Consider the following 72089-nt stretch of genomic DNA (forward strand, 5'->3'; position numbering starts at 1 on the left):
GAGAAAAGAGAGAGATAAAAAAAAAAATGCAACTATTCAATTGTAAAAAGCTATATGACAGAGAAATTACTGGTCGCAGAACTTCCTACAGATCAATCGAGCTTCCAGCTGTTCCGCGGTGCGGGCAGAGGACTGGAGGAGGCGTGCCGTGGGGCGTGCCGCCGGGCGCAGGCCGGCGGGTCCAGGGCGCGCGAGGAGGGGAGGGCCTGCCCGGCGGGGCTAGGCGAGGGGTGGGGATCCGGCCGCCGGGGTAGGGCGCGTCTTTCCGGGCTGGGGTGGGCCCGGGGAGGGCGTCGGAGGGCGGGGCTGCTGGGGTCGGGCCGCAGTTCTCCGTCGGCGTCCGCGGAGGCGGCTGCGCCGAGCCGGAGCTGCGCGGTCTGGCGGAGTCTGGCGGGGTCTGGCGGAGTCTGGCGCGGTCTGGCGCGGTCTGGCGGGGTCTGGCGCGGTCTGGCGGGGTCTGGCGCGGTCTGGCGCGGTCTGGCGGAGTCTGGCGGAGTCTGGCGCAGGATGAGGTGGGCGCTGGCCGGCTCCGCTCGGCCCCGACGCCCCGCAGCGTCCCGACTCCTGAAAGCCTGCCGCGCTGTGGCTCCCTCCCAGCCCCAGGCCCGCTCGGCCGAGACGGTGCCCCTCGGGCTCTCAGTGGAGTCGCCTCACGTCCAGGCTCTTTCTCGCCGAGGCCCCCTTCGCGTACCCCTGAGGCTCCGCGGCGTCCCTCTTCTCCGGCCGTCTCTGCTGGAGCGCCTCCGAACCCAGCCTCGACTCCTGGAGCCCCCCCAGGGCCTGCCCGGAGAAGTGCACGCACTTCTTTCCCAGTGTGTCTTTTGTTGGTCCTCTGTCCCGCATTCTATTTTTCCTGTGGTTTTCCGAACTTGTGCCCGCCCCAGCGCGGCCTAGGGTAATAGTCTAAGCGGATGTACAGCTGAAGATAACGGAGGCGCCATAGATGTTTTAGTGATTCTGGCAACTCACGCATGTGTTCAGAAACGTGCTGAGCCCTAGGACCTTTGGGCTCTGGGTGCTGGGATGCGGCCACGCCCCGGCAGGGTGCTGCTCCGTGCCTGCTACCCTCCTGACCTGGCCGTTCAGGTCCACCTGGCTGGGAGCATTTCTTAAACAACAAGGAGCCCTGCCCATGGCGAGCGGCATAAAGACAATCGCGGGCCGCACAAACGATAAGCTGTGTTCTGGGAATTCATGGGATGGCACCCTACAGTAGCAGAGAAGTGGAAGCTGGGTTGGAGATAGGAATTGGGCCCCGCTGTGGAGGAAATCCTTCTATATCCTAACAGTCAGTGTTCTCTGCTAAGCAGCAGATCACTGGAGTTCATTCTTTAGCAGCTGAATGTCTATGTCAGGTTTCTCAGAGATTATTCTGTTATGTCGCAAAGCTGTCCTTCAATGCTTAATCTTCTCTGAAATGCATCTGGTATGTGAAGACCCAGTTATTTAGCAGGAGACTCTTCTGTGCAGCTCTTCTCCCTCCAGTCAGCAGACATGGCCTTGGGATGCTGTCTGTCATGATTCCAGGTGGTACAAAATTAAGGGACAAATTCTGCCTTCTAAATGAGGCCACCTCCATTGTCCCCACCATCTCCTAAGGCCAAGGCCTCTCTCAGTTCCCAGCTGTCTTCTTACCTCCCTCTTGAGTGTCTCTCTGACCTCTAGTTTGTCCTGTCTGTTTAGCATGTGGGCCTTCCTGGTGAGACTCGAGTACATCCTGTGCCTGTCTTCAGCCTTTTCAGTGATGTCTCAGCTCCACCATGACCTCTCCCCCAGGTATGTTTGAGAAGGAAGGACTGGGAAGGGTTTTCTTTCTGCTGGAGGTATGCCTGGGGCCCCTGGAGGAAAGGCTTTTCTTATCTGCTCATCCTAAGTCTCATGGGTAACATCTCTAGAACTTCATGTACCTCATTTGTCCTTGCAGGATTAACCAAACTCACCTGACCCCCTCTCAGCTAAAGATCCGCAGAGTGGGTCTGAAAGTTAGGGGCTCAAACTTCACGCTAGAAGGCTTTCCATTCCTGATCGTAGCAGGCACTGTGCACTATTTCCGGGTGCCCAGGGGTTACTGGAGAGACAGCTTGCTGAAGTTAAAGGCCTGTGGCTTCAACACCCTCACCACGTGAGTGCTGTTCCTTAGTAATTAAGATTTGTAGTTGGAATTCCTAGTTCTGAAACTTTATTAAACCAGTGTAGAGATTGATCATTTCAGTACTTTGTTTTCTTAGGATTTCTGGGTCTTCACTTGATATGCTGAGAATCTTTTGTAGGAAGAACTTGCTCCACTTCCTCTGAAAGGCCTCTGTCTAAAAAGAATCAGTATACAAGTATCAGGATGCAAGATTCCAACTTTCAGAGGCAGCAGCAAGTACAGATGACTGTAGCCCAGGTGGTCAACTACTAAAGAGGCTTGGAACGCCAGCCTTATGCCTCCTTGTATAACCTCACTTGCCATAGGAGTCACAGTAGCACTGACGAGTCCCAGGAGGAGACACTATTTTAGAAAATCTTGTCTTTGAATATGAGTTTCATTGAGAACAAGGCCTGGCAAGTCATAGAATTGTCCTCATTTTCAGAAGCTGAAATTAAAGAAAATAAATGATTTCTCTTTATCCTTCTAAGCTTGGAAATTGCTTATCAATTATTGTTTTGATAGTCATTTTTAGTCATGTCTTCTTTTTCAATGGTTTGATTTTTTAAACATGGGCTTCGAAAAAAAATATCTGGAGTGTCATTTGGTAAGTGATGGGGATAGTGTTTTAAAGCATTCCTCCCCCCAACCCCCGAATTGTCATAATACCTTTTAAAAATCATCTTTCCTATTTTTTTCTCATTGTTTTATATGACAGTGTTCACAGACATGGAAATCTCAGGAACTATTAAAATTTCAAAATCATTTGTGTTCTTTTAGTAGGGCTGCCAAGTTTTTATTTGTTTATTTTTAGTATTCTTGCTTAGAAAAATGAAGTACTACTGTTATTTCATAAACTAGAAGTGATTCTAGTTTATAAAATCTAGTTTATGAATCTCTTCTAGCAAAAGAGATTCTCCTACCAAAGAGGTAGGAGATCATTATCATATAATAAAGACAGTTTATGCATTGAAGAAATTTAGCATTGTTAAAAAAAACTGCATTACCTTTATTTAAAAAAATACTGTTTACAGCTAATCATCCAAAGGCTCAGAGGCACGAACTTATAATTTGACAAAATCAGATTTGCTGACTTGCAGGGAGGCAGTGAGTCTCAACAAAGGTGGGGAGGACTTTTGGAAAGTTAGGTTCTAGCTAAAGGGTTCTGAGGGCAGTCTAAGAAAAGCAGAGATAAATTTTGCATTGGTTGCTGTTTCTGATGTAGGATTAGAAGAAATGGGGATTAACTAGGGTTGGGTTCTGGCATGAGATAAAGGCAGTTTAGTAATTGAGTCTCCCTGGAAATAGATGGATGTAGCAAGAGGGTGTGGGGGTGTCACTGGTGAGAAAGTGATGGTCATCACAGAGGGGCTATGGTGATTTACAACTGCTACACAACCTTGGAAGAAACTGTGTGTCCTGTTAACTTTTCATCTGGCTTTAGCTGTGTCTGCTTCCCAGACTGAAAATGGCAAGGCTCGTTTTTCTTTCTCAGTCTGAGTTGATTTTCATTCAGTCTTGGACAGGTTTTTAATTATTAAAACTTTTCACTATGGGTGCACAAAAACTTTGCTTCAGGGCCAGCGGATCTTGACCAGTGTTAGAGAACACAATGATCGCTTTTATTTCCAGGCTATTATTGGTTGTGTTATATTGTATTAATTCTTATACCATCATAAAACTATTAATTATTGCACCTTTATATTTTGATGTGTTTGTTTCCCCCCCCCTTTTTAAATACAATATTGGGTTTCTAGTTTTATGATGTCTGATAGGCTGGTTTCCTTTCTTAGCCTTTTATTGGCCAAATAATTTTATTTGCTGTTTCTAGGAAGTATTGTCTTGTTTTGGAATGATAGGTTAATTTTTCTAATTGTTCCATTTCCTTTCCTCTGTTAGCTTGAGAGATATATATTCTTTTACCGGATACTTGAGAGTTTAGAACATGCATCCTTTATTTATCAACAACTAATACTCCCTTGTACTTTTACCCACCTTATTTAATGCTAAAACCTTAGAGAACTTTATCTGCTGTTACTTCCATTCTGGTGGATAAGCTTTTGTTGCTATATATTTTAATTCTAAATAACAAGACATTATTATTATTGTTGTTCTGGGACCATTTTCCTTCCACATGAAAAATATGTTTTTTATTTTTCTTTATTGTAGATATGCTGGTAACAGAGTTCTCAGCTTTTCTTTTTTTAATCTGAAAGTGATCTTGTTACCCTATTGTTTCTGAGCAATATTTTTACTAGTATAAAATTCGAGGTTGATAGGTGTTTTCTTTCAACTGCCGCCTTCAGATTTTCATTGTTTCTGTTGTGAAGTAAGCTATCAGACTAATTGGTGCTTCTTGGAGAATAATATATCCTTTTATTTAATTGCTTTGAGGAATTGAAGGATTCTAGTTTTTTTAATAAACATTATTTTTTAGAGTAGTTTTAGATTTACTGAAAAATTTAGCAGAAAGTACAGACGGTTCCTATATATCTGCCATCAGAGTGGTATATTTGTTATAATCCATGAACCTACATTGACACATCATTATCACCCATACATAGTTTACATTAGGGTTCACTTTTGGTGGTATATAATTCTATAGATTTTAACAAATGCATAATGGCATGTATCTAGCATTACAGTATGATCAGAATAATTTAACTGCCCTAAAAATCCTCTGTGTCCTGCTTATTCATCACTGCCTCCCCCGTAACCCCTGGCAACCACTGATCTTTTTAATGTCTCCATGGCTTTGCCTTTTCAGAATGTTATGTAGTTGGCATCATATAGTATATAGCCTTTTCAGATTGGCTTCTCTCACTTAGTAATATGCATTTGAATTTCTTCTATGTCTTTTCATGACTTGATAGCTTATTTCTTTTTACTGCTGAATAAATTCCATTGTCTAAATATACCATAGTTTATTTATCCATTCACCATTGAAGGACATCTTGGTTGCTTCCAAGTTTGGGCAATTATATTGAATAAAGCTGCTATACAAATCTGTGTTTAGATTTTTGTGTGGACATAAGTTTTCAACTCATTTGGGTAGATATCAAGGATTATAGAGTAAAAGTATGCCTAAGTTTGTAAGAAACTGCCAAACTCTCTTCCAAAGTGGCTTTACCATTCCCCCTAGGAGTAGTTTCCTATTCCATATCCCTCCTAGCATTTGATGATGTCAGTGTTGTGGATTTTGTCTATTCTAATAGGTGTGTAGTGTTATCTCATCCTTGTTCTAATTTACAATTCTCCGGGGACATACAATGTTAAACATCTTTTCATATTCTCTATATCTTCTTACACGAGGCATCTGTTCAGATCTTTTACTCATTTTTTAATCAGGTTGTTAGTTTTCTTATTGTTAAGTGTTAAGAGTTCTTTATATCTTTTAGATAATAGTCCATTGTTAGATATGTCTTTTGCAAATATTGTCTCCCAGTTTGTAGCTTGTCTTCTCATTTCCTTGACAGTGCTTTTTTTTAGAGCAGAAATTTTTAATTCTAATGTTAAGTCCAACTTATCAATTATTTATTTTATGCCCCATGCTCTCAGTGTTGTGTCTAAAAAGTCATTGCCTAACCCAAGGACATCTTGTTTTTTGAGTTAGTTTTGTGAAGGGTTTAAGGGATGTATCTAGATTCTTGTTTTTTTTTTTTTTGATATGTATACCATGTTTCCCCAAAAATAAGACAGGGTCTTATATTTATTTTTCCTCAAGAAGACACCCTAGGGCTTATTTTCAGGGGATATGTTATTTTTTTAAGTACAGTACAACAATCTACATTTATTCAAATATAGTTAAGTCGCCGTCTTCTGGAACATCATCATAACTCTCCAAACCCTGAATTCCTTCCTGAATTTCTTGCGACTCTATTTCCTTTAGAACCATTGACCCCAGTCTCTCATGTTGAGCCATAGAGCTCTCATGGGGCAGATGAGAAGGGCTGCTCATCTTCTTTACTGCTGGGCAACGAAATGCATGGGTTGTGCAGATGTGCTGCGTAGCCACGCCCATCACTAGGTCTTATTTTCGGGGTAGGGCTTATATTGCTCAAATGCTTAGAAATCCTGCTAGGGCTTATTTTATGGATAGGTCTTATTTTCAAGGAAACACGGTAGATGTTCAATTGTTCCAGCCCATTTGTTGAAAAGACTGTCTTTGCTTCATTATATTGTCTTCGCTCCTTTCTCAAAGATCAGAGGACTGTAATTGTATGGGACTATTACTGGGCTGTCTATTCAGTTTCATTGATATATTGTCTCTTCTTTTATGAATACTACACTATTTTGATTGCTATAGCTTTATAGTAGGTCTTGAAGTCGGGTAATTTCAGCCTTCCAATTTTTCAGGACTGCTATACAGAAGAGTGATTGATTTTTGTATATTAATTTTGTATTCTACAACTTTGTTATAATCTCTTATTAGGTACAGGAATTTTTTGGTTGATTCTTTAAGAATTTGTATAGAGACAATCATGTCATCTGTGAATAAATAAAGTATTATTTCTTTCTTCCCAGTTTGTATACTTCGTATATCGTTTTATAATCATAAAGTCATAATCCATTGTCTAGGACTTTCAGTACAATGTTGAAAAGCTGTAGTAAGTGGAGCCATCTTTGCCTTTTTCCTGATCTTAGTGGGAAAGTTTCTAGTTTCTTACCATTAAGAATGGTGTTAGCTGTAGGTTTTTTGTATGTATTCTTTATCTAGTTGAAGAAGTTCTCTATTTCTAGTTTGCTGAGAGTTTTTATTGTGAATGGGTATTGGATTTTGTCAAATACTTTTCCTGTATCTATTGATATAATCATGTGATTTTTCTTCTTTAGTTTGTTGATGTGATGGGTTATATTTTGATTTCCAAATATTGAACTAGACTTATATACTTGGAATAAATCCCACTTGGTTCTGGTAAAGAATTACTTTTATACATTTTTGGATTCAATTTCATAATATTTTATTAAATATTTTTGCATCTATGTTCATGAGAGATATTGGTCTATAGTTTTCTTTTAATGCCATTATCTGGTTTTTGTATTAGGATAATGCTGTCCTCATAGAATTAGTTAGAAGTATTCCTTATGCTGTTATCTCACTAATTTGGATGGGTTGTGTTTTCATTTCATTTACTTCAAAATAGTTTTAAATTTCTCTTGACACTTCTTCTTTAACTCATGTGTTATTTAGAAATATGTTGTTCAGTCTCCAAATATTTTAGAGTGTGCTAGCTGTCTTCCTGTAATTGACTTCTTATTTAATTCAATTGTGCCCTAAGAGCATACTTTCTATGATATCTATTCTTTTAACTTTGTTAAGGTATGTTTTATGGCTCAGAATGTTTTGGTGAAAGTTCCGTGTAAAATTGAGAAGAATGTATATGTATTCTGCTGTTGTGGGATAAGATATTCTATTAATATGTATGTCAATTCAATCCATTTAATTGAGGGTACCGTTCAGTGCAACTATACCTTTACTGATTTTCTGTCTGCTGCATGTGTATATTATCGAGAGAGGATGTTGTAATGTAATATTGAATGTAATATTGAGTTAGTCTATTTCTATTTGAAGTTCTGTTTTGTCTCTCATATTTTTATACTCTGTAGATGTAATATACATTAAGGACTAAGTTTGCTTGGAGAATTGAACACCTTTATCATTATGTAATGCCCCTCTCTTCCATAATGATTTTCCTTGCACTAAACTCTGATTTTTCTGAAATTAATGTAGTTACTCTAGCTTTCTTTTGATTAGTGTTAGCATGGAATATCTTTCTTCATCCCTTGACTTTTCATTTGTGTCTTTATATTAAAGTGAGTTTCTTATAAATAGCATATAGTTGGGCCTTTAAAAAAATCTATTCTGATAATCTCTATTATTATAACTGGCATGTCTAGACCATTTACATTTAAAGTGACTATTGATATAGTTGAATAATAACCATCATATTTATAACTGTTTCTATTTGTTTTTTCTTTTTCTATGTTCTACCCTTTTTCTGCCTTCTCTGGTTTTAATTGAACATTTTATATGATTCCTTTTTCTTTCCTCTATTAGCATGTCAATTATACATGTTTAAAAAATTTTGTGTTTGTCCTAGAATTGGCACTTTACAGCCAATCTAAATCTATTTTCAAATAGCACTATTTCATTTTATGGGTAGTACAAGTACCTTAGAGCATCCCCATTTTTCCTTCCTGTCCTCTTATAACAATCTATTTTTTTTTGAGACAGAGTCTCTCTCTGTTGCCCAGGCTAGAGTGCCATGGCATCAGCCTAGCTCACAGCAACCTCAGACTCCTGGGCTCCAGCGATCCTACTGCCTCAGTCTCTCGAGTAGCTGGGACTATAGGCATGTGCCACCATGCCTAGCTAATTTTATATATATATATATATATTTTTTTTTTTTTTTTTTAGTTGTCCAGCTAATTTCTTTTCTATTTTTAGTAGAGATGGGATCTCGCTCTTGCTTAGGCTGGTCTCGAACTCCTGAGCTCAAACAATCTGCCTGCCTCAGCCTCCGAGAGTGCTAGGATTAGAGGTGTGAGCCACTGCTTCCGGCCCCCTCTTATAACAATCTTGTCATTTATTTCACTTATTTATAAGCTATAATAACTAAATTCATTATTGCTATTATTATTTTGAACAGACTTATCTTTTAGATAATTAGAAATAAGAAAATGAAAGATTTTATTTTACTTTCGTTTATTCGTTCTCTTAACACTCTTCCTTTCTCTCTGTAGATCCAAGTTTCTCACCTGTATCATTTTCCAGCTCTCTGAAGAACTTTTTAAAAAGTACTTCTTGGAGCCGGGCACGGTGGCTCACGCCTGTAATCCCAGCACTTTGGGAGGCTGAGGCGGGCGGATCGCTCGAGGTCAGGAGTTCGAAACCACCCTGAGCAAGAGTGAGACCCCGTCTCTACTATAAAAAAAATAGAAAGAAATTAATTGGCCATCTGATATATATAGAAAAAATTAGCCGGGCATGGTGGCGCATGCCTGTAGTCCCAGCTACTGGGGAGGCTGAGGCAGGAGGATTGCTTGAGCCCAGGAGTTTGAGGTTGCTGTGAGCAAGGCTGATGCCACGGCACTCACTCTAGCCTGGGCAATTAAGCGAGACTCGGTCTCAAAAAAAAAAAAAGTACTTCTTGGAAGACAGGTCAACTGGCCACTAATTTCCTCAACTTTTTTCCTAAGAAAGTCTTTATTTCTTCTTTACTTTTGAAGGATAATTTCACTAGATGCAGAATTCTACTTTGGTGAGATTTTTTTTTCTTAACAACTTTAAATATTTCACTCTTCTCTCTTCTTGCTTGCTTGGTTTCTAAAGGGAAGTCTGATGTAATTATGACATTTTTCTCTGTAGATAAGAAATTTTTTCCTCTGGCTTCTCCTTGTCTTTGATTTTCTGCAGTTTGAATATAATATACCCAGGTATAGATTTTAAAATACCTATTCTATTTGGTGTTCTCTGCACTTGCTAGATTTGTAGTTTGTTGTCTGTCATTAATTTTGGAAAATTCAAAGGCATTATTACTTCACATATTTGTCTTTTCTTTCTCTCTTTCTTTTCCTTCTGGTAGTCTCATCGCATCTATGTTACAACATCCATCTCAAGTAGTTGGCCTGAGAAGTTCTCTCTTATTCAGCCTTTTTGTTCTAGTCAGGTCTTCTATTGATTGGGTGAGGCCCACCCACGTTAGGGCGCTCAATCTGCTTACTCAGTCTATTGACTCAAATGTTAACCACATCCAGAAGCAGCCTCACAGACACACCCAGAATAATCTTTGACCAAATGTCTTGGTAGCCCATGGGCCAGTCGAGTTGACACATAGAATTAACATTAAACTGTGTGTCTCTCCAGTTTTAGGTGTAGCACATTCCTCTGAGATCACTTCTCTGATGGATAATAGTTGTTTATTTTCAATTTTTTCAGCTTCTTCTTGTTGTAAAGATGGGAATGAAAACTTACAGGCTCTTTACTTGTTGGACCAGACACTGTAAGTCTTTGATGCCTTCTTGCAATTAAAGAAAAATATATTCATTTTTCCTAGTTTTCCTCATTAGGGGGTTTGGTCCAAGTTGCCTAGTACATCCTTACTGGTAGTGAATGTTCTTAATTAATTTTTCCCCCATTCTTCTTTATTCTAATTTTAATTTTAAAGCAATATTTTGAGGTTTAACAAGTATACAGAATATAAGTATGTAGCTCAATGAATTTTTGTGAAGTACACATACTCCTGTATTTAGCACCAAAAGCATTGTCAAGTGCCAATATCTTAGATCCTCTCTCTTGCTCCCTCCCGCTCATGACCCTTTTCTAAAAGGTAACTAAGACTCATTTTTTCACACATGTATGACTTTGGTCTATTTTTGAACTTTATATAAATGGAATCAAGTAATATGTATTCTTTTGTGCATGGTATCTTTTGTGAGATTCATCCATATTGCCATATTGTAGTTTTTTTCATTCTCTTAACTATAGGAAAGGAATTTTGTTGATAATCATACCAAAATGTATTTGTCTTGTGGGTAGACATTCGGGTTATTTTTACTTTTTAGCTATTATAAATAGTGCTGCCATGTGCAATCTGATCTTTTTGTGAGCACAGTTGTCCCTCGATATCCATGGGGGATTGGTTCCAGGACGCCTGTGGTTAACATACTCCTTGGAAACTCAAGTCCCTGATGTAAAATGGTGTAGTATTTGCAAATAACCTACCCATATCCTCCTGTGTACTTTGAATCATCTCTAGATTACTCATAATGCCTAATACAATGCCTATACATCACTTCATTTGTGTGGATTCAATGTAGTACTCCACACGTGGGAAATTTAAGTTTTGTTTTTTGGAACTTAGTGGAATTTTTTTTTCCAAATATTTTCAATCTGTAGTTAGTTGAATCCACAGATGCAGAACCCATGAATATAGCAGGTAACTGTATATTTAAACATTTATGTTGGACATATGTCTAGTAATGAACATTATGGATAGGTATATGTTCAGCTTTAGTAAATAATGCCAGTAAGTTTTCAAAAGTTTCCAAAGAGTTTCCTAAGTCATTGGCATTAAATACATTCACACTGTTGTGCAACCATCCGCACTACCCATATCCAGAAATTGTTCATCATCCTATACTGAAACCCTGTACTCATTAAACTATAACTCCCCATTTTCCTCTCCTTCCAGTCCCTAGTAGCCACTGTTCTACTTTCTGTTTCTATGAACTTGCCTATTCTATATACTTCATATAAATGGTATCATATAATATCTGTCCTTTTATGTCTGGTTTATTTTACTTAGCATAATGTCTTCTAGGTTGATCCATGTTATAACATGTATCAGAATTTTTATTTCTTTAAATTTGAATAATATTTTAGTATATGCATATACTATATTTTTAATTCATTGATGGACATGTGGGTTGTTTCCATCTTTTGCCTATTGCAAACATTGGTATGCAAATATCTGAGTCCTTGCTTTCAGTTTTTTGTATATATATCCAAAAGTGGAATTGTTGAATCAGATTGTAATTCTGTGTTTAATTTTTTAAGGAATCGTCATACTATTTTCCTCAGTAGTTATACTATTTTATATTTCCACCAGCAAGGCACAAGTGCTACAGTTTCTCCACATCCATGCCAATACTTTTCTGTCCTTTCATTTAAATAATAGTCATCCTAATGGATGTGAAGTGGTAGCTCATTGTGGTTTTGATTAGCATTTCCCTAATGATTAGTGATGTTGAACATCTTTTCATGTGCTTATTGACCATTTGCAATTCTTTTTTTGGAAAAAATATATATTTAATTTCTTTGCTCATTTTTGAATGGAGTAGTTGTTTTTGTTGTTGTTGGGGTGTAGGAGTTCTTTATATATTCTGGATATTAATCTGTTATCAGATACGCAATTTCCAAATATTTTCTCACATTCTGAGTTGCCTTTTTTCTCTGTTGATAGTATTCTTTCATGTACAAAATTTGTAAATTTTGACGAAGTCCAATTTTTTTCTATTTTCCTTTTGTTGCCTATATCTTTGGTATCACATCTAAGAAATTATTGCTAAATCCAATGTCATAAAGCTTTTCCTATATGTTTTATTCCAGAAGTTTTATAGTTTCAGCTGTGTTTAAGTATTTGATCGATTTTGAGTTAGTATTTGTATATGATGTTAGGTAAGGGTCCAACCTCATTCTACTGCATGTTGATATCTGTTTTTCCCAGCACCATTTGTTGAAAAGACCTTATATCCTTTTGATACATACAATTGGTTAGAAATATTTCTTATAAATGTCATCTTTCACTCTGTGGACTTGCATTTTAATGTTTTAATGATACCTTTTGATTAAAAGAAGCTCTTAATTTTAATAGAATCAATTTATAATGTTTTCTTTTTATGATTAATATTTTTGTTTCCTGTTTAGGAAATCTTTGCTTACTCCATAGTCATGGAGATATTCTCCTATATTTTCTTCTAAAAGCTTTATTGTTTCACCTTTCATATATATGTGTGTATACATATTTGTGTGTATATGTATACACACATACATATATATCTATCTGGAATTCGGTTTTGTAAATGGAGTAAAGGGTTTTTTGTTTTTGTTTTTTAAATGGATATCCATTCTCACTGGAGTTAAGTGATATCTCATTGTGGTTTTGATTTGCATTTCCCTGATGATTAGAAATGTTGAGCATTTTTTCATATGTTTGTTGGCCATTATTCTGTCTTCTTTTGAAAAGTTTGTGTTCATGTCCTTTGCCCATTTTTTGATGGGGTTGTTTGATTTTTTTCTGGCTGATTTTCCTGAGTTCTAAATAGATTCTAGTTATCAGCCCTTTATCAGATGTGAGGCTTGTGAAAATTTTCTCCCATTCTGTGGGTTGTCTCTTTGTTCTCTAGACAGTTTCTTTGGCTGTGCAGAAGCTTTTTAATTTGATCAGGTCCCATTTATTTATTTTTGTTGCTGCTGTGATTGCCTTACTCAACAGCAAATTGTTATTAATAGATCAACACCTAAGTGGACATATAGGAATAACATTTATCGGGTGTCGGGCAGGTGGGAGGGGGAGGAGGAGATGGTATATACAAACACAATGAGTAAGATGTGCAATGTTTGGGGGATGGACACGCTTGAAGCTCTGACTCGAGGGGGGAGGGGAGGCATGGGCAATATACGTAACCTTAACACTTGTACCCCCATAATACGCTAAAATAAAAAAAATAAAAAACAACGAAGGCTGCAGGGCACCCAAATTGAGAAGGCAGCAAATGAGCTGGTTAAACCAAGCCTGTACCACAATGAAAACACACATTACAGCCTTCCTTGGCTTGGGTCACCTACAGGCCACCAAATCCATTTAAGATGAAACAGTCTCTGTCCCACTACCCAAGACAACAGAACAGAAATCAAAGAGGCCATATCCAGCAGCTATAAGTTAGGCAAACATGAGGTTTAAACGAGAGCAACTGTCAAGCCAGCAACAAGGGAGAAGGGATTCAGGTTTCCCAATAAACTTAGTTCAGTCACAAGCTTAAGCCAGCTTTGCAACAATGCACCAAAGAGCTTATAAAAGCCAGCTGCCCTGCTCTGGCTTTCTCCTCCTCAGAGGGCTGTGCTGGCAGGTGCCCACCCAAGCATGGGCGAGAAGGCTTGAATGTTCTGGGCCAATGAGCACAAGCTTGGTGCTGCAGCAAACCTGCTGATGTGCACACCTCCGACAAGCAGCCTGCTTCACACCTCCACCCCCCATCACATCACAGTTGCTGCCCCCAGCTGCACCCTCCCCCCACCCAGCATGCCCAATCCTGAGCACCTAATGTGAACTCTGCAACTGTTACTTGATCAAATACACTCTACCCAATACACACGATCAAGCACCCTGCATTACCTAGGCAGTACGTGGAAGCTCTGGCCTCAGTGCTGCCTCCTACTCATAGGTAAATTCAGTCCTTCCTGAATACTTCTGGTCTGGATCTCTTTTGACTGACGTCATCTCCCAGTAAGCCATTCCCATTTCAAATTTATAAAAGAAAGCAAATCCCTCAGAACTCCAGGACCTCAGCGTCCTGAGCCAGTAAGAATGTCAGGAGATCACAAAACCTACTCCTCACTGAAAAGAAAAATGCTCCCTCCTTGTGCTGCATCCCCAAGGACAGCTTTATTGCATGCTCCTTAAAACCTTCAGTCGGTCCTTGCTGCCCACCAAAGCACCAATGCCAGCCCTGCTGGTGGGGCCTACCTAACTCAGTAAGATCCTTACTGATGTTCTCTGCCTTACCTCCCTTTCTCCACATGTACCCCCATGCTTTTCTTAGTCCTTGATACTACCTTTTTATTTGCTTTTTGCCTGTCAAATTTCAATCTACTTTTATTGGCCTAGCTTGAACAACTCCATGCAGTTTTATACACTGTCTTCCCTTCCTTTCCATCTCTAGTGTCTTGCCTTTTCTTCTCTAATGGCACTTCCTGTATTCATCTTCTCTTAGTCATCTGGGTTCTTTTACTCATTAAACAGACATTCACTGACCACCCACTATGTGCCAGGTTTAGAGAAATCAAGGCTGAGACATGGCCTCTCTACTCCTGGGGAGATCACTGGTCTGGTGAGGGAAACAAACCCATAAAAGTTATGATACTTGCCAAATGTTCTCCAGCAGGTTATATTCTCCTTGAAGTCAGAACATCTTCATATTCCTCACATTGCTAAACAAAGTGTTTGGTACATAGTGAATGTCCAAATGTCCGTTGTGCATATGTTCGTAAACAAAGATGAGTGAGCTTTAAGGGAAGAAAAACAATTTCCCAGTACCCCCATAGTACTCTGAAATAAAATTTTTAAAAGAAAAAAAAATGGATATCCAACTGACCCAGCACAATTTGTTGAAAGGACTGTCCTTTCCCTACTTGGATGGCTAGGTTCTTTTGAAGAGCAGTTCTTTGGTAACATCACCAAGTTTCTTTAAATTATTGGTCTGTTCAGCTTTTCTACCCTGTCTTGTATCATTAAGAAAATTGTCACAAAAATTGCACACAGAAAGCAGATTCAACGTTTGTTAGGGATGTGCCACTTTTATCTTTTTTTTTTTTGATAAAGTATTTTACAACAAATTCTAAAATGTGTGTCATTTTAACCCTTATTTCACATACATCTCAAAATTATGGGCATCTTCTTACAAAAGTACAATACCATGTAATACTAACATAATTAACAATTTTTAATTGGTATTAGATAAAACTTTGACAATCAGATTTCCTCATCTGTCTAAAAATGCTTCTTTATAGTTGACTTCTTCAAATTTGCATTTAAACCAGCTCCACACATCACCTTCGGTTTTTCTCTTGTGTCTCTCTTAGTTCTGACCACTGCTGTTTTCTTTCTGTCTCCCTGCTGGCATTGACTCGTGCAGAATCTGGAATTCTTTTCCTGTAGAGTATTCCACATTGTGTCTGTTTCTTTGTGATGTCGTTTAACATGTTCTTCTGTTCTCTGGATTTTCTTAACTAGAAGTTAGCTGTAGAACTTTACTTAGGTATATATATAGTCAACATGTTTGGGGAAAAAATGCATCACTATTGACAAATAATGTTTAGTGGTTTCACTTTTTGTGATGCTTAGATTGATCAGGGGTTCACATGGCAGTGGCCTACTTTTCTCCATCAATCTTTAGTCTAGTGGTTTCATTCATTGTTTATCACTTCCCAAATCAATTGTTTCTGTGGATTGGGGGGGTTGCAAAATGGCAATTTGTAATTCTGTCATTCTTTTGATGTTAATAAACTGGAATTCATGTTTCTTCTCTATCAGAATTATGTGCTTACTCTAAAATACAGGTCTATACACAGAATGTTCAATTTTTCTTTTCCAGCTCCCTTTCCCCTTGATTAGTTTTTCTAGAACTTTATATATTTTATTAGTTTTTTAAAAGTAGGCTCTTTAGAAATAAATTTTACTCCTCTAAATATTTTTTGCTTTAGTTTGAACAATTTTTCTATTGCATTTCTTCACTTTCTTTTTTCTAGTGTGTTGATGACTGCTTGAAGCATTTTTATTTTCCATTATTAATAAGTTTTTGATGCTATGAATTCTTATTGGTTATATTAATACATTCTTTTGTCACTAGTAAAAAATATTACATAGTTTAATTTTTACAACTATGTAATATTTTTAATAGTGACAAATAGAAAAAGATTACATTATTTTTAACTTACAGGATAAATTAAAACTATATTTTTAATGAATATTCCATTTTTATGCTTATAAAAGTAATACGTGCTTATTGTATTTTTGACAAAAATGGGCATACACTCTATATGTTGTTTTATAATGTACTTTTCATGTAACAACTTATTACTATCTTTACATATTTTACATATATAAACATACACCATCATTTTAATTATTGGTAAATAATTATGTTTTATGCACTGGTCCTAATTTTTTCGCTATTGTTCTCATTATTCATGGTCATCATCATTTTAGCTATAAAACCCTCATCACATGTCAGGCAATGTAATAAACTTTGCATACATTATTTTCTTCCCATTTATAAGTGAGGAAACTGACATTTAGAGAGATTAAGTAACTTGCCTAAATTTTGAAGTGGCAGAGCGCTGAGATTCATTCAGGTCTATTGGACTTTCATGCCCATAATCTTAACTATTACGTTTCTCTGTCTAAACAATAATATACTTAATAAATATGGCCAAAAAGTAGGGTATTTCCAGTTTTTGTTATTATAAGCAATGCTGCAGTAAATAATTTTGTATATACATGGTTAGGTACAAAGTTACTTATCAGCTTATTTCCTTAGGAAAACTCATAGAGAAAGACTTATTGGGCTAAAGACATTTACAAAATGAAATTTTTGAATTTCTCTTGACTTAAGAATTATTAAGAAAGTTTAGAAAATATGTTTTATATATTTTTAACTCATTATTTTCTATAAAATAATTATAAAATTTCATTTCATTCTGGTTAGTTAATGGGGCCTGGGCTTTGGTTTTTTTGAAATATTTCTTTCATCTTCAATTTTGAGAGAGATTTTTACTGGGTGTAGAATTTTAGGTCAACAGTTTTTTTGTTTTTTTTTTTTAATTTCAGTACTTTAAAGATATTTCTTCATTGTTTTCTGACTCACATATTATCTGATGGCAAGTCTGGTGTACTTCTTATCTTTTTTTCTTCTGTACATGATTTGTCATTTCCCCCTACCTCCACTACTTTTAAGATTTTCTCTGTTTTGCCTGTTTTCAGCTATTTGATTATGATATGTTAGGGTATAGTTGTTTTTTTTTTAATTCTACTTGTGTTGGTTGAGATTCATGAATCTGTTGGTTTATAGTTTTTGTAAAATTTAGAAAAATTTTGGCCCTATTTCTTCAAAGATTTTTTTTGCTTCTCTCTTATTCTGGGACTCCAATTACATAAACGTTATATTTCTTGATAAGATTTCACACGTGACTGAATGTTTAATTTTTTTTTTTCATCTTATTTTTCTTCTCTTTACCATTTTCAATAGCTTCCTTCTTTTGTTATGTCTTAAAGTTCACTGACCTTTTGTTCTACGGTCTACTCTGCTGTTAGTTATAACAGATAAATTTTTCATCTTTTGCTGTTAATAGTATCCAGAGTGCTTTTCACTTTCAATATTGTATTTTTTAAAATCTAGAAATTCCATTTAGTTCTTTTTTATATCTTTAATATTTTCCCTCTCATTATGGTCATGTTTTCTTTTACTTATTAAAGGTATGCTATATATTTGCATACCTTTTTAATATTTCTTTCTGCTAGTTTCATCATATGTGTTATTTCTGGGTTTGTTTCTATTGATTGATTTTCCCCCCTAATTACAAGTCATATTTTCCTGTTTCTTTGCCTGTTTAGTAATTTTTAAATTGACATTGGGCATTATGAATCTTATGTTGTTAGTTGTTGGATTTCATCTTATTAATTTAAATAATATTGTATCATCCAGTCCTATAAAAGTTTCAGATTTGTTTTCTATTTTGTGGATAATAGATTTTTTTGCCATTATAGATGTAGACTTAAATTTTTTACATGTTTTTATGAACATTTAAAAGAAAAAAATCTGTGGGTGCATCCCCCCCAGAATTATATACATTCCTATCTTACCTGAAGCCTAGAATTATGGAAAAATATTGGCTACTTGGATCTTTGCAGGGCATTAGAGGGAGGAAATTCTGTAGATAATACATAGTACACACACAGAGGTTTGGCTATTGAAACCTTTAACTTCCTTCATGGTAGAGATAACCAAGGTGCTATATTAAAACTGGAGGATCCAACATGAAATTATGTCAAGTCAAGGGTGCGGTTCTTATATTTATCTCTCTTTCCCATTGCAGGCATGTTCCCTGGAACCTCCATGAGCCAAGAGTAGACCAAGTTTCTTTCACTGGAAACCTGGATTTGATGTATGTGTTATTGCTTAAATTGCCCAGACACAGGGATTTGACTTGTGGGGATCAGATGAAGCAATAGGGGGCTCCTTACTTTTTGCTTTGGGTGCCATCAAGGAGCTCAGGTTGTTTTGTTTCCTCTTGAGCAGTGAATCTGTTATTTACAGTGGAGCACAGACCTTGGTACTCTGGTGTGTTATTGCTCACAGTGTGGTTCAGAAGTTCTCCAGGTTAACTTTATGATGAAGAACCTGCTCCCTCAGTTATAAGAGGAGATTTCTGGGCTATAATTTACAGTGTTCCTAAGACATGATGGAAGTAGAATAACTGTTTATTCAGAAATATGTATATAGACATTGGCTCTGTTGCTGGAGATAGACAGATAAGACACTTTGTGCTTTCAAGAATAAGGACGCTCTGAAGAGAAGGAGGCCAACACAACATGCTCAGGCTCTGCAGCCCAAACCAGGGGTCAGACCAGGGAAGACAACAGTGAAGCTGCAGCAAGAGCTAACCAGCTGGGGCTGAGTGGTTTTCAGGCAAAGGGTCTAGCAGGGGCAGAGTCAGAGATGTGAGAAAACATTATAAATTAATTAAGGTGGTAATAGTTGCTGCCACAGGTAAGCCTCAAAATCTTTTAACAATAAAGGTTTATTTTCACTCAGATAGGATCTAAGATAGGTATTTCTGGTGAGAATATGTCTCTCTTCCAAAAAATAATTGGAGGGATTCAGGGTCTTTCTGTCTCGTGCTTTCACCATCTTCAGCACATAACTTCCAAACCACTGTGCTTATCATCATCCAGTGAGCAAGTGGAAGAAAACACCTGCAGAATCCTTTTTGGGAGTTGAAACACAGTGCTTCTGTTTACATTTTATTGGCTCGAAGTCAGTTCCATGGCTCCATTTAAATACATGGGAGGCTGAGAAATGTAGCTGAGCCGTGCGCCCAGGAAGAAAAGGGAATGAAAGGGCTTGATGATTAACTTTCTGGCACACATTGTATTTTCTGGGAAGTGCAAGGGATGCTGTCTGGCTCACCTACTGGTTTTTAGTGGAATAACTATCAAAAAATAGAGTTGGAAAGATAGCCAACGTCCAGACCCTGGCCTTGTATATCATGCTACAAAATCTGGAATCTATTCTGAGAGTGTTGGGGAAACCTTTGAAGAATTTTAATATGGGGAGTTCATACTGGCATTTAAAAAGATCATTCTGACAGTGTTTTTAAGAGGCAGCATAACCTAGTAAATAAGATTTCATTTCTGGAGGCTCTCTGCCTGAGTTCTAATTTTAGTTCTTCCATTTATTAAAAATGTGACTTTGATGAAGCTCTAAGTTTTTATTTTCTTACCTGCAAAGTGGAGAGAATATTGATACGTTACTCATAGAATTGTCAAATAAAATAATAAACTTAAAAGAATCAGCTGTAGTGCCTGCTGCTGATATAAAATACATATTAGTTTCTATTATTGTTAATGATGTTAGTATTGATAGCAATTGGAAAAACATTGGAAGAAGGTGAAATGAAGAAAGGAAACTGGTCAGACAACCATTCTAATAACTAAGGTAAGAAATGATGAATTCTTGAGCCAGTGTAGTAGCAGTAGGAATGCAGAGGAATTTGAAGTTTGAAAACATTAAATAGAAAGAACAAATGTGCCTAACAGCAGAAAGTGAGGAAGACAGAGAAGCAAAGATGATTTATGGGTTTCTTCTCTAGGTGGCTTCTTGGATGGTGGTGTTACTCACAGGTAGAGGAAATGCAAGGGAGGAGTAGATTTGGTGGGAGAGTTAAGAGTTGGGTTTAGGATTTCTAGACTTTCACTTTAATGCCTTTCTGTCTTGTGCCTTGACAGAGCCCTTTTCTTACTGAGTGTTGTGCCCCCGTCCCCCTGGATCATGTCTCCTACATGGATTTTTGTGGGCCAGGTTGGGGGTTCCACCTGTTCCAACCTCAGAAGAACACAAGGAGAGCGACATAGCCATGATTCTAGGCCTCAGCTTTTGCTGTGAAGTTATTGTTGTTGCTTTGCTTCCCAGGACTTTTATATCCATGGCTTCAGAGGTGGGACTCTGGGTCATTCTGTGTCCAGGCCCTTATATCGGTAGTGACCTAGACCTTGGAGGCTTGCCCAGGTAAGTTGTGCTTTGACGGTTCCTGGTCATGACTGCCTGTGGGCCACAAGCACATTCAAATGCAAGTTAGGCAAAGAGTTTTGCTTTGTTTTCTATGTACATTTTTTATCTGCACTCTTCTGTTCATTTAATGACATAAAAAATGATCTTTAAAGTAGTAGAGATTATATAGTACTTGGAGGTTTTTTTCCTTTTATTTTGTTTTGTTTTGAGACAGGGTCTTGCTGTGTTGCCCAGACAGGAATGCAGTGGTGCAATCACAGCTCATTGTAACCTCCAACTCCTGGGTTCAAGCTATCTTCCTGCCCCAGCCCCCTGAGTAGCTAGAACTACAGGTATACACTACTACACCTGGCTGATTTTTAAATTAAATTAAATTTAATGTTTTTTGTAGAGGTGATAAATTGCTCCTGCTCATCTCAAACTCCTGGCCTCAAGCAATTCTCCTGCCTCAGTCTCCCAAAGTTCTGGGGTAACAGGCATGAGTCACTGTGTCTGGCCAGTATTTGGTTTTTTTTCTTTCTTTTTTTTTTTAATTTCGGCATATTATGGGGGTACAGATTTTAAGGTTTCAATAAATGCCCATTCCCCCATCCCCCCCACAAGTCTGAGTCTCCAGCATGACCATCCCCCAGATGGTGCACATCTCACTCATTATGTATGTATATACCTGCCCCCCTCCCCCTCCCACATGCCCAATACCCTATTACTGTAGTACCTATGTGACCACTTAGGTGCTACTCAGTTAATACCAGTTTGCTGGTGAGTATATGTGGTGCTTGTTTTTCCATTCTTGGGAAACTTCACTTAGTAATATGGGTTCCAGCTCTAACCAGGAAAATATAAGATGTGCTATATCACCATTGTTTCTTAGAGCTGAATAGTACTCCATGGTATACATATACCACATATTATTGATCCATTCTTGGATTGATGGGCACTTGGGCTGTTTCCACAGCCTTGCAATTATGAATTGTGCTGCTGTAAACATTCGAGTGCAGGTGTCTTTTTTGTAGACTGTCATTGGATCTTTTGGGTAGATGCCCAGCAATGGGATTGCTGAATCAAATGGTAGATTCACTTGTATCGCTTTAAGGTATCTCCATATTGCTTTCCACAGAGGTTGAACTAGTTTGCAGTACCACCAGCAGTGTAGGAATGTTCCTCTCTCTCCACATCCACACCAGCATTTATTGTTTGGAGACTTTTGGATAAAGGTTATTCTCACTGGCGTTAAGTGATATCTCATTGTGGTTTTGATTTGCATTTCCCTGATGATTAGAGATGTTGAGCATTTTTTCATATGTTTGTTGGCCATTCTTCTGTCTTCTTTAGAAAAGTTTCTGTTCAAGTACTTTGCCCACTTTTTAATAGGGTTATTTGATTTTTTCTTCCTGATTTTCGTGAGTTCTAAGTATATTCTAATTATCACCCTCTTATCGGATGCGTAGGATGCAAAAATTTTCTCCCATTCTGTAGGTTGTCTGTTTACTTTCATTATTGTTTCTTTGGCTGTGCAGAAGCTTTTTAGTTTAATCATGTCACATTTATTTATTTTTGTTGGTGCTGTGATTGCCTTTGGGGACTTCTTGATAAACTCTTTGCCTAGGCCGATGTCTAGGAGAGTGTTTCCAACATTTTCCTCTAGAATTTTAATAGTTTCATACCTTAGGTTTAAGTCTGTTATCCAGCGTGAGTTGCTTTTTGTGAGAGGTGAAAGGTGTGGGTCCTGCTTTAGCCTTCTACAGGTGGCTATCCAGTTTTCCCAGCACCATTTATTGAAAAGGGATTCTTTTCCCCAGCGTATGTTTTTGTCTGCTTTGTCAAAGATTAGATGGCTATATGAGGATGGTTTTATATCAGGATTCTTATATCTGTTCCACTGGTCAATATTTCTATTTTTGTGCCAATACCAGATTGATTTAATTACTGCAGCTTTGTAGTATAGTTTGATATCTGGCATATTAATGCTTCCCATTTTGTTTTTGTTGCCTAGAATTGCTTTTGATATTCGGGGTCTTCTTTGGTTCCATAAGAAGTGTGAAATTATTTTTCCTATATCTGTGAAGAATGCTGATGGGATTTTAATAGGTATTGCATTGAATCTGTAGATCAGTTTGGGTAGTATAGACATTTTAATGATGTTGAGTCTGCCGATCCACGAGCATGGTATGGATTTCCATCTGCTTACATCCTCTGCTATTTCTTTCCTCAGTGTTTCATAGTTCTCCCTGTAGAGGTCTTTGACCTCCTTGGTTAAGTATATTCCTAGGTACTTTAATTTCTTTGTTGCTATTGTGAAGGGAATTGAGTCTTTGATTTGGTTCTCAATTAGATTGTTGTTGGCGTATATGAATGCATCTGATTTCTGTGTATTGATTTTGTATCCTGAGACTTTACTAAATTCATTGATCAGTTCCAGGAGTTTCTTGGCTGAATCTTTGGAGTTTTCTAGATATAATATCATATCATCGGCAAACAGTGAAAGTTTGATCTCTTCTGACCCTATTTGGATACCTTTAATTCCATTTTCCTGTCTGATTGCTGTAGCCAGGACTTCCAGCACTATGTTGAATAGAAGTGGAGATAGTGGGCAGCCTTGTCTGGTTCCAGTTCTAAGTGGGAATGCTTTCAATTTTTCCCCATTCAGTATGATGTTGGCTATGCGTCTGTCATATATGGCTTGTATCATTTTTAGGTATGTCCTTTCTATGCCTATTTTCTTAAGTGTTCGTATCATGAAAGGGTGTTGAATTTTGTCAAAAGCTTTTTCTGCATCTATTGAAAGAATCATGTGGTCTTTGTTTTTGCTTCTGTTTATATGGTGAATTGCATTTATAGATTTACATATGTTGAACCATCCCCGCATCCCTGGGATGAAGCCCACTTGGTCGTAATGGATTATTTTTTTGATAAGCGTCTGGATTCGGTTAGCTAGGATTTTGTTGAAAATTTTTGCATCCATATTCATTAGGGATATTGGTCTGTAGTTTTCTTTTTTGTTGCATCCTTTCCTGGTTTTGGTATCAGAGTAATATTCACTTCATAAAAGGTATCAGGGAGGTTTCTGTTCTTCTCGATGTTGTGGAATAATTTCTGCAAGATAGGTACTAGTTCTTCTTTGTAAGTGTGGTAAAATTTGGGTGTGAAACCATCTGGACCGGGACTTTTCTTTTTAGGGAGATTTTTAATTGCTGTTTCTATTTCAGCTCTTGAGATTAGTCTATTCAGGAAATCTATTTCTTCCTGGTTTAGCCTAGGGAGGCTGTGTGTTTCTAGAAATTTGTCCATTTCCTCCACATTTTCCAGTTTGTGTGCATAAAGATTTCTGTAGTATTCATAAATTATATCTTGTATCTCTTTGGGATCAGTTGTGATATCCTTTTTTTTGTTCCTAATGGAGCTTATTAGAGATTTCTCTTTTCTGCTTTTCATTACCTTAGCCAATGGCGTGTCAATTTTGTTTATTTTTTCAAAGAACCAACTTTTTGTTTTATTAATCTGGATAGCTTCCCTGTTTACAGTTTCGTTTAGTTCTGATTTGATCTTGTTGATTTCACTTCTTCTGCTGGGTTTGGTGTTGGTCTGTTCTTCTTTTACCAGCTTAAAGAGGGTTTTTTTATCTGTTTATTTTTTACTTTGGATTAGATCTTTTTTTTATTATGGCAAAATAAACATAATATAAAACTTACCATTTTAACCATTTAAAAGTGTGCAGTTTTGTAGCATTAACTACATTCAAAATGTTAAGCAACCATCACCACTATTTAATCTAGGACCTTTTATCACCCAAAAAGGACACCCACGCACTCCTCTTTCTTCCTCCCCCACCCAACCCTTGGCACCTCCTATTCTACCTTTTGTCTGTACAGATTTATCTATTCTGGGTATTTCATACAAATGGAATTGTATAATATGTGGCCTTTTGTGTCTGTCTTCCTCCACTTAGCATGATATTTCCAAAGTTCACCTGTGTTGTAGCATGTACTTCATTCTTTTTTTATGGCTGAATAATATTCATTAAAGAGTATTTTTTTTTAACTTCTAAATAGCTTTATAAAAATCTCATTCTATTTTCTTTTAAGAAAAATCTGTTCATGTATTTTCCCACTTTTTGATGGTTTTTTTTTTCTTGCTGATTTGTTTGAGTTCTTTATAGTTTCTGGATATTAGCCCTTTGTTGGATATATAGTTTGGAAATATTTTCTCCCATTCTGTAGGTTGTCTATTTACTTTGTTGATTATGTCCTTCGATGTGCAAAAACTTTTTGGTTTAATTAAGTCCCATTTACTTATTTTTGCTGTTGCTGTATTTGCTTTTGGGATCTTACAAACATATGAAAAAATACTCAGCATTACTAATTACTGGGGAAATGCAAATTAAACCCACAATGATATACCACCTTACCCCATCAGAATAGCCATTATTAAAAAGTCAGAAAAACAATAGATGTTGGCATGAATGTGGTGAAAAGGGAATGCTTATACACTGTTGGTGGGAATGTAAATTAGTACAACCACTCTGAAAAGCAGTATGGAGATTCCTCAAAACTAGTAGACCTACCATTTGATCCAGCAATCCCACTACTGGGTATCTACCCAAAGGACGCAAAATCATTTTATAAAAAAGACATCTGTACCTGAATATTGCAGCACAATTCACAATTGCAAAGATATGGAGCCAACTTCAGTGCCTATCAATCATGAGTAGATTAACAAAATGTGGCATATCTATATCTGTATATGCACACACACATACTGTGGAGTACTACTCAGCCATAAAAAGGAAAGAAATAATGTCTTTTGCAGCAACTTGGATAGAACTGGAAGCCATTATCCTAAGCGAATTATCTCAGGAATGGAAAAACAAATACCTCATATTCTCACTTATAAGTAGGAGATAAACAAGGGGTATATATTGTCATAAAGTGGTATAATGGAAATTGTAAACTACGAAGAGGGAGGGAGGAATGAGGGTAAGAGATAAAAATCTACCTCTAAGGTACAATGTACACTATTCTGGTGACAGGTACGCTAAAAGCCCTGACTTTAGCATGATATAATTCATCCATGTGACAAAAAACATTTGTACCCCTAAATTTTTTGAAAAAAAAAAGTCTCATTCTAGACTAGGGATTGGCAAACTTTTCCTATAAAAAAGCCAGATAGTAAATATTTTAGATTTTGTGGACCGCATACAGTCTCTCCTGCTACTATCCATCTTGCTGGTATAGCATGAATGCAGCCATGACAATATGCAAACAAATGGATGTGGCTGTGTACCAATAAAACTTTATTTGCAGAAATTGACTGCAGATCTGATTTGGCCTGGGGGCTGTGGTTTGATGAGCTCTGCTCTAGATCATGTCATTTTATACAACCTCAATTTACATTTTGAGGAAAGAGATGATGGCCCAAGTGCTGATTTGTTTGTAACTGGTACCAACTGCTTTTTCTTAAAGTTGGATTAACCCCTCACAATATGCTGTTCTGGTGTGGCTATGCAAATTTGGGCTGTCTGCAATTTCCAGCCTCCTATGCTTGAACATTCTCATTGCTGTCTCCCATCCTAAGCCTGTGTCTCGCCTTTCTAATCTTAGCTGGCTACTCAAGGACCCGAAAATGAAGCTGAGAACAACTTACAAGGGCTTCAGGAACGCAGTGAATCGCTATTTTGACAAGCTGATTTCCAAGATAGTACCACTCCAGGTAAAACCCAATCCCCATCTCTGAGACCAAGGGAGTGATTGCCTGGATGGTTTCCTGGGTAGGGTTAACTTGCTTTCTGTACGCTCAGGAACAGGAAGCATATGCAGCAGCTAATTCCAGTTCCTTATTGTAAAATTACAGGTTTTAATTGCTCTTCTTTTATGCCTTTCCTGCACCTGCTGCCCAACTAAACACTCACATACTTAGATCTACCTTTTTCCTGGAAGGACACTTGGACCTACACTCTGTATATTTTTATTTTGTCTTGCCCATTATTTATTTGTTCTCTCTATTGCCATATTAGAAATTAGTAATTATCCTCAAAATGTCTTCATTTATCTCCTAATGATAGCTATATGTGTCAGTCCTTCACAAACAGTAGCTGACCTTAGGCCAGTGGATTTATAAAAGTTGCAGTTTACTTAGCTTTTAATATACCTCTCTGCAATAAAACCATTGTGCATATTGTTTAAGTGGAAATAATATGCTCCTATATTTCTAAAATGGCTGAAAAACATAAAATGGACCATATACTAGCTAGAAAATGAGTTGAGAGGAGTAACAAGTACATAGCGTCTATTAGGTGTCAAGCTTTGCTCTAGGTAATTAACATTTACTTAGCATAGTTTATCCTCACAGGGATCAATTGAAGGAGACTTTGTAGATAGAATGGAGGCAATGACAAGGCTTGCATGTGGCCAGGACGAGGCTCCACATAGTGTGAATTTACTGGCAACAGAGTTGGTTCCTGACATGGGTGTCTCAGAGTTAGTAAGTGACTTAAGAACATAAATTAATGTGCCATGTGGGGTGTAGTAGAGACTGGCCTTTACTGAGAGTAGAGCTACCCTGTCTAGTATGTGCCACAGTCTCAGGTGCCTACTTAAATTTAAATTCATTACAATTAAATGAAATAAAAAATGTAGTTTCTCATTTGTACTAGCCACATCTCAAGTGCTCAATGGCTACACATGGCTGGTTGCTACCATATTAGACAGTGCAAATATAGAACATTTTCTTCTTTGCACAAAATTCTACTCAACAATGCTAGACTAGAATGCTCACCCCATCCCTAATTTAGGACTTCTTAGTCTTTGAAAATCTTGACTGAAAAACTAAATTAGTAATCAGAAAGTTGCTTAATGAGCATAAAACCAGGCCCTAAGGAGGTTAGGAGGTCTTGATAACATTCTATAGGCCTTATGATTCACCACTTCCTTACAACTGAATATCTTTCTTTTAGAACTTTCAGTTGTGTTTTTCAGATTCAAGGTCTCTTGCTTCAGATAATTCTAGGTACTGTCAACTTCTGGATCTTTCCTCTTTTCTATTTTCTAGTCTGTTGGATTCCTCATTGATTGGGTAGGAAGGGGAAAGGGAGAAGCAGGTTTTGAAAAACTTGCTCGATGTTTGTCAGTAGGGGATATGCAATTTAAAGGTTTGAGAAACACTGTTTCAGGCTTTGTGTCTTTTTTTCTTCCTTATCAGGGTTTACAATATAGTCAGTTATTCCTTGCTAAATATTCTCCCATTTCAATTCTCTGCATCTAAAGTTTCTCCTAGGTCATGGTGATCAGTTTTTAGTGTGCAAACACTTCAGTCACACTTATACATAGTCCTGGGTCTTGCCCAGATTGCTACTTGCATTATCGGCATGAGTTTAATTCTTAAGTGTCAACAATATGTTTCTTATCTGATTGTGTCATGTGTTCCAAAAGTAGACTGAGCAAGTGCAAAGTGGGCACAGTGAAATTTGCCTAGGATGTGACAGGTGTAAGATATGTTAGCTGACTGGGATTTTGAGTTGAGAGAGCTATAAAGATAGGGGATTACTGAGCATGTTAACATTGGCTGAAAGGGACAATGAGGAGGGAGGATTTAAAGATATTTGCCAAAGGACATTATTGCAAGGGCAGAAGGGGCTGAGATTGACACAAAGTTGGGAGTAACAGAGAACCATGAGGAACACCAACATTAAGAGGTGGGTAGGACAGAAGGAACCCACAAAGGAGTCTGAGGAAGAGTAACCAGAGCTAGGAGAGAATGGATTACAGAAGACAGCAGCAGAGAGGGTTTCATGAATGAGGAAATGGCCAAGAGTATCAAATGTTGCTAAGAGAACAATTACATTAGGACTAAAATTTCGTGATTGAATTTAGCAAAAAGAAGGCCAGTCTTAATAACTAAGGCGGAATTCAAAGAATGAAAGTGAGGCTACAGTGAGTAGAGAAGTAGATGGGAGGGTGGGTCAAGAGTGAGTACAGAAATAATTCACAAAGTTTGGTCATGAAGCTGAAGAGGGCAAGAGGGTGCTAACTGGAAGGGGAGTGGTCCAGGAAAGTTATTTAAAACATAGCGCTTTAAGTCAATTTAAATGACGATGAGAAAGGTTCGGTAAGGAAAGAGACGAAGATACAGAAGACAGAAGGGATACACCAAACAGCAACGTTCCTGAGAAGTGGGCAGGAGATGAGATCCAGCATACAGGTGAGATAACCCCTAGAAAGGATGACAGACACCTTAGTCATTGATGTTGTCACTGGTGCTTAGGTGGCAAGATTGTTCTGAAAGTTTGAGGCCCCATGCTTAATACGTTGAATTAGGGAAAAAATAAGGGTGGTTAATTATTTAAGCAATATTAGACAAGGTAGGATTCCGAGTATATGACTTCTTTCCCGAGGCGACTGCTACCTTAGTGTGAGAGAAATTGCCAGAACTGTATTGCAACTTGAGGTTGACTTTAGGAGTGTTATTTCTATGGCACTCCAGATATGTGTGTGCTTAGTAAACTCAGCAAATCCAGTCTTTTCTCACCCTTACCTCACTCTGAAACTCTCATCTCCTTGACCCTCAGTATAACCAGGGAGGTCCCATCATTGCTGTGCAGGTGGAAAATGAATATGGTTCATATTATCTGGATAAAAAGTACATGCTGTACGTTAAAAAGGTAAGTGCTCCTTTATTTTTTCTCCATATTTACTCACTTATTTTCTCACTGTTAGTTTGTGGAGCAAACATATCCTGAACCATGGGATATGAAGATGAATAAGGTCCAGTTTAATTTCTCCATGCATTTACCTTCTAGAGAAGGGACTGGAAACTACTTGTATAACTCTAGTGTAAGGCAAGGAAGTGATGTCGAGATATCTTTCCTTTCTGTTGATATCATAACTCTATTTGGGTTGATGTTTGTATGATACATATTTTTCTATTCTTTTACTTTCAAATTTTTTGTATCCATGATTTAAGGTACATGTCTTTAAAGTAGTGTATAATTAGAATTTGCTTATGTTAATTTGTCATGAAAATTCTTGTCTCGTAAATTAGGTATTTGGTTCATTCACATTTAATGTAGTTGCTGATATATTTGCATTTAAATCCACCATCTTATCATTTTATTTCTAGATGTCCTACCTGTTCTATGGTCCCTTTTCTCTTCTTTCTTGTGTCCTTTTGGATTGACTATTTTTTAATTAAACCATTTTCTCCTCTACTAGCTTTTAATACGTTTTCACTATTCTTCTAATGTTTGCCATACAGATCACAGTTTCCATCCTTGAATTGTTAACATCTAAGTTGAAATGTTTGCCAATTCCAGGGCAAAGCAAGAACCTTAGCACAATTAATTGCATTTTCCTCTCTCCCATCTTAGGTACCATTGTTATCATTTCATTTAATGTTTTATATATATGTATATGTTTTAGACCTGTAACATTATTGTCATTTTTATCATTAAGTAGAATTAATAGTCGTTTAGATTTACCTGTATAATTTTTTGTTGCTTTTACCCTCTGCATCTCTGAGCTTTCATCTCTCTTGTTTTTCTCTACCTTTAGTATTTTCTTCGTTGCATGTATACTGGTAATGAATTCTTTCACTTTTTATGAAAGAATTTCACAATAGTCTAGTTCATAGTCAGTTTTGAAGTACATTTTGCTGTAAGTAACATTCCAGGTTGGCACTTATTTTCTTTGGGGATTCTTCTGGTATTCATTGTTTCTGTTAAGAAGGGAGTTATCAATAAAATTACTGTTCCTTTGAAGATAAAGTGTATCTTTGCTTCTGGCTGCTTTCAATACTTTTTTCTTTGGTTTTCAGCAATTTTATTAAGATATGCCTAGGCCACATATGCCTAAGTGTGGTTTTCTTTCTACTTATCCTGCTTACATTTTTTGCACTCTTCAATTTTTGGCTCAAAGTCTTTAATTTGTTTTGGAAAATTCTTAGCATTATACAGATTTAGATATTTTCATCATATTCCACATATATTATACTATTTTCTGGTTGATTTCTTCTAAATTATCTTCTAATTCATTAATTTTCTCTTTAGGTTTGTCTAATTTGATGTTAAAGTTATCCTATTAAGTTCTTAATTTCAAATATTTTAATTTTTAGGTCTAGAATTTTTATTTGATTCTTTTTTATAGTTTTCCTTGCTTTGTAAAATTTTTTATTTAGTTTCTTGAACACATTAATTATAATTATTTCAACACTGCGTATAATAAACCTAATATTTGAGCTCCTATTGATCTGTTTCTATTGTATTTTTTCTCATGGTTTCAGTAAAGTATTATCTTTTGGTATACCTAATAAGTTTTTAATTTAATGTCAGACATTTATTTATGAAAACATTAAAATCATTTGAAGCTTTTGATCATCTTCCAGATGGATTTATTTTTGCTTCTGGCAGGTATTTGCAAAGATTTGAAGCTGAGCTTCAGTCCTTGTGTGAGCTAATTTAATTCATGTTCATCCTTATTCCCAGGAGATAGCCCTATAAATTCTAGCTCAAAGCCATTGTCTCTAAACTGTGGCAGTCCCCAAACTGTAGTTTCTTTCCCCAAGTCTTATAAAACTGCTGGTGTCTCTACTCAACTCCTCAGACTCTTCCTGGCTGATATTTTAGGAATCAGCCACTGTCTTAAGGCAAAAGCAGTGCCAAATGCTAGCCTCCCTTTCTCTCTGGGATCTTGGCTCCTTACGTTCTGCCTTACATATCTAGTATCTCTAAAAAAACTTCTTTAAAAGTGTTTGTCCAGTTGTATAATTGTGGTTAGAATAAAGTTTAGTTGGTGTCTTAGTCAATTTTCTATTGCTACAACACAATAATTTATGAACAATTTTATAAGGGTAATTTATAAAGAAAAGTTTATCTGGCTCATGGTTCTGGAGGCTGGGAAACCCAAGAGCAGCATGAGGTGGAAGGCATCATGAGGCAAGTGAGCACGCGAAACAGGAGAAAGGGGACAAACTCTCATGATAATGAACTCATTCTGTGGTGATGGCATCGATCCATTCATGAGGGCAGAGCTCTCATGACACAAGCCCCACCTCTAAACTCTACCAAAATGGCAATCAGGTTACCAACACTTGAACTTCTGGGGGCACATGCAAACAATAGCAGTTGGAAACAAAAATAGCTCATCATCCCTAGAACTATCCCTATGAATTATGAGCCATATATCCTGGTTTGTCCAGGACACCCCCAGGATGCTGGAATGATTATTACTACTCTCTTTTTTTCTCAGGTATCTAGTAGGATAAGTGATATGATCACCTGCCATTGAGCCATGTTTCTCACTGGGGCTAGAGATGTGACTCATGGCATTTGAACAGGACCCATGGTAGAGGAGGGGGCGACACTGATTGGTATATGACATGCTGGCTCTTCTCAGAGCCACTTCTCTGCCTCCCCTCTTTTTCAAAAAAGTTTAGTAGAAACAAACTACTTCCTCATACCTAACAAAGGGCACTAGGGTTAATTGCAGGAATATTTACATTTTCAGGATATTCTGATCCGAAAGATCAGGAAGGTGTACCTTTGGCTTATCTCAGTACCTGTGGTCATAGTCCCAGGATTCTACCATGAAGTAGATAAGTCTCCTAGCCTCTTCTCTCTATCTTGGATTTAGAATCTATCTAGAATTTTTTTTTTTTTAATTAAAGTAGGAACATTAAAGGTTCATGCAGCAAAAAAATGTGACTGTGGCTGGACTTAGCCAAAACTTGCCTGCCTTTGCCATTGACCAAAGGAAAACCCACAATTGTGCATGTGTCCACAAATGCCTCTTGTGTATTGGGCCCATGGGATGTGGGTGATTTGGGTGAAAATGTGGAGAAGTCTGTTCACCTTAAACTCTCTGATACACTGCAGAAAATCCAGAATTCAGGTCCTCAAGGGAAAGCACTATATTAAGGTGAATGCAAACAATCCCACTGCCTCTAGTATTAGGTTTGAAATTTCATTTGTCACTTTGGCCTTGCTGAGTGTGGCTGAAGCAGGGATGAGATTTTTGTCCTAATTTCCTAACTTATAAGTAGCTGGATGGGGAATTAGACCTTCCTCTCCATTCCTCAGCTTTGCTTTATTAATAGTATTTTTGTTGCTTATTAATAAACTTATTTTATAAGTTTTTCCAGAGAGGAGCAATCCCGAGGGGCCAGAGACAGTTCATTTACTTCACTGTGAATTTCTCCGTAGGCCCTGGTGACAAGAGGGATCAAGGTGCTGCTCATGACTGCGGATACTGGACTAGAACTGAAAAGAGGCTACTTAAAAGATGGTACAGTTTTGGTTTTGCCCTAGTTCCTCCATTAGTCAAGTCTGAAACAGAACCGGAGTCCCTGTGCTGTGCCATCCTTCCTGTCTCTGTGGATGAGGCCCCATTGTCGTTAGGTGAAAGCAGAGCTGAGTTGAGGAGCCAGTCAGGTCTTGCTGCCCCACCAACTGTTACCCCCAGGCGTGCACCATGCAGAACACTCGCTCCATCCTCTCAGCCCCTTGGTGGCCCAGAGTGTGGCCTGGCTGGGACTTGAATAAAGGGTAACTCTGTCTTTGACACGGGAAGTGTATGCCGTGTCAGAGAAATTGTCCTGTTGTGGACCCAGCCCCACGAGCTCATGGGGTAAATAAGCCCAGGAAATAAAAGCAGTGGAGAAATATAGATAGGATTACAAAGAGCAATGTGGGTTGATACACCGAAAAATGGGAAAAGGTAACATGTAGACAAATGGAGCCAGAGAGCCTTTTGGAATTCTTAAACCCAAGCAATTTTGTCAGGTGCCTTATCCTCTGCTTTTCCCTCCCCCAGGCTTTTTGGTGATCCTTCCTCATGTTGTAGTGGAAGGGTCAGAATAGTGTTCTGATTCGGAAGTCAGGAGACCTGTAGCCAAGTTTTAGGTCTTAGGTTACTCACCTCTCTGGGCTCGATTTCCTCATGTGGCCTGCACTATTCATCAGTGTGATGTGGTTTATTTTAACTGCCAGTCTTACTTCTCTGGGTCGTTCATTGCAAACGCTAAATGAAGGGGTGTATTTGAAAGCCCTTTGTATGTTGCATGTTTGGATCCAAGTGTAGGATCACATCTTTGTAGCTAGCCACAACCGTGTCAATGGGAAATGCCTGTGAGGGGCGTATTCAGGACGTGTTGAGCCCATCATCCCTTCTGGCCCTGGGGGGGTGTCCTCTGCCCTGCCCTGTAGTGGTCACAGCAGGGCACGTGCAGAGTTTCTCCTTTTCTTCCCCAGTGCTTGCCACTCTCCACATGAAGAATATCAAGAAAGTAACTTATCAAGAGCTTTCTTCAATTCAGGTAAGGACACTTTAGGGCTGGGAGACATTTTGATTCTTGTCCATGCTAGGATCTCTTCACTCATTTGCTGGGGAAGTTCCCAGCAGTGATTAGTTTAGTTAAAACTTGGATCTATCGTGCCCTTGAAATACCTCTTTTAAGTGGCTGTAGGTTTGATTAAATTAAATCCACAAGCCTACAATATCTTGCCCATAACCCTCAGCATTAATTAAAGTTCACTGTAATTTGCTTCCAGTGTGTTTCTTAGACTTGACTAAGAAAGAGAACAACTTGAGAGAAGCACAATTCTTAGGGCAGAAGTTGGGGCATTAACTGAACATAGGGAGAAAGCAGAGCTTCTGATTCCCTATTTTATTTTTGTGTTTTCTGTCAAAGAGAATCCTCTCCAAACTGGACAAAGTAGAGCTCACATAGTAGGGAGAGCTGACACTTGAGCTAGATGAGAAGGTAGAGGTTTCAAATTGAGATCAGAATGAGGACTTTTTTGAGTCCTCATATATACTGGTGATCAGACAGACATACTCCTTGCCCTTGCAGAGGCTGCATCTAGTTCTGCTCGCTGTGCATGGGGGCTGCCTGTGTCCTGGTCAATATTCTCCTGAGCAGAGAGAGAGAAGTTGTGTTTATCAAGGGTCTGTAGAATGCTTAATGGAGTGGGGTCCACCCACATGTCCATCAACATGGAGTAATTGTACAGCCCCTGCATTAAAATTAAAAACCAAATGATAGCAGCAAAGTTAAAGGGCCAAAATGTAAAAAGGGAGAGGGCTATCTTGATGGCATTTTACATCAAAGGGGCTTTGGAAGTCAGTTTACTAGATGCTCCACCTAAACCAAGTCTGTGACATCAACTGCCAATAACTTTGAAAACTTGAGTTTCATTGATAGAAATGACCTTATCACATTTCTGCATACTGGCAAGAAGAAATTTGAAGCATTTGTTTTTTGTTTTTGTTTTTTCTGCTCAGGGCATGATGTCTTACGAGATATTTTAACAAAGTGGACTACTTCCAGGAAATATGGTTTAGGGCTTATGTAAAGATAACTCAAGGAACTGTGAGTCTCACATTAAAGATAAGACTTATTTGGTGAACATCTCCAAAATTTTAGAGTATTTCCACATGAAAAGGAAATTCTTTGCAGTACTAGAGAGCAGAATTAGTTTCAATGGGTAAAAATTGAGAAAACATATTGTCTCATTATAAGGATTATAATTTTTAGCAATCTGAATTCTCCAAAAATGGAATGGACTGCCTTGTGTAGCATTGAATTCCTTATCACACAAAGATGAAGGGTGATGGCTACAAAGTGCCTATAGATGTTCCAGTATCTATAGATGACAATGCCTATGTGAAGTAAGAAGTGATACACTAGAAAAGCTCACATAAAAAATCATTCCTAATGTTTGAAACTATGAGTCTTAGTCCATTTCTGCTGCTACAATAAAATACCATAAACTGAGTGGCTTATAAACAGCATAAATTTATTTCTCAGAGTTCTGGAGGCTGGGAGGTCTAAGATCAAGGTGCTGGCAGATTCAGTGTCTGGTTAGGGCCCACTTTCTGGTTCATAGATGGTGCCTTCTATTCACAGCTGCTTCCTCACATGGTAGAAGCGGCCCGGCACTCTTTTTACAAGGGCGCTAATCTCACTCATGAGGGTTCCACATGCATGACCTAATCACCTCCCAAAGGCGCCACCTCCTAATACCATCATTTTGAAGGTGAGGATTTCAACATATAAAATTTGGAAGGACTCAAACATTCAGACCACAGTTCTGTGGTTTGAGGTTCGGTGAGATTGAGAGGAGCTTGAGCCACATGGCCACAGTTTAATTAGCCTTCAAGGATTCAGAACATTATTTTTGGACTTCAATAGAGTTTTAAAAAATTTAAATATTAATATAAAGATTCCCAGGAAGAACTATAGATAAAGATAAGATGAGATCACATGAATTTGTGGTTGCTCGAGTTGGCAGTGTTGTAGGACTCTCTTTGAAGCATTTGGAAGCTTCGGCATGAATGTGGCTGCTACAGGTGGTTTGTTGGAAGGGCCCCAGAGTTGGAGGTTGTGACAGAAAAGAGAGCAGAAATTCAAAGGACTGATTAACTTTATAGTTGGAAAAGGAGCAGAATTGAAAAGGCCTATGACAGAGTCCAGCCTGAACAGACAGGCTAGCGGGTCCCAGTGATGAAGGAACAAGAGGTGACACAGTGAAGGCAAGGTCAAGAGTGGGGGCTGGAGCATGTTTGGCAGTTCTGGGCTTGGAGAGTTCTCGTTTATGATATTCAACTCGTCTGGTACTCATTTGTTGACCAGTTTTAGTGCTTTCTCTGTGTTAGGCACTTCCTTACTAGAACTCTGTTCATTCAACGATATGAAAAGATTCTATTTCTAGGAAGTTCTAGAGAGAGCAATGTTGAAATGGCAGTTGATTTTACCAAAGCTTAGGCAAGAAGACCAGTGAAACCACAAGAGGAATAATGAGACCAGGAAAATACTGTGAGAATGGCAGAGTAGAACTCAGAGTTGGTGAGCAGTAAGGGGATGCCCTGAGTTGCCAAGGGTGGGGGTGTGAGAACCAGATTTCACAGTTCCCTTCCAAATAATTCAAGCTTCTAAATCATAATAAACTTTTCTAAATTGCCACTTGGTTTTTCTCAGGGCCATAGCCCCATAATGATGATGGTATATACAGCGAGCTCTTTTGACACGTGGGGTGCTCTCCGCAACAGTCTGGATCATCATGGTGGGTGTTCCTTAATTCCTTTCTCAGGAGAACACGGGCCACAGATAGCACTGACTCGTTTTTCCTGCTGATCAGTATACTTGAGATATGGGATACAAGGCTCTTACGTCATATAGCTCTGCAAATATCAGTGCGATTGAGTAGATACCTCATAGACATCTGTGCTGGTGAAGTGACAGCATAAAATGAGCACTGAGATCATTGTAATTGAAACTTAAGTTTCAGCAATTTCCCCTCTAATTATATTATGTGGAGGCTATTAAAGTAAATAGAATGATTTGTTCTGACAGGCAGGAAAATTCGATGAAAGCGTGTTGGATAGAAGTAGAATGTTACCTGGTCCCAGATTTTCTGACCCCAATTCTGCAGTCCTCCCTGGTGAATTGTAGTGATCTTTAAAATGGAGTATGAAGGTCAATGTTCCTGGTGCCACAATTTCAGATCAGTCACTGTTGAAAGTGCTAAGTGCTTCAGAAGAAACACTAAGCCAGACATATATTTGCCTAAGATAAAGAGGCACAAGCAAATGTTTGATACATGCTATTTGTGTGCTAGAAAAAATATCTCCCAAAAATGTGAAAGCCAGAGGAGAAAGTAATGAATGACTTTGGGTTATGAAAATGTTCCTGGGAATAACTTCACCAATCCTTCTCAGTCAATTCTGGCTAATCCCACACATTTTCTGGGCATGAGATATTGGTTGATTGTGAATATTTTAGGTCTAGATGATTTGAAAATCCATGACGGGCTATACATTCTCACACACTCTTCTATTTCCCCCTTTCTTCCTACCTATATGCAGTGCTAATGATGGAGGTGCGTGAAATGTTCAAGCTTAGGTTCTCCCTCAACTTCTATATGTTCCATGGTGGCACCAACTTTGGCTTCATGGGTGGAGCCGCATCTTTGAACACTTATCTGCCTACAGTCACCAACTATGGCAAGTACATGTCCTGCAGAATAGTCTCCAACCAAGGTTACCCCACCATTTGAGACTGGAGCGTCCTAGGGTAGGCCTCTGAGGATGATTTCTGAAACTGTTCATCTGTTTTGCCCTTGACATATGCTAGGGATTGAGGATTTGATATTTATTCCTCTTGGCAATACTAGAATTTATTTACCACTGGAATCTAGGCTTTCTGGGACTTTGCAAGCTAAGAAGTTGGTGGCTTAATCTTGTCTATCCCCTGCACAGACCCTTGCTTTTAGAAGTTTCCTGCAGAAACAGTTACTTTGGATCTTCTGATAGCTCCAGGGTGTCAATTGATATGTCTTCGCCAATCTACAAGTCTATTAAGAGACCAAGTGGGAAGTCAAGTGTGAAAGAAAGAAAGGAGTTCAGCTGGAAATTGAATGGGAAGGAGAAAACCCTGGATTAGAGAGCCTTGGGCTCTCAGCCAGAGCTTCTTAGACACCCATGGAATGGTGCTGTTTACCTCCTGTTGAAAGCCCTGGAAAGGTTTCTAGTCTCTTAGTTTGAATTAACTGAGAAGTGGCATTTTTTTTTTCTAATGCTAAGTTTTTTCTCCCAAAGCTTCTATATTAAGAATCCTTTTGCTCAGTACCAAGCTCTCATCTCTTCGTAGGGAAAGAAACTGAAGCTGAGGCTTTCCTGGAGAAAATGACACATTTCTCTGTATTTTTCAGACTATGGGGCACTGCTGACTGAGGATGGAGAATACACACCTGAGTATATCACATTCCAGGAGTATTTTGGCTCTGTTTTAGGTACCCAGCATCGGCTTCAATCCAAATGGTAGCTTGGCCTTCTCAAGTGGTCTCTGTCCTGTGAAGAGGAGCGTGAAGAAATGGGTGGAGATTCTTTTGGGAGATACCCAGTTTGCTCCAGTTTATTTTATCATTAGGCACTGGGGATTCAAACATGCACAAGATACAGAGGCTGCTCTCTAGTACCCAGCACTAGGGCCATATTGCTTTGTGTTGAGTGTACATCAGAATTTTCTGTGGAACTTCTAGAAACCAGAGGTTCCAGGCCCTTCCCAGAGCTCTTAGATGAGTATGTCATTGTAGGAATGGGAAAGGAGGGGTAGAATCTGTGCATATGTATTTTTCCATTGGGATTTTGGAGATTCTGCCAAGGAGCCAGGGTTCAGAACTCCTGGGCCCGCAGGTGGGACTGATGTGCCAGCTTTTCCAGGGCGGCAGGGCACCTGCCTCAGAGCTTAGGGATATGAGAGGAATCTCACTCAGTCACTCACTGCCTGTGACTCTTGGAATTGGAGAGAGGTGCCCTGTGACTGGGCCCTTCACTCTTCCTGGCTTTGATTTAGCAGGGTGCCCTTGAATGGGGGAGGGAAAGGATCCTGGAATGGCCCAACCACCTGTTTTTCATTGCAGAAGTTCCCATGTCCCTCCAACCAGGCCATAAACAGAAGACTGTATATAAGTCAGTGGTGCGGCTACAATTCGTGTTACTGTGGGAAATCCTGCCCTACCTGGACCCGGTGAGCATTTCCTAGGCATAGACACATGAGAGAGTCTTTGGAGAAAAGAGAGAGGAGAGAAAGGCTTAGCTACAAGAACAGAGAGTAAGTTATTGGGGAACAGAAACAACCCTTAGCAGTTCTCGTTTCTCTAATTTTACAATTCAGAATAAGAATTCAGAAATTTGAACTTGAAGAAATAGTATAAACATTGCAAGATACTAGGAAGATTCCCTTTCATAACCTAGCTGGGAAGAGACCCCTTGTCTTCCAAAGATGGGTAGAATGAAGGTACATTGGATGTAGGACAGTGATAGTCAAATTTTTGTTTTAGTCGCAGGACTCTTTCTCCAAACTTATTGCAAAGCTCACTATGTAAAACATAAATATAAAACATAAACTAAGTCAGGGGTGGTAGTTCTGTAGCTCTGTGCTTCTTCCTCCCTAAGGGCCAGCCATCCCTTTTCTAGGGCAGTCCACGTGCCACTTCTAATTTGACCCTAGGGTTCAGAGGAACACAGTTTGAAAATCGCTGACTAAGGGAAAAAAACTGCATACTATTCATATAGCACTTACTGAATATTACTGTTTGGGGAACTGTATTATCAAGACGTTGTTTTGGGCAACTTCCTGTCTAATGAGTAAGAAAAGTGGGGAAAGTAGAGAGGGGAGGGGTGCAGGTCTCATGGCAGCAGAGTGAAGGTGGCGCAGCGCGGTCCAGGGAACAGTGTGCCGAACAGGGTCTCTAGGGGCAGACCACCTGGGTTTGAATCTGTGAGGCAGTGTTACCACCTGTGAGTCACTTAACCTCACTCCACCCATGTTTCCTCATCTGCAAAACAAGGCTAATAATTGTAGGTGCCTCATAGGATTGTATATGAATTAAACCATTAATAGAGACACAGTCGAATGCTGCACGTCACAGGATCCGAGGTGACATTTCAGTTGAGGTGATTGTGAGACCTGGAGGATCAATGGGAGCTGGAGGAAGACAGCAGGGAGGAGGGGAGAGGGAAACGAGCGAGCGAGGGGCACAGCAGTCCTGGTGCCCAGGGGTAAGGCAGGGGGGAACTGCGCCTAGGGCCCTGCAGCTAGAATCAGAGTGGAAGGTCTTCCAGGGAGAGTGGTGGGGAGGAGGCCAGGCACCAGTTGGAGGGCCTTTGTGGTTGTGTTTTTAACTTTTTCCTGGAGAATTTTAAAAAGTGGAGAGAATAGTGGTGAGCCCCCAGGGGCTCCACACCCCGCTTCAACCTTATCAATACAAGGCTAACCTCATTCCATCTCTACTCTCCTCTGTCCTCCTACCTTTTACATGATTACTTTTAAGCTGACCTCAGACATTATATGATTTTAGTGGTAAATAGTTCAATATGATCGCAAAAGATAAGGGCTTTTTAAAAAACACGTAACTATAAAATCATTTTCATCCTTAATAATAATGGTAATAATAGTTCTTTAAAATCAGAGATTTGTTAGGAAATGTTTAGCAACTGGCTTTCTGGAAGGAAAACTCTGATGAGTAGTATTTGCCAATTTCTGTGGCGTAAATCCTCCCATCGTGGCTACTTCCGAGCTGCTAACATGATGACACTGCACACAGAGTTGGGGAGCTGTGTCCATGGCTGGTTCTCATGAACTAGTGCAAGCTGACTCTAGCACATCACTGCTGAAAATCATAAAATAGCCAGTGTTGGAATTTCTTAATTATCGTATACCATTTGTGTAGCATTGATTTGTTAATGTCAGGATCCAAATGAGATCCATCACCCATTGCATTCAGTTGATATATCTCCTAAGTTTCTTTTAACCTGAAGATTTTTTTCCTTCTCTTATTCCATTTATTTGTTGAAAAACCTATATTATTTATACTCTGGAATTCTCTGCATTGTAGGTTTGGTTTTGCTGGTAAAGCCCTACTATGTCAGGTGACATGTCTCTATATTCCCTGTGTGTTCTGTAAATCAATAGTTAGATCTAGATGTTTGTTGGGATTAAAGGTAGGTTTTTGTTCATTTGTGTGCAAGTATACTTCACAGGTGCTGGTGGTGCACTTTCTATGCCTCACATCCCAGGCATGTGATTGATGGCTGGTTGTTTCTGTTCTCATAATTGATCAGTGGGGTGAGGTGTCGTGAGTTGTCCTATTCATTTTCAACCTTCCCATCAGACTTTTACCTCATGGTTTCAGCAGCCATTGGCAATTATCACCTAGACGCAGTATTTCGTTAAAGGCTTTGTGGAAACGGTATCATTCTAATTCTATAATTCCTTCAGTGCTCATTCATTTGAATTCTTCTGTATAGAACTTTCCTTCATCAATTATCTTACTACCCTAAAATAAGGACAGTTTGTATAGAGAAGTCAGGACAAAAATTCAACTATTTTCTTTCATCAGAATAATGAATTTACTTGCACATTACAATGTTTCTATGCCACTGCAGTCTCGTGTTGATTCTCAAGTTGTCCCCGCCTAGGCCAGCGGGAGCCCCTTCAATCTGGCTCCTGTCTCCCTTCAACATGACCCCCACCACAGACTTTTGTATCTTCTTTGCTTTTTGGACCTCCAGGATGTTTCCAGCTGGGTGGCTTCACAGACCTGGATTCATCTGTTTCTCCAAGGGATTCTGAAAGGTCATGTTTTTATGCTAAGAAGTGTGGATGCTTCCCTGAAACTGATGGGAAGTCATTTTAAAGCAGGGCCAGGAATCAAAGAGGCGGCGGTGCGTGCGTTTCAGAAGGATTTCTTTGGTAGCGCTGTGGGGGACAGATTTAAGTGGGGTCTTGCTAGAGCACTGAAACCAACAGCAGTCTCCTGAACTTGAACTAGGTAGTGGGAATGAAGAAGGAGGATTCACAAAACACATGTTTAGAATTGGACTCTACAGGAAGTCATGACTGGTTGACGGAGGATGTTGAGGAAGAGGGAGAAAAGGAGGGAGAGGACATGCCTGAGCTTTCTACCTTTTTGCCTGGATGGATGGGGTTGCTCTTCTTGGAAGCAAAAGAGTGGGATGGGAATTGTGGTCGGTGCGGTGTGGGTGATGCTGATTGGAACCTCTGTGGACTTCCAGAGGGTGGGGCCCAGTGGGCGTGAGGGTAAACAGACACGGGGTGCTTTAGGGTCGTGCTCGGTAGGCAGATGTATGAATAATCACAGCCAGTTAGACCATTGGCTGGGACGATTTCGCTTAGGTAGTATAAACAAGGAAAAGAAAAGGCCATGGATGGCAGAAGCTGGCACCCTGTGCTGGGATTCCTGTGCCCCTGTGCTGGGATTCCTGTGCCCGGGAGTCAAGTCCAGGCTCCACCATGAGTTGATGAGCCAGGCCCACAAATCACGCCATTTTCTTGACTGCAGCTTTTCCACCTGAAAAATGGAAATACCTCACTGACTAGCACACACAGAGAAATCTGAAGTTGGTTTGGAAAACAAAAGGGCAATTTGCATGCCATGCTTAAGGATGATCATCATTGCATATTCCTTTTTATACTCCTGTTCTAAAGGCTCTTGGGGCCACTCCTTTAGAGAGGTGTGCTTTGGGTGGGGGTTTCTGGGGTTCTTTTGTACAGCCTCAGCCTTCAGCCTGGTGTTTGGTCCTGTCTCTGCCACAGCCAATGAAGTCTGCCAAGCCAGTGTCCATGGAGATGCTGCCTGTGAACCAGGGCAGTGGCCAGTCCTACGGGTACACGCTTTATGAGACTTACATCTCCACAGGAGGCATCCTCTCCTCAAGGGGTCATGTTCAGGATCGCGCTGAGGTAGGAGGCAACGAGCACGTCTCAGTGGCATTTGTCTGCGGTCATAGCCCAACTGTGCTGTTGAGGGCACTAAACGATAGTCAAAACTTTTTGACCTTCAAAACATTGTTACTGTCTCTCAACATCTCTCCCTTCAGTGAAACCTTTTGTACATGTGCTGCTGCTACACTTTGCCTAAGGTATGAGAAACTAGGGAGGCTGAGGGTTCTTTTTAAGGAGACCTGGAAAGAGCATAAATAGGGCCTATACATATTGCATATCAGTCCCTAACGTTGCCATGACATATTACGGTTGGCTCTTCTCATTTTTTTTTTCCTTTTTTGTGAGGCAGAGTCTCACTCTGTTGCCCAGAGTGCTGTGGCATCATCATAGCTCACTGCAACCTCAAACTCCTGAGCTCAAGTGATCCTCTTGCCTCAGCCTCCTGATGCTGAGATTACAGGCACAGGCTGCCATGCCTGACTAATTTTTTCTATTTTTAGTAGAGATGGGGTCTCGTTCTTCCTCAGGCTGGTCTGCAACTCCTGAGCTCAAGCAATTCTCCCGCCTTTGCCTCTCAGAGTGCTAGGATTACAGGCGCAAGCCACCATGTCCAGCCTCATTTAACTCTTAAAACACCTGAGATATGTATTGCAAATGAGGAAACCTCGGAGGAGTTCAATGACTCAAATGCTGTTCAGCTGGAGTGTCACAGAACTCCATGGCAAGAGCTGTTTTTCTCCAGCTGCTGGTGGAATTTTCTTGCTCTTCATACTCTGTATCATCTTCCTCCAGGGCTTTAAGGACTCCTTTTCTGGTGACTCCAGCCCTCCTTCCTCTCCTCAGCTGCAGACCTGTACTTTTTGCTGTGTCTGGACATTCCTCTTCACGTGGTGTTTGTTCCACAGCTCTCCAGCTCCTCCTAGCATGAGCTTCCCAAGGAAACCTCGGAGTGGTTGGTGGCCTCTGAGCCTCCCAAGCTAGAAATGCTGCTCCCATGCACCCCTCACACTTTCTTCACTCCTTGATCCCACTTGGCCCCTGCGTGGTGCAGCATTTACTTAGTTGTTCTTTTAAAACTCAGGCTGTTGTCACCTCAGTCTCATCCTGATATGTCACTTCTGCTATTGTTAGACCCTCACAATTCTGTTTCAGACTATGCACTGTCATCCTCTGTCCCCCTCACAGTGCCATTGGAGTTTCTTCCCCAGTTAAAAGCCTCATCAAGCCACTTCTCTTGTAGCCCCTGCCGGTGATGTCCCTAGCCACCTGTCCACGGGTCCATGAGGTGGCCTGGCTTCTGCAGTGGATAGGGCTCACCATTCCTTCTGTGGTGCTTCCTGGTGGGCTGTCCCCAGCTCCATGGTAGCAGAGCTGTTGTGCTCTGATCGTTGCTTTGTGTAACTCTCCATCTCTGTTTCTCAGTGGTCGGGGTTGTATTTTAACCCAGGTGACCCCTCCCCAGTGAGATATTGAGTCATACAGCAAGTGTTCAGTAAATGATTATAGAATATATCAGCCTGTGATTAGACTCCGATAAGCTTACACTATGAATTCTGTATTCTGGATAATAATAACATATTTTTTCATAATTGTGGATTTTTCTTGTTAGAGTTTCTAAGTCATTTTAGTTGAAAAATTGTGATCTAAGCTAAACACTATAAGAAACAAATTATCCTTATCTGGGCTTGATGGCGAGAGTAGAGTCTTCTGGGTGGCTTAATCGAGGGCTGAGGCAACACTGTAGGTAATGGAAAAGAAACAAGTTCATGTCCAGATCATCCCTAAAACCAGGCAGGGCGGTGGCAGCAGCAGATTGTTATTCCGAATGGCAATCTGGAGATCCCCAGCAGAACGAGATCTGTTGCAGAGGTGAACCCGTGGGGCAAGGCAGGTGGGTGCCCCGAGCGGCTGCCGTACCTGGCATCCCCACACCGTCCCTTTGCCATCATTTGTTTCATGGTATCTATTCATTGTCTACTTTTCCTTTTTCCTCATTCCTTGTAGGCCTTTTTCATTTCCCCCTCCTTGCCGTAGAGTGGAGCTGGGGCCCAGGTTTCATGTCCGGTTTCAAGCTTCACCTCACGTGGCTCATCCTTGGCTACGTTAAATAGTCTGTTTTTGTGAACGTGTGGTCACCTGGTGAAATTTGGGGAGACACAGAGTTCCTTATTCCCCTCAATGTGCCCTGGCTTTTCCAAGGTCTGTCTCCTCCCTTTCCTGATGAGGACCTAATGTTGCTCTCTTCTTTCTTTGGCAGGTGTTTCTCAATGAGCAGCATATGGGAGTCCTGGATCACTCCACTGACCATCTGAATATTACGAGAAATGTATATACTCCAGTGTTAATGGACAGATAGTTGTCGTGCCTGCCGGGCCCTGCCCTCGGGTGGGGTGTGCCCAGGGCTGGGCCCGTGATATCCCCTCTCCCTCCCTGCCCTTGGGATTGCTCCTGGCAGAGGAGCCCCGCAGGAATGAGGGAGAGTTGTGTGTGTCTCCAAGGTATGGGTACATACACCTGCTTTAGGCGAGCACAGCTTCCCACCTGGGTATTTGCTGCTCAAAAACTCTGCATCGGTCACAGACCCAGTAGAATCTCTGCTAAAATGTACAAGTGACTCTGTCTTTCCCTGAAAGGCCTGGCCCAGGAGGGTGGGGCATGAGCAGGAGGAGCGGCAGCCTAGGGGTTTGCTTGGCCCGCACCTGGGTGTCCGAAGGCCCTGAGGCCTGCCTACAGGTCAGTCTTGGCTCCAGTGGAGACCTAGACGGTCTGCAGAAGAGTCTGCTCTGTCTTGGACAGGGCTACCAGGACCAGCACGCCCTGAGGATCCTGGTGGAGAATCAAGGCCGACTCGCCTACGGGAAGGCTATCAACACGGAGAGGAAAGGTGGGCTCCCGAGTGCAGACCCTGTTGCTCTTACCACAGGCTGAGCTCAGCGAGGGACAGGTGTGTGGTTTGGAAGAGAGCAGGGTCTCTCAGCCACGAGACACCCACATGGAGACTGTGATGACATCTGGCCTTGCTGGGAAAGGACGACAGTGTCCTTTCTCCTAAGTTCCCCAAATGTGCTTTCCCATTACCAAGTCAGAGCCAGTATACTGCCCTTCCTCTTCAGGGAGGGGTTTGGGAATGGCTCCTCAGGAGAAGGCCCTGGAGAATAAAGACGGTGAGGGTCCCTCCCTAGGGACATTGCTCCATCCTTCCCTGGAGCCAGTGCCTGTGCTGTCCTTCCCAGCCCCAGTGCTCCTGGCTAAAGTCCCACACACCCTCCTCCTCCCCAAGTGATTTGACACACCTGAGACAGGCTGCCCTGAGCCCCTGTGTTGGCCGCACCTGGCAGGGACTGCAGTGCCCTCTCCCCTGTTAACGTGGAGGACACAGGCTGCTCTCTGAGACGTGCGCACTCAGACAGAAAGGCCTGTGTAGGAGTTCGCAGAAACCTTCCAGCCAGATGAGGCCAGAAAAGCCACCTCCTTCAGGGAGAGCCCTGGCCACAGCCCTGTACATTGCTGCACCTTCCTGCCTCCTTCAGTCACCTTTGCTGTCCTCTCCTGCAGGCTTAACTGGGGACATCTATCTGAACAATTCTCCACTAAGAAAATTTACAATCTACAGCCTGGACATGAACATAAAATTCATACAAAGGTGAGTGCCTGACCATTAATTCCAGGTGATGGATCAAAAATGGTAAACACTTAGCAAAGTAAGGGACCCAGAGATTATCTGGACGAACCCCTCAGTTACTGGGGGGGGGGGCACCAGGCTCTGGGAAGAGGCTCACCTCCAAGTCACAGATGACACATTAGAGAGAAAGGTGTGACCATCCTCCTGGTCCTTGACTCTCTCTCAGGACAATTCCCAAGATCTGGAAACCGGTCTCAAACCGAGTTAAGGGCCCTGCCTTCTTCCTCGGTTTCCTGAAAGTTGGGGAGCCCAAAGACACCTTCATAAAAATGGAGGTTAGTGCCATTTCTCTCCTATGTCCCCCCAGCCTTCCATCCCCAAAGGACCTGTAGAGAAAAGGCTCCTTGGTGTGCGGGCTCTGCCTTGCAAGAGGGACTACCAGGGCCCTCAGCCACTAGACAGCCATCCAGGCGGCTGCCCGATCCCAGTGCTACCTGGGTGGGCTGGGAGCACTGTGGGGCTGGCTGGAGGAGCCACTGCGTGGGGAGTGTGGAGAGAGTTGCCCAGTAGTGCCCAGACATCACCCACCACACGGCCTGTGGTGGGGATGTCGTAGGTAGGGTGCCGACACACAGTTGCTGCCACTCCTGAAGTTCTACCCCACGAGTGATGTTTTGGGGCCGGCATGTTTTGAGCAGCTGATGGCGATCAGACATGGGAGGCGTGGTGGGAAGCAGAGCCCTCCCCCTGAGGCCTGCCGCGGAGCCAGCCTAGGCCAGTGGCTGCGGCGCAGAACTCTCGGGCCTCCCCCCAGGCCTTGGTTGGTCATCCGTTGTGCCTGGCATACCCATGAGCTGGTGTGTCTGGTGTGTGAGGGGTGTGTGTATGTGTGTGGTGTCTTCTCCCCTTGGGTCTTTACTTCTAGAACTCAGGTCTTGAGTCCTCCATTCCACTCTTTTTCAGGGCTGGACCAAAGGGGTCATCTTCATCAATGGACAAAACCTAGGACGCTACTGGAGTTTAGGTCCCCAGGAGACCCTTTACCTTCCAGGACCATGGCTTCATTCTGGGCAAAATGAGGTGAACTCTGCCCACGGTACCCCACACCTCCCTGTCCACTTAAGTGGACTCTGCCTGGCCTCAGAGGCAGAACTTGAATGTCACGACCACCTTACCTTCTTCTTGACAGATCATCGTGTTTGAGGAATTGACAGGTGGCCTAGCGATCCAGTTCGTAAACATGCCTTTTCTAGGTATGGCATTCTGTAGGGTCATTTGCAGCATTTGGGACAATACTTTTGGCTCTTTCTAGCTGAGATAGAAATGAAGAAGGCAGGGCGTGCACCATCTCCCAGGACCCTGCCTGGCAAAACAGATAAACTTTCTCTTTAGTTGCCCATTTTAAGTTGACCTGACTAAACTCCTCTAACAGCCAAAACCCAACTCCCTCAACCTCCCTTCCAGACATTTCCATGGTATTTTGGGATCTCTTTCTTACTGTATACTGATCCCAACACCCTCCACTTCTTGCAGTTTCTGAAACACATCAAGCTTCCCACTGCCCTTTCTCCTGCTGCCATGTTGGATAACTCCAAAGCCCTTTTCCTAGTACCCTCCGTGGGTGGCCACAGCCAGAGAATGCATGGACCAGTTACATTGGGCCCAAGTGCTGCAGACACCCTGTGCCTTCCTAGTGATGCCTGCCTGTTGCCTGCAGCCCCGGCCGCTCCGGCTCATTTTATTGCAAGCAGAATTAGGACATACTTTCGGAGAGTGGCCATCCCTCCCTCCTGTAGAATCTTTGTGGGCATAATAACCAAGCTGCCTCTTCTCTGTCCTCCCTTGGTGGGCATGCGATCCATAGTAAGCCAGTCATACTTTCTTCTCCAGGATACTGAGTCTCACGTGGTGTGGAAATGGGAAATAGGCTGAGCTGAGTCATTTCAACAGTGGTGCCGTGAGTAGCCGTCAGTCCTGACACCCAGCTCATGGGAACTGCCCTGGCCTCTCCGTCTGTGCCAAGCCCTGCTGGGATCTGCCATCCACCCCTAACCTGCCCTTACCTTCCTCTTCTGGCTTCAGTTGGCCAACCTGTCTCTGATGTTTACACCAAGATAAACCTACCCAATGCACACCTTCGCAATATTGCTATGGTAGAAGCTGTTTGACCCCCAAATCAAATGTTGAAAAAAATGAGAAGATGCTCAGAATATTTGACCTCAGAAGTGTAAATCTGAAGCAAAAGTGATCTTCCCAAGAAATCAAATAAAATATAAAAGTTAATGCAGGAAATGTCAGGAAGCTCATATATATTTTGTGTTTTCAGTGTTTAAAAAAGGTGTTTTACTTTTACTTTTCAGTGGTCATTCCATTCCGTTGGGTTTCCATACGCAGGGGCAAGCCCGGCTTCTTTGAGACTCATGGCAGCTGGCTCTGCCTTACCTTGTCATCGTTGGCACCTGATTCACAGCCCTGTTGATCTCCTGTCCTGCTGCCATCCTCCTGCCGATGGCCCCAAGCCTTCTGAACCATTACAGAGGGCAGAGAGAGCCATTCGAGCTCCTGGGGTGATCCACTTGGTGGCACAGCACAAGGCAGGCAGAGGGAAGACCTCTGGAGTTTTATTCTTTCAAGCCACTACAGGTTCCAGTGTGGTATAAACAGGCCCTGGGTTAGCTGACAGGTTCTCTGTGAGGCTTGGAAGAGTGTGTCACTATAGAGGCAGCCGGCATTGCATTGGGGGCTGCAAAGGGGAGCCCAAGCTAAGACCAAGAGGAATCCAGCCAGACCCCAGAAGCTTGGTGAGCTCCCATGGGAGCTGGGGTGAGGCCATTGCACCGGGGTTGCCAGACCCCGGTTGAGAGAGTCAAGGTCAGGAGTACACCCCTTGCATACTGCACCTGTAAGTGCCAGGGGCCAGCATTGCCCACATGGACAAGGTCCTCCACAGTCCAAGCTGGTCATAGGGCAAGAGCTGTCTGTTCAGGGGTCTCCTTCATTGCCCCACCCCAAGCCTGTGTCTCAGCTGAAGCCCACAGAGGAGGAAGCAGTACAGATGGCAGCTCAGCTCCATTTGTCCATCTCTTCCTTCTCTTTCCCCTGTCACCCAGAGCCCAGAAGCATTCCCATATAATAGCCTCATCCTTCCATAAACTTTAGCATGCAGCACAGTCACCTGGAGGGCTTGTTCAAACATGGACTGCTGGGCCCTGTCCCCAGGATTGTTGACTCGGAGTGTCTGGGGCCCGAGGACTTGCATTTCTCGCAAGGTCCCAGGTGGCGCTCCTATTGCTGGTCTGGGGATCCCACTTTGAGAACCTTTACCATAAAGTAGGTCTCAACCTCAGCACTCTCAGCCTGTGGGTAGACAGTTCTTTGTGGTGGGGGCTGACCTGTGCATTGCAGCGTGTCTAGCAATATCCCTTGGTTTCTACTCCCTGGAGGTGAACAGCACCCCACCCCCAACTGTGATAGTCAAAACTGTCTGCCGGCATTGCCCGATGTCCTCTGGGGATCAGAGTCCCGCAGGGTGAGAACTGCTTCCATGGAGCTTACCTGATTCTCCCAGTCAGAAATGGTACTCTTCCTACCGTCCAGGAAAGTGCTAGGAGTTGGGGCTTCGTGGATCAGCCCTTAATAAATAAAGGACAAAGATGAAGGAATTTGGAAAATCTCTCAAGACAGTGGTCAATCTGTGACCCCATTTTTCTTCTGCACAATTCTAGTGCTGAGTAACAAAAAGCTTGTTACTTCTTTATTTCTCTTTGTTCTACTTTTGAAACAAATTCTGATGTTCCCACAGATAAATGGATTCCTTGGGTAAATTGGGATAAAAGCCATGTATGTGGGAGGCTGAAGGGAAAATCATCACATTGCACTTTACAAATGTTTCTTCCTTTATTCCTATAAACAAGCATGGGAAGGGTGGTGCTGCAGTCCTGTCTACAAAAGGGACAGCTCCTCTGCTGCCAGGCCCTGTTTCCCTCTTCATGACCTCTCAGGGCCCCAGGCAACATGAACTGTCAAATATGCTCATCTGAAAGCACTGGGAGAAACGTTAAGGGGATATAATGGTGGTGGTGGTGATGATGGTGGTGTTTTTTCCCTGATAACCTGAGGTTCGTGCCTTGGTGGAATGCCAGATCAAATTATAGAAGCTACCATTTCTCTACCTGAGTTGGAATATAAACATTCATCTATATGAATTTATTATTTATTTACTTAGTTTTAGAAACAAGGTCTCGCTCTGTCACCCAGGCTGGAGTACAGTGGCTCAATCAGAGCTCACTGTAACCTCAAACTCCTGGGCTCAGGTGATCTTCCCACCTCAGCTTCCAAGTGGCTAGGACTTCAGGTACATGCCAGTATACCCAGCTAACTTTTTTTAAAAAAAATTTTGTAGAGACAGGATCCTTCTATGTTGCCCAAGCTGCTCTCAAACTCCTGCCCTCAAGATATCCTCCTGCCTTGGCCTCCCAAAATGCAGGGATTACAGGTGTGAGCAAACACACCCAGCCTCATCTATATGAATTTAGTCTGCACATTTTAACGAATCTTTAAAAAACTACTTGTAAAATATTGATATACTATGAAAGGAGAATATCCATCATAAATATCTAGAAAGGTTATTAGGATACTCCTTTTTCCAGTTACGTATTTGTGTGAGGCTAGATCTTCACATATGTCAATCAAAACAATGGAAACACTCTTCCCCCTGGGTTACCTACTTGGCTTACTCCCTGGCCTCCTTCCAGTTTCTGCTCAAGTCATATCCTAGAATAATGCTTAACAGTTGTATTAAAATCCATTGGTCTAATTTTGCATGGATCTTTTACTCAAATCATGATTTTATAACATTATGCATTAGGTCACTGAATTATGCAGATCTTCAAAATTTCATTATCTAATATGAAAACATTCAGTCATCAATATCACCACCAATCTCACTGAGAAAGAATTTAAGATTTGGGAAGCTATCAAGCTACTGGACAGTGGGCACAAATTTTCTAAACTATTAAGTTTTAACTGAAAGCCTGAGTTTTGTCATTGACAAGTATAGTCAGTTGTTCTATTTGAAGTGACAGGCTCACATCATTCATTTTTCCCTTCTTTTTAAATGATAACTTATTGAGATAAAATTCATGTAACATAAAATTAATCCTCTTAGGGTATAAAGCTCAGTGGCTTTTAGTTATATTCACAAAGCTGTGCAACCATCACCACTACCTAACCTCAGACAATTTTCATTACCCCGAAAGAAACCCCTACACATTAGCACTGACTCCCCATTTCTGCCTCCCCAGCCCCTGGCAACCACTAATCTACTTTCTGTCTCTGTGGATTTGCCTATTCTGGACTTGTAACTGCCTCTATAAGCAAGAAAATATTTTTTTTAAATAGTTTTTCTTACAATAAACAAAGCAAAAATAGTTTCTTAAAAACTGTGTTTAAGATAGTTTTTCTTATGTTTCAAGTATCTAGGCCAGTAGATTTGCTGACCAGAACTTTGTAACTTTCTGTTGCACTGATGCATTCTTTTTTGAGTTTTTTTTCCAGAAACATGGAACCTCCTTGCAGCCGTGAGATAACTACAAAGGCTTACAGCACCTGTTTGTCTGGAGAAGATGAGATAAGTGACACCCTAGCACAGATTGTGCCCAAGGACCCACAGAGCAGCCTACTCCTCACATCCTACTTGCACACAAGGCTGAAAGAATGACCAATATTGAACTTTAGCTCATACTACTGAAATCCCTACCCTGGGAGGGATTTAGCCACTGGTTTTGATCATGAGATGTATGTACTTACATGATTTCTCACTGTGCTCTCTGCCCCAGAGATATAATGATGTTCACTTAATGCATTATTCATTTCACATCCAGAAAACCCCCTGATGCCATTGGTCAGGGAGGTGGATTTGAAACAGTCCATTCCTCCCACCTCCTGGTTGATGTGTCCTCCACAATAAATCCTTTCTTCTTTGACAATCTGCATTGTCTCAGTAATTGGCTTTCTGTATGGCAAGCAACAGAGAGAACCTCCCCTGCAGGTTCATTAACAGACTGTTCTCCCATCCAAGTACTAACCAGGCCCGATCCTGCATAGCTTCCGAGATCAGATAAGATCGGGTGCATTTGGGATGGTATGGACGTAAACAACAGCCTTTTCTTATACACAGAATCATACAATATGTGGTCTTTTGTGACTGGTTTCTTTCACTTAGCATGTTTTAAAGGTTCTTCCATGTTGTAGCATGTGTCAATATTTCATTCATTGTTTTTGGCTAAATAATATTCCATCATATGGATATAGTACATTTTGTTTTATCCTTTCATTAGTTAATGGACATTTGGGTTGTTTTCCACTTTCTGGCTATTATGAATAATGCTACTATGAACACTTGTGTGTAAGTTTTTTTATAGATATATGTTTTCACTTCTCTTGGGTATATACCTAGGAGTAGAATTGCTGGATCGTATGATAACTCTATGTTTAACATATCAAGGAGATACCAACCTGACTTCCAAATTAGATGTACCATTTTACGATGCCACCATGAATATACCAGGTATCTGGTATCTCCACAGCCTCACCAACATTGTTATCTGTCATCTTGATTTTAACCCAGCTAGGGTAGTGAAGTGGTATCTCATTATGGTTTTGCTTTGTACTTGCCTGAAGACTAATAATGTTGAGCATCTTTCCTTTGTCAATAGGCCATTTGTTTGCCATTTTTGGAGAAACAGCTTTTCAAATACTTTGCCCATTTTAAAATTTGGGTTGCTGAGTTATGAGTTTGTTTACTCTAGATATAAGTCCCTTATCAAGTATGTGATTTGTAAACTTTCTTTCCATTCTTATGGGTTTCTTTTCACTTTCTTGATAGTTCCATCTGAAGTACCAAAGTTTTAAATGTTTATGAAGTCCAGTTTATTATTTTTCTTTTATTGCTTGTGTTTGGTATCACATATAATAAGCTATTGCCTAACCTAAGATCACAAAAAATTTACTCCTGTGTTTTCTTCTAAGAGCTTCATAGTTTTTAGATTTTATACACATAGGTCTAGGATACATTATGAGTTAATTTTGTTTTGAAAGTAGATGTCCATTTATCTTAGCCCCGTTTATTGAAATGACGATTCTCTTGCCTTGGTGTTGTCTTGGCTCCCTTGTGGAAAAGTAATAAACCATAAATGTATATATTTATCTGTAGATTCTCAGTTCTGTTCCATTCATTTTTATATGGGTCTTTAGGCCAGTAACCACACTGCCTTGGTTACTATAGCTTTATAATGAGCTTTGAAATCGGAAATGTGAATCCTCTGAATTTGTTCTTCTTTTCCAAAACTGTTTTAGCTATTCTGATGGACATAGAGACTTTAGCCTAAAGTTCTTCAAGTGATTCTATTTTGAAGCTAAGTTTGAGAACTGCTGCTTAGGTGCCTCAAACAGCTTGGATTATAATAGTTTTTTAGTTGTCTTTTAAATCTTTATCTGCAAATTATGCCACTTTGTATGCTAGTTTTCAACATTTTTAACTTCTCCTTTTCCTTGTGTTATTGAATTGGCTATAATGACAACAAAATTTGTTGACAATTCAATGATTTCTTCCCTTTTTCCTTGCTAACAGAACTATGACTTTGTTTTTTTTTTTATTTTAGCGTATTATGGGGGTACAAGTGTTAAGGTTACTTATATTGCCCATGCCCCCCTCCCCCTTCGAGTAAGAGCTTCAAGCATGTCCATCCACCAAACGTTGCACATCTTACTCATTGTGGTTGTATATACCCATCCCCTCCTCCCCTCTTTCACCCTCCCGACACCCGATAAATGTTACTCCTATATGTCCACTTAGGTGGTGATACGTTAATACCAATTTGCTGGTGAGTACATGTGGTGCTGGTTTTTCCATTCTTGAGATACTTCACTTAGTAGAAGGGTTCCAGCTCTATCCAAGAATATACAAGAAGTGCTATATCACCATTTTTTCTTAAAGCTGAGTAGTATTCCATGGTATACATATACCACATTTTATTAATCCACTCATGAATTGATGGGCACTTGGGTTATTTCCACAGCTTTGCAATTGTGAATTGTGCTGCTATAAACATTCGAGTGTAGGTATTTTTTTCATAAAGTGATTTTTGATCTTTTGGGTAGATGCCTAGTAGTAGAATTGCTGGATCAAATGGTACATCTACTTGTAGCTTTGAGGTATCTCCATATTGCTTTCCACAGAGGTTGAACTAGTTTGCAGTCCCACCAGCAGTGTAGGAGTGTTCCTCTCTTTCCGCATCCATGCCAGCATTTGTTGTTTGGGGACATTTTGATAAAGGCCATTCTCACTGGAGTTAAGTGATATCTCATTGTGGTTTTGATTTGCATTTCCCTGATGATTAGAGATGTTGAACATTTTTTCATATGTTTGTTGGCCATTATTCTGTCTTCTTTTGAGAAGTTTCTGTTAATGTCCTTTGCCCATTTTTTGATAGGGTTGTTTGATATTTTCTTGCTGATTTTCCTGAGTTCTAAATAGATTCCAGTTATCAACCCTTTATCAGATGTGTAGCTTGCAAAAATTTTCTCCCATTCTGTGGGTTGTCTATTTTCTCTCTTGACAGTTTCTTTGGCTGTGCAGAAGCTTTTTAATTTGATCAGGTCCCATTTGTTTATTTTTGTTGCTGTTGTGATTGCCTTTTGGGTCTTCTTCATAAATTCTTTGCCTAGGCCAATGTCTAGAAGAGTATTTCCAACATTTTCCTCTAGAATTCTAATAGTTTCACACCTAAGGTTCAAGTCTATTACCCAGCATGAGTTTATTTTTGTGAGAGGTGAAAGGTGTGGGTCTTGTTTCAGTCTTCTACATGTGGCTATCCAGTTTTCCCAGCACCACTTATTGAAAAAGGATTCTTTTCCCCAGTGTATGTTTTTGTCTGCTTTGTCAAAGATTAGTTGGCTATATGAGGATGGTTTTATATCTGGTTTCTCTGTTCTGTTCCACTGGTCAATGTCCCTGTGCTTGTGCCAGTAAAAAGCTGTTTTAATGACTATAGCCTTATAGTATAGTTTGAAGTTTGGTAAATTGATACCTCCTATTTTGTTTTTATTGCCTAGGATTGATTTTGCTATACGGGGTCTTCTCTGGTTCCATACGAAGTGTAAAATTATTTTTTCTATATCTGTGAAAAATGATGATGGTATTTTGATAGGGATTTCATTGACTCTGTAGGTCACTTTGGGTAGTATAGACATTTTAACAATGTTGATTCTGCTGACCCATGAGCATGGTATATTCTTCCATCTGTTTACGTCCTCTGCTATTTCCTTCTTCAGTGTTTCATAGTTCTCCCTGTAGAGGTCTTTTACATCCTTAGTTAAATATATTCCAAGGTGCTTTATTTATTTGTTGCTATTTTAAAGGGAATTGAGTCTTTGATTTGGTTCTCACTTTAACTGTTGTTGGCATATATGAATACCTCTGATTTCTGTGTATTGATTTTGTATCCTGAGACTTTATCAAATTCATTTATCAGATCAAGGAGTCTCTTGGTTGAATCCTTGGCATTTTCTAGGTATAAAATCATGTCATCAGTGAAGAGTGAGAGTTTGATCTCTTCTGCTCCCACTTGATGCCCTTAATTTCGCTCTCTTGTCTTATTGCTGTAGCGAGGACTTCCAGCAGTATGTTGAACAGAAGTGGAGATAGTGGGCAACCTTGTCTTGTTCTAGTTCTAACTGGAAATTCTTTCAATTTTTCCCCATTCAGTATGATATTGGCTGTGAGTTTATTATATATTTCTTGTATTATTTTTAGGTAAGCCCCATCTATGCCTATTTTGTTGAGCGTTCTTATCATAAAAGGGTGTTGAATTTTGTCAAATGCTTTCTCTGCGTCTATTGAGAGGATCATATGGTCTTTGTTTTTGCTTCTGTTTATATGGTGAATTACATTTATAGATGTGTGTATGTTGAACCATCCCTGCATCCCTTGGATGAAGCCCACCTGCTGTGATGGATTGTTTTCTGGACAAGCACCTGGATTCGATTGGCTAGGATTTTGTTGAGAATTTTTGCATCTATATTCATAAGGGATATTGGTCTGTAGTTTTCTTTTTTTGTTTCATCCTTTGGTATCAGGGTTATGTTCGCTTCATAAAATGTGTTGGAGAGGATTCCATCCTTCCCGATGTTGTGGAATAATTTTTGCAGGATAGGCATTAGTTCTTTGTAGGTGTGGTAAAATCGGGTGTGAAACCATGTGGTCCAGGACTTTTCTTTCTAGGAAGGTTTTTTATTGCTATTTCAATTTCATTACTTGATATTGGTCTGTTCAGGAATTCTATTTCTTCCTGGTTGTGCTAGCGAGTGTGTGTGTTTCTAAGAAATTGTCCATTTCCACCATATTTTCCAGTTTGTGTGCATAGAGGTTTTTGTAGTATTCATAAATTATATCTTGTATCTCTGTGGCATCCGTGTAATTTCTCCTTTATTGTTCCTGATGGAGCTTATTAGAGATTTTTCTTTTCTTCTTTTCGTTAGTCTAGCCAATGGTGTGTCAATTTTGTTTATTTTTTCAAAGAACCAACTTTTTGTTTTATTAATCTTCCATATAGTTTCCCTGCTGTCAATTTTGTTTAGTTCTGATTTGATCTTAATGATTTCATTTCTTCTGCTGGGTTTGGGGTTGGTCTGTTCTTCTTTTTCCAGCTCTTTGAGACAATCCATTAGGCTGTCTATTTGTGATCTTTTTGACTTTTGGATATAGGCATTTATGGAAAAAAACTTTCCTCTCAGGACTGCTTTAGCTGTGTCCCACAGGTTTTGGTAACTTGTGCAACCTTTGTCATTTAGTTCAAAGAATCTTTTGATTTCCATCTTGATTTCCTTGTTTATGAAGTGATCATTCAGCAGAAGGTTGTTTAGTTTCCATGACTTTGTGTAGAAATGAAGACTCCTGTTAGGATTGATTTCTACATTTATTCCATTGTGGTCTGAAAAGATACATGGTATAATTTCTGTTTTTTAAAATTGTTTGAGACATGCTTTGTGTCCTAGGATATGGTCAGTCTTAGAGAATGACCCATGAGCTGATGAGAAGAATGTATATTCAGTGGTTTTGGGGTAGGATGTCCTGGAAATGTCAGTCAGGCCCATTTGTTCTAGGGTTCTGTTTAAGTCCATTATTTCTTTGTTGATTTTTCTGTTTGGAGGATCTGTCCTGTGCTGTCAGTGGGGTGTTAAAGTCTCCTACTATTATGGTGTTGTTGTTTATCCATTTGTTTAGATCAAGTAGAGTTTGATTTATGAATATGGGCGCACCAAGGTTGGGTGCATATATATTTAGAATTGTTATGTCTTCTTGTTGAACTGTACCCTTCACCATTATATAGTGACCTTCTTTGTCTTTTATTACTTTTGTTGATTTAAAAACTAAGTTATCTGTAATCAGCACCACCATGCCAGCTTTCTTTTGGCTTCCATTTGCTTGAAATATTGTTCTCCACCCCTTTACCTTTAGTCTAATTGCATCCTTGCAGGTTAGATGTGTTTCCTGAAGGCAGCAGATACTTGGCTTGTGTTTTTTTATCCATTCGGCCAGCCTATGTCTCTTGAGTGGGGAGTTTAAGCCATTCACATTTATTGAGATAACTGATAGGTGGGGCAGATTTCTGTTCATTATGTTGGGTTGAACTTTGTTGCTTTGTTTTCTCCCTTGAGCCATTCTGGTGTCTGGGCTTTGATCTTTAGCTTTGAGTAGATTTACATTCATGAGTGTTTATTGTGCTGATCTGTGGGTAACACTGTTTTCAGTACGTCTTGAAGGGCTGGTCTTGTCTTGGTGAATTCCCTCAGTCTTTGTTTATCTGAGAATGTCTTGATATCTCCTTCTTATACAAAACTTAGTTTTGCAGGGAATAAGATTCTAGGCTGGGCATTATTCTGTTTCAGAAGAGTGAGAATGGGGCTCCAGTCTCTCCTTGCTTGTAAAGTCTCAGTAGAGAATCTGGTGTTATTCGAATTGGCTTTCCCTTGTATGTTACTTGCTTCTTTCATCTTACACCTCTTAGAAGGGCCTCTTTAGTTGATATTTTGGTCAGTCTGATGACTGCATGTCGTGACGTCTTCCTGTTTGCATTGAATCTCCCAAGGGTCCTCTGAGCTTCTTGAACTTGTATATGGAGATTTTGAGCAAGGCCTGGGAAATTTTCCTTTATTATATCTTCAAATAGCTTGTCCAACCCTTGGGTGTTGTCTTCTTTCCCTTCTGGCAACCCTATGACCCTCACGTTAGGTTTCTTCACATAACCCCACATCTCTTGTAGGCTTTGCTCTTTTCTCTTGTTTCTCTGCTCTATCTCTGTAACTGATTTATTTACTTGGAAGGTTTTATCTTCAATCTCTGAGATTCTTTCTTCTGTTTGATCTACCCTGTTCTTGAGGCTTTCCACTGAATTTTGTAGTTCCCTCAATTGATTCTTCATTTCCAGGAGTTCAGTTAAACTTTTCTTCATTGTGTCGATTTCTTTAGTGAACTTTTGTTCCAGGTCCTGGAGGCTTTTTGTGGTTTCTTTGTGTTGGTTATTAAGTTGTTCTTGCAGGTTGTTGAATTTTCTTATGATCCACATTCGAAATTCCTCTTCTGTCATTTTGGTTGCCTGATTTTGGTTGGTGTCTGTTTCTAAGGGGCTGGTGCTCCTCTTTGGGGGTGTGTTTCCCGTTTGGTTCTTCATATTTCCAGAGTCCCATCGCTGATTTCTTCTCATGTCGATCAGTTGTTTCTTTTCTTTAGGTTTCTGTTTGGGTATTCACTCGCCTTGTTTAGTTTCTGAGCCAGGAGGTGGTGTCTGTGGGTGAGAATCGACCACTCCCTGTATAATGAGTCAGTAGGTGCTGTGAAAAGGGTGTGCAGGATGCCCTCCCTGTCAGTAGGTGGCACTTGCTTGGAGGAACAGGCTACGCTGTTGTTTTTGTGTCCTGTTATCAGCTCTTGTTCCTGTAGAGAGGCATTCTAGTGCCTCAGGTGGTCGGTGGGGCCCTGGGACATCTAGGTGTATCCTTTTCTCCCGCTCAGTGAGGGCTGGTCTGGGAGTGAGTCTGGGCGGAGCTGGGTTGGGTAAGCCTGCCCTCAGGCACCACTAATGCAGTTAGCAGGGGTCAAAGTTCTGTTCTCTGCTTCCAGGAGAAGCTGTCAGGGAGGGGCTGTAATGGCTCCGCTCAGCCAGAAAGTCTGCGTGTGGGGTGGGGCTGTCTGAGACCCGCAGTCTGGAGTGGCCCTCTCTTCTTTCCACCCTCCCCAACTCCGAGGCTACTCCTGGGTCTCTGCCAGCAGGCCAGACCACACGCCACCAGGCCTCCCCTGACTGTGATGCTGGAGGGGAGGTTCCCTGAATAGGAACGCCACCTGGGCTGGGCTGATGGCCTCCCTTTGGGAGGAGGGTTGCCCTCTAGGACGCTGATCTGCCCTTGAAGGCACACACACCTCAGTAGGCTGTACACATATATCCCTTCTGTGCCCCAGGCAATGCGAGACCTTGGTGCACGGGATCTGGTCTGCAGGTCTGACCTCTGGGCCCCAGAATTCAGACTATATCCCCACCTGGAGATGAGTTCCAGTCCCAATTCACCCACAGGGAGCCCAAGCTGGGTCTATGTCTCTCAGCCTCAGGGTCTAACCCATTCTCCTGGGATCACCGTGCCAGTAGCACCTGGGAGGGCTGGTGGGTAGGGAGCTCACAATCTGAGTTCCCCTTAGTCAGCTGTAGGGCCCCAAAAGGGAAGGTCCTGTTCCCTGGAGGTGCCTCTGGCTAGTGGCTGTATTGTCTCTCTGGGCAGCTGCGGGTAGGGTTGGCCGAGGGGAGAATGAGTCAATATGGTGCCTGTCACACGGCTGGGGTCTGTGCACACTGAGGTGCCCCCAGGGATTTGGGAGCCTGTTGCAGCGTCCGCTACTGGCTTACCGCTCACTGGCGGTGGCTGTCTCTGGGCTGGTGTCCGCAGGTCTCTCCACCCACTGGGGAGCCCACCAGCAGTCCCAGATACAGGGGAACGGAAACTTGGCTTATCCACCTACCCTTCCCACTGGTCTCTGGGCTGCTCTAGTGGTCTCAGCTTCCAGTTCTGCTCTGCAACCTCCTCCCGTGGAATCTCCCATGGTCTCAGGTACCCCTCCTTCTGACCCTCATCTGCTGTATGCTCGTGTTCTTGCTTCTTTCTTCTAATTTCTGCTAGGATCTGTCTTTTCTGCAGAGACACTCTGGCGGTGTTTCTCATCCGCCATCTTGATTCCCCTCTCGGGAATCTTGCTTTCTTATTGGACTATATAAATTTTAGAATGACTTCTTGGGATTGTGATTGGAATTACATTAAAGTATACATTAATTAACTTTTTCACAATGTTGAGCCTTCATATTTATAAACATGGTATATCTTTCCATTTTTTAATGTTGTATTTTATACATTTCAGTTGAAATATATTTTTTTTTATGATAGCTTTGCACATTTTCATTAGGCTTATTCCCAGAAAGCTTGTAGGTTTATCATGATCAGTAGCCATTTCCTAGTCCATGTCATGACTAGGACTGATGCTTGCTGGTGTGTGAGCTATTAGTTTTTATATGTCAACCTGTTGGGAAGTAGGCTAAGAGACATGAGAAGTTTCAGGGGGTTTGCAGGTGTTTGCCTTGAAGAAATCTGTGGACATGTTAGCTCACAGAATAGAAGCTGCTTCAAACAAGGGGGGGCATTGTCAGAGGATGTTTGCAAAGCAACATTTCTGCTTTCCTGCCCGACCATTGCCTTGAGCTGTTTTGCAAGGCAGAAGCTCGGTTTGGGTCCTTGGCAGAGAAGCGGATTAAAATGCCAGCCCAGCAGAATATGTGCAGTTGGAACTATCCTAGACTTCAAGACTGTTCCTGCTTCACTCCTGTCTCTGTGTTTAAAAGAAGTAGATTAGAGTAGTACACAGACTCAGTGTTATCATTTTATATATTTCATCTTTAATTTGTATGCTCAGCTAGGTTTGCTTCTAACTTAGGCCTTAACATACTTATCTTAGAAAAATTGTGTAACCATATATTCTTGTAGACAGAATTAAGTAAGGTTGCCCTGGAAACCTCAAAAAATGAACTGTACACATAATTCTCTAATAAAAGACAACAGTTTCCTGTACCAATAAATACTGATGCAGGACTCCTCTCATGGTCTCAGCCTGCGGGAATACTGATGACCCCTTAACTCCCCCATCATTTAAGCTGCACTTTGTCTCCATCTCAATCATTTCTCCATCTATAATATATCATTTCTCTATTTCCTGTTATTTCCAGATCCCTTGTGATGATCCTGCCTTGGGACCGGTTTTGCTTGGAGAGCAGCTAACTCCTGGCAACCTTGGATCTAGACACTTACAGACTTCTAATAGATTTTCAATAGACTGTCTTCAGTTTTATACAATGTTGTGTACAATGACAATTTTTTATCATGTGTTTCAATCATTTTTCCCCCATTTTTTGTTGTTGTTGGCTTATATGTTAGGATCTCCAAGATAATGATGAAGAGTGGTGATACTGAAAATCCTATATTTATCCAGAATTTAATGTGACTATAAATTTTCACCATTGAGTAAGATATTAGATAGAGGACTTGGTAGGTAATATTGATTGCCTACATGGTGAGAGGGAAGTCTGATGTCCTAGAGGCTCATCTCCTCCCCTTCCTGGTAGCTGAGCACAGAGCTGGCTTAGCAAATCTTTGGTAGCACACCTGAACAGACTAAGACCTAGTGGACTCCTGAGGTTCCCCCTTTCTAACAAGGTTGCTTCCTGGAGTAGGGAGCTTCCCCTTTGGCAAAGCCACATAGAAGTGCTTTGCCTCTCTGACCCTAAAAATATGTAGAGTATTATGGGAGTAGGGCTCAGCCACAGGAGCATTGCCCTGGTACATAGAGTCTATGTCTGGCTGTCTTAGTCCATTTGTATTGCTATAAAGGACCACTTGAAGCTAGGTAATTTATAAAGAAAAGAGGTTTATTTGGCTCATAGTTCTGCAGGTGTACAAGAAGCATGGCATCAGCATTTGCTTTTGGTGAGGGCCTCAGGCTGCTTCACCTATGGCGAAAGGCAAAGGGAAGCTGGTGTGTGCAGATCACATGGTTAGATAGAAAGCAAGAGGGAGAGGAGGAGGAGGTGCCAGGCTCTTTTCAACAACCAGTTCTCATGGGAACTAAGTGAGAACTCACTCCCTAGAGAATGGCACCAAGCCATTCATGAAGAATCCGCTTCCGTGACAAAACACCCTCTACCTCCAACACTGGAGGTGCCACCTCCAACACTGTTGGTGCCACCCCTAACATTGGGATCAAATTTCAACATGAGACCTGGTAGGCCCAAACAAGCCCTATCCAAACCATAGCACCAGCCTACTCTGTGAGAAGATAAGAGCTGGGGAGGTGTGAGTGCATCCTACAGCCTCTATTTTATCTACATTGGGCCACTAGCCATGTGTGTAAGGCCCTGTATAGCAGTTGGAATGACTGGGACAAGGAATGGGGCAGGATCTGTACCCTCTGCCAGCAACATATATGGCTGCTGTTTTGATATGTGTGTGTGTGTGTGTGTGTGTGTGTGTGTGTGTGTGTGTGTGTGTACATTCCTGGCTATTTTTTTCTCAACCCATATAATTGCTATGGTTGTTCTCAGTACCGGAGTGCAGACTTATGAGTGGTTACATGCACTGTGACCCCTGGTTTTTGAACCTACAAAGTCAGCCACATATACGGCCAGCCATGACCTATAAATCTTGCCAAGATCACACAATTGAAACAGCAACTCAGACCAGGAGAAGAAAGTGTACTTAGTTTTTTCACGTAAGATTTAACACAGGCAGGGATGCTATCCAACACTGTCTACAAGTTCAGCAGCCCTTTCTGGCCAATGGAAACCATTTCTTGGAGTTTTACCAAAGACTATAGAAGATTAGACAAGGAAGTGACCACTGCCACTCCCACTGTCCTGATATCATAATAGTGGCTGAGTGTGCCTCTAATTGGGAGTTGGCTTAAGCAGTGGGACGCTAAGAGCTTAGGGGACTGTGTGAATTCTGCCACTTCCCTGAAGGTGAGTTTGTCCCCATAACACATTGCCTATCTGTATCTCATGTCACTAGTGGTGTGTGTTCAGGATCTCTTTGCCTAACATTCCCTAATATCCATGCTTCCACTCTTCCTGGTTTGTAAAACTCAAGTTTTGTTGTGGAATGTACACCTTAGAAAATATAACCCTAACTGCTCTGCAGAGCTAAATTCTTTAAGCCAATCATGTAATCCTATTGTGTTGGTCATTGATGGGTTTAGAGTAGTCCTGTGACCCTGCAGTGAACCTTGAGACATACCAGGAAGCCTCCTGAGGGCTGTAGGAGCATTCTCTCACTCTAAAAAGATACAAGAACAGACAGTGGAGCTGGATGTCACTGAGTCTGTATTAGACACCTGGAACCATTGAAACCACCATGCCACTATGAGGGGACCAGCCATAGAATAAGTCAACTATCTAGGGGTAGGAGAGAGAAAAGATAGAAGGTATTTGGGTCCTTAATGATTTATGAACCACTGTAATAACTGATCCTAGAATCACTGTCATCCAATTTCTTGGTTTTAGAAATTACACAATTTTCTTACTGGTTAAAAAACTTTCTATGCTGGTAGAGACTTGATCATGTAAAAGAATTTCTACTCTATTTCTAGTTTCTGAAAGTGTTATTTCTGATTTTATAATGATTGTGTGTTGAGTGCTTTTCTGCATCTATTGAGATGATTATACAGCATTTTTCTTTTGATTTCTTAATGTGGGAAATTATATAGTTTTCCATGTTGAAAATGAAGAGTTGCATTGCTCTGATAAACCCTACCTAATCATTATGTTTTGGCTTTTTATTATACTGTTGGATTGGATTTGCTATATGTACTTAGAAATTTTGCATCTCCATTTATTAGTGATATTTGCTGTGATTTTCTTTTTTTCTTATATTCCCCTTGTTTAGTTGGTTTGCCTCATAAAATGAGCGTGGAAGATTTCTGCCTTATTGTATTATCTGGGACAATTTGTTTAAGCGAGAGATGATCTATTTTTGTAGAAATCTCCTGTAGCTTTGCTTGGGCCTGGAGCCTTGCAGCCTCTGAAACAGACATGAGTGTACAGGACATTTCTGAGGACCTCTCAGGGTCAATACCTGTGGAAAGGAGGGAGAGAGCAGGTTGGGGAAAGGGTGTAGTGGGGCAGCGATGCGGCCTCAGTGGAGCCCTTGCCGACCTGACAGGGAGCTCTGAATCTTGCTCGGCCTTTCTGATGTCTCAGCTTGGGATGAAGGAATAGGCCCCCATGGATCAGTGGAGTTTACCTTGGAGGAGGCATAGCTTTGGGGGCCTGTACTTAGTCTCTCCAGGAAGGCAGTCCCTACAGAGGACTGAGGGGCCCTCAGAAGCTGGGGGAATGAGTTGGGTTTTTTTTAAGTTTTTTAATATTTACTTATTGAATGGTTTGGGTAATTTGAGTTTTCTTTATCTACCTAAGTCAATTTGAATAATTTATATTTTTTCCTAGAAAATCACCCTTGTCATCTTGATTTTTATTTCTTCTGGTATGACATTTTTTAAGATAATTTTTAATCTATGCTATAGCTGTAATCATTTTGCATTTTATTCCTAATATTGCTTGTTTTATATTGCTTCTTTCATGATAAGTCTCCCTAAAGATTTCTGAGTTTCATTAATCTTTTCAAACTATTGCTTTTAATAATTTGATTATCACTCTTATAGTATTACTTTAGAGTGACTTTATTTCTGCTTATACCTTTATTCTTTCTTTCTACTGTCTACATAGTGTTTACTGTGTTTTTCTTTTTCCCACACTTGTATAGAATTATTAGCCTCTTCATTTTCTTTATTTTTAATGTTTCTTAATTAGTAGATTTAAGTTTACAAATATCCTCCAATTGCCATTTTAACAGCAACCCAGAATATTTTTTTCTACTTTAAAATTTTATTTTAAAGAATTCCTGTCATGATATTTCTTTATCATCCTACCTAAGTCAGCACACAGTTCACTCCACCAAACCATCAATCCAAGCATCGCATCTCTTCTCAGCATATCATAAAAATTATGACACAGGTACATTAGCTCATGCCTATTATCTTAGCACTTTGGGAGGCTGAGGTGGGAGGATCACTTTAGCTTAGGAATTTGAGGTGCAGAAAGCTATTATGATGCCACTGCACTCCAGCCCTGGTGACAGAGCGAGACTCTGTCTCAAAAAAAAAAAAAATTATGACATTTGTGTACACATACATAAAGTATGAAGAATAATATAATGACTACACATCGCCAGCCACCTAGTGTAACAATTAGAGTAGTAATAGAATATTATCAATGTCCACCTTTACATTTCTCCCTGTCTCCCATTCCAGTGGTAACTGGAATACTTAACTTTTGTGATTATTATCCCTTTGCTGTACTTTGTTTTATTATCTATATATATCACTAAGATATTATTTGCATTTGCACAATTTGGGTACCTTATATAAATGATGTCATATGTATGTAATTTTCTTAGATTATTTTGGTGTCATATGTATTCTTCTGAGACTATTTTTTGTTGTTCAACCTTAAGTTCTTATATTCTTCTATAGTAATCTACTTATGAAGGCACTAAAATCACTTATACATTCTCTCTGTGGTAGACAGCTTCTTTTAGTTTGGGGCTATTATAAATAATGCTAATATAAACATTCATGTGTACGTTTCACAGTATGCATGTGTAAGAGTTTCTATAGGATATATAACTTGAGGTAAAATCGCTAGGTCTTAGGACTTACACATTGTCAATTTCACTGGAAATTGCTTTCTGAAATAGTTGAGAATAATTAAATGTCCACCACAGTACCAATCATATGTGTATAAAATTTTCTCTTGTTTTAGCTTTTAAATTGTGTTTCCTTGTAATTAAGGAAGTGTCTTCTCATGTGTTTATTGGCCATTTTTACTTCCTCTTCTGCAAAATGAGTATTCATCTTTTGCCCATTTTAATAATGTTTTTGCTTTAGTTTATTTTTTGATTTCCTTTTGAGTTGATTTTGAATGTTAAGTCTTTGTAGAATATAAATTTTTCAGATAACTTCTAGTTTTTGTGGCTTGTCTTTCCATTTTTTTCAAGCATAGTGTCTTTAATGAATAGTAAGCTTTAACACATTTTTTAATAGTCGATTTTACCTAGCTTTTAGTTTATGACTGTGCTTTGGTTAAGAATTTTGCTAAGAAGTCTTTTCCTATAACAAGACTGTAACGTTTTCTCTTACAATTTCTTCTAAAAGTTTTAGTGTGTGTTTTTAATTTTTAAATCTTTAATTCATATGTTATAGGCTGAATTGTACCCCCGGAAATTTGTATGTTGAAGTACCTCAGAGTGGGACTGTGTTTGGAGATAGGGCCTATGAGGAGGTAATCTAGGGTCAATAAAGCCATTATTGGTGGGTGGGCCCTAATCCAACATGACTGGTGTCTTTATACCCAGAAGCGATCAGGGCACAGACATGCACAGAGGGAAGACTGTGTGAGGACATGGGACACCAGAATTTACTTTATTCAAAAAATGAGAAAACAGGTCTGTGCATGTTTACAGGCTGGGGGTAAGAGGCACGGGTCTGGTGGCAGGGGCACAGGCTGCTCACTTCTTGGAGGGTTTGATTTGCTTGTGTTTTGGGGGTGCCCACTTGAGGCAGACAGAGTCCACTGTGATGGGTGGGCAACTTTTAAGGTGTTCCTCTACCAGTGTGGGTGTGACACAGATCACATGCTGGCCTTTCCAGTACTTGACCATGTTGAGGGACTGCAGGGTACTGGTGATGTCATTCTGGGTGATACTGGCCATCTGGCTAAGGTCCTTGATGGGCAGCGTGCCCCAGAAGTCCTGCGGGATCTCCAGCAGGACCCACGACCAATAGCTGCAGTAGCTGAGTCTGCCCAGGCCAGACAGCGGCTTCTCTGGGGAGCCTACTGTGCTCTCTAGCTTGGAGAGCTCGTCACTGGGAGCAACAAGGAACTTTCTGTAGCACGGTGCTGGTGGGGGCAGGGTGAGGATGCAGGCCACGTTGTTTCCATCTGGAGACTCCTTCTCCTTAGAAAAGTAGCCGACAATGTGGGCCCCTTGCCTGTCCACCTCAGTCAAAATGTAAAAGACCAAGGGCTCCACGTCAAAGTACAACGTCTTGTGGTCCAGGAAGAGCTTGGCCAGCAGACACAGGTTCTGACAGTAAATCTTGTGGTCTTGCCGTCCTTCTTACACAGAGATGTTGCTCTTGCGGTAAATCCCAGGGGGCTGCCACCACTGACACTGGCCCAAGTGGAAGCGGTAGCTCTTCTCGTATTTCATGTACTGGAGGCAGTACTCGCACAGCCAGAGCTTGGGCTGTTTCCCGTAGTCTTCAGGGAACAGTGAGAAGTACCAGGCATCAACTTTGTAGTTCCCGATGTGGGAAGTCTATATGACCTGGAGTGAGGTTGCATTCCTCCAAAGAAGTCTTGGGCTTGCTTGGGTTAGATGCCTGAGGGCTCTGAAGTGTGCTGTGTGTGCTGTGTGTGTGTGGGTGTGTGTGTGTGCGTGTGTGTGAGAAAGAGAGAGAGATGTGAAGTAAGATCTGATATTTTAAAAATATTTTAACCAATTCTAGCACCATACTTCCCCATGGATCTGCAATGTTATCTATGTCATACATGTACGCACGTTTGTATATAATATATGATACATATATAAATAATATGTGTACAATACACATATAATCTTCCAAATATTTTTGGAGTCCATATTTTCTCAATTAAAAGAACTCATCTCTTGAAAAAGTCCTTGAACAAGATTAGATTGCTAGCCACGCTGTTTATTTGTCTTCACAGGAAAATTTCTATAGCTTTAATCCAAATAGTTTCCATTTCTGCATGCCTGAAAGTTATTCTCCAGTTCTTGTTTTAACTTTCCACAGTTTTGTCACAGGCCAACCATCCTCTCCCTACTTAATGCACAGGCAGCAGTAGAAAATGGCTGAACACCTGCCCCAAGAATAAACAGAGAAAAAGAGAGAATGTTTGCTTCTATTGTGTAGTCTGGCTCCAGAAAGCTATCACAGAATTTTTTATGTGTAGCAATTTCATTTGGTTCTAAATATTTAAAAATATGGACTCTGATATTTTTTTGTCTATTGATTATTTTAAGGTGTGATTATAGTGTCCAATTGTATGGCTTTTAATCTTTTTGATACTGATTTCTGATTTGCTTTGTGTATGGAGAATTTTTTCTAAAATGTCAATTATTTGAAAATTTCTAGGACTTCCTTGCAGCCTAACATATAGTTAAATTTGAATTTTTTTTGTATAAGTTTGTATAAGTTTATTGTGACTCTAACAGTCTCTATATATTTATTGGCTTACCCTTACATCATTCAAATGATTTATTTTTGGTTTGATTGAGCAAGGTCTTTTTAGAGAAATATACATTAAAGTCCCCTATATGACTTTGAATTAGTGAATTAGTCTTTGTAATTATATGACTTTCTACTTTATTTATTTAGAGGCTACATTGTCAGATTTATACAAGACCAGTTATTATGTTTTCTTTGCAGATTTTTTTCCATTTAAGTAATTTCATTCCTTAACTCTATTAAATCTTTTTTGCCTTAAATTCTGTTTTGTCATTTATTAAGCATTGCTATACTCACTTTTTTAAGGATCATATTTTCTTTGTATTTGTACATATATATTATTTTTCCTGCAGTCGTGTCAGTGATTCTGTCTGATTTAATGTTATATTTTTGTCCCTGTTGGCCTCGCTTAACACCCTTAGACTCGACTCCCATACATGACTCCTTGACTCCTATTGATACAGATCAGTGACATCCTGACAGCCTTTAACGTGCAGCCTGTTTTCTCCTGGCCTGGGCCTTGTGCTTCACGGCCGGGCTGTGGTGAGGCGGGCTTGGCTGACACAGGGCAGTGTGGGAGGATTTGTTCTCAACAGTATCTGCTCCGACGCAGGGCAGTGTGGGAGGATTTGTTCTCAACAGTATCTGCTCCGCCAGTGCCCGGGCAAGAGTCCACTCTGGTTCCCCCAGCGCCTCATCAAAGGCTTTCTGGTTTTCATCCCTTTCCCTGAGTTGGGCTTTCAAAGACTTTAAGTTCTCTTTTCTCCACGTATTCTTTTCTTGGGCCCCAGAAGCATCCTGATCATATCTATATCTTCTCTAATTCTGTATTTCAGAAAGTAGCATGATTTTTTAAAACATACCTATTTTCTCTAGTTAAAAGCAATCCTTCTGAGGACCTTTGCCGGATCTTATTTGTTCCTGCTTCCTCATTGTCTTGCAAGAAGAATAGGCTATGGAAAAAATGACAATATAGGACTAAATTTAACCATGAGGACAAATATCTCAGACAATTTAGTAAATTCTCTAAAATATTGCATTTAGACAGTGGAGGAACTGGCGTTAGGATTCTAGTCTTGGGGTTCATGGGAAAGTACTTTTTCTTCTCTTTGCAAATATCCTTTCTACAGTTACCTGCTCTCTGCTGACCATTTCTTCCTGCTCTCTGCTGTGATTTCTTCTCTGTCACCTATAAGTTTATTCAGTTCTTTACTTGTTCTCATGTAGTATTTTAGTTTTTAAAGGAACCTCTTTCCTTTTAGTCAACCCAAATTACTCTCAAAGCAAGTTGCTTGCTGGGTTTATTTTCCATAGTGGTTATATCGGGGAGCTTTGACAAAATCTCTGTAATTGTCCAGTAATTAAATAAAGCAGCCACAGTTATGTAGCAGCAGCATCATGGAATCTTCTACTTCTCTATAATTTCTCCAGTTAATTCTCCACAGAGTCTGATTTCCATATCGTCAGTACTGCTGTACAGGTTGAAGGAGTGCCTGCAAGGATAAGAGTCGGGAAAGTCTCTTTCCCAGCTTTCTCTTTGCTTTGTCCGGATATATTTAAACCAGGGTGGGAAGAGCCTGAAGGTAAGGGCTGGCCAGGGGAGGTCTCATCCTTCCTCACCTCTGCCTTTCTGAGGGCCGGGAACCTGTGCCTGGCCCTCTTTGTCACAATCCCCTGGACATTTCCTCCTCCCTCCCTTCCCTTCTTACCCCTACTCGGTTCCAGTGTCTTGCTGGTTTGTGGCCTGTTGGCCTGTCTCCCTCATCTGGTCCCACCTCCAACTTATCTTCCCTCCTGGCTGTCTCATATTCCTTTTTTTTTTTTTTTTTTTTACCAAAAGGGACTTTCTGGACCCTAATCCTGGTGCTGATCCATTTGAAAGGCCCTTAGAAGACTGCTCTTTTTCATTATGGTGCCTTAGATTCTACTGCTCAGATCCTTCCCTGAACTGATCTGTCTCATGTTTGGATAGTATCTCATTTTACCAGAGATTCTCCAAGATCCATCCTCAGAGTGGTTGAACAGGAAACTCCTTAGTTGAGGAGAGCTATCAGGTGTATGATCTTATCTCTGGATATCCCCTTCTAGTGTTCAGAGAATCTGTACAAAATACACGTCCATGTCTTCATTGATAGCATCTGTTTCTGAAACTCTTTCTCACCATGGCCATGAACTTTTCGATGGGTTTCCCTGGCCTACAACCCCTCTGATAACACCGTTCTCATCCCCACTTGTGGGAGAGCCTTGCTGGTACAAACTGGCTCTCACTGAGTTAAGTTTGAATTTTAGAATGCACTAACCTCTGATCACAGAATTAGTACAGAGACATTTGAACTTTCAGTTTTTATTTAATGGATATTAATTTCAGCCTCATAGTAAGATTAGAGTGTGCATTATTCTCAAGACCCCATCGATGTGGGAAGATTGTTCAAAACCAAGAATACCTTTGACAACTCAATTCAAATAATATTCCTCCTAAATCATGCACATTCTTAGCCTAGAGTAGTTGGCATAGTTTGACTAAACTAGTTTCACAAAGACCAATAACTTGCTGTCTTTGGGATGAGATAAAAAGTCCTGTTCTCTCTGCTTTTTTTGGCCAAAACTCTTTCCCCAAGACTCCAAGACCGCCCTCATTCTGAGCCACGTGTTTCACATCTTGCGTTGCCCTTCCTCAGCCCTCTTCCTACAGCTTCCTAAATGATTTGCATAGCCAACAGGCACACGCTGAGGGCCCCTAATACATCGGATAGTGCTAGGGTCCAGTAGTAAGCTAGATATTCACATTCCCTGCTCTCATAGAGCATAGACTTGGGGGGATTGAATATTATAACCTCCAAATACTTTGGTTCACTCTTGTTCAAGAAGTATGGTTGAAATCAAGCTCACAATTCACAATGGTTGACCTAGATGCCCTCAGAATGCAAAGCACTGTACCAGTACTTCCCTGTGTTATCAAGATAAAGGAGATGACGCTGGGGAAGTTTACAGTCAGTCCTCACAAAGGCACAAAAAGAGCATTAGCCAAGGGTGGTGGTGGTACTGTTTAAGTTAATTATGCCATTCTCTATATCTGC

The 72089-nt window shown here is 40.6% G+C and overlaps 1 protein-coding gene and 1 pseudogene across 4 annotated transcripts; one reads left to right on the forward strand and one right to left on the reverse strand.

Moving 5' to 3' along the window:
- The first annotated feature begins 328 nt into the window (after nt 1-328).
- LOC105857301 (beta-galactosidase-1-like protein 2) lies at nt 329-53756 on the forward strand. 4 transcript variants are annotated; one of them, XM_076002665.1, is made up of 21 exons: nt 329-512; nt 1684-1776; nt 1925-2122; nt 18507-18575; nt 20603-20698; nt 26299-26407; nt 29262-29354; nt 32889-32970; nt 33936-34000; nt 36665-36749; nt 37552-37689; nt 38397-38477; nt 39108-39214; nt 42806-42952; nt 45192-45260; nt 45731-45818; nt 46490-46577; nt 46783-46891; nt 47520-47636; nt 47746-47809; nt 48447-53756. In XM_076002665.1, the coding sequence occupies exons 1-21, from the start codon at nt 508-510 to the stop codon at nt 48452-48454; spliced, it is 1911 nt and encodes a 636-aa protein (XP_075858780.1). In that variant the 5' UTR covers nt 329-507; the 3' UTR covers nt 48455-53756. The 4 variants fall into 4 exon arrangements, 3 of the variants coding, with proteins under 3 accessions (XP_075858780.1, XP_075858781.1, XP_075858782.1); XM_076002666.1 differs by having other exon boundaries at nt 39132-39214; XR_012919015.1 differs by lacking the exons at nt 46783-46891; nt 48447-53756.
- Nucleotides 53757-67211: 13455 nt separating this feature from the next.
- Nucleotides 67212-70164, reverse strand: LOC105857302 (histone acetyltransferase KAT8 pseudogene; annotated as a pseudogene).
- Nucleotides 70165-72089: the final 1925 nt, after the last annotated feature.

This window comes from Microcebus murinus, chromosome 4 (assembly GCF_040939455.1).
Source record: "Microcebus murinus isolate Inina chromosome 4, M.murinus_Inina_mat1.0, whole genome shotgun sequence".
Lineage (NCBI taxonomy): Eukaryota > Metazoa > Chordata > Mammalia > Primates > Cheirogaleidae > Microcebus > Microcebus murinus.

What these genes read in the sequence shown, in the direction of transcription:
- LOC105857301 (XM_076002665.1), top strand. An exon ending in ACTGGAAACCTGGATTTGAT is followed by an intron (nt 18,576 to 20,602) that starts GTATGTGTTATT and finishes TTTGCTTCCCAG; the next exon opens with GACTTTTATATCCATGGCTT. An exon ending in TCCTGCCCTACCTGGACCCG is followed by an intron (nt 39,215 to 42,805) that starts GTGAGCATTTCC and finishes TCTCTGCCACAG; the next exon opens with CCAATGAAGTCTGCCAAGCC.